This window comes from Thamnophis sirtalis, unplaced genomic scaffold, assembly GCF_051295495.1.
Source record: "Thamnophis sirtalis isolate CommonGarterSnake01/CBP01778 unplaced genomic scaffold, rThaSir2_p1.2 scaffold_15, whole genome shotgun sequence".
In the NCBI taxonomy this organism is placed as follows: Eukaryota; Metazoa; Chordata; class Lepidosauria; order Squamata; family Natricidae; genus Thamnophis; species Thamnophis sirtalis.
The window spans coordinates 46,655,888-46,714,133 of record NW_028261395.1 but is presented as its reverse complement, the minus strand read 5'-3'; the positions used below and the strand labels follow the sequence as shown (position 1 = coordinate 46,714,133).

At 50.7% G+C, this 58,246-nt stretch overlaps 4 protein-coding genes across 5 annotated transcripts; 2 read left to right on the top strand and 2 right to left on the bottom strand.

The window, feature by feature from the left end:
* Positions 1 to 9,392: 9,392 nt before the first annotated feature.
* On the bottom strand, positions 9,393 to 26,179 carry NOL9 (nucleolar protein 9). Its single transcript, XM_087702105.1, has 12 exons — positions 25,938 to 26,179; positions 25,081 to 25,306; positions 23,635 to 23,762; positions 22,157 to 22,295; positions 20,845 to 20,941; positions 20,622 to 20,719; positions 18,495 to 18,656; positions 16,565 to 16,817; positions 15,698 to 15,809; positions 14,331 to 14,511; positions 12,071 to 12,204; positions 9,393 to 9,671 (listed from the first exon to the last, which is right to left on the bottom strand). Exons 1-12 carry the CDS (start codon positions 26,103 to 26,105, stop codon positions 9,555 to 9,557), a joined length of 1,815 nt encoding a protein of 604 aa, XP_087558231.1. The 5' UTR covers positions 26,106 to 26,179; the 3' UTR covers positions 9,393 to 9,554.
* Positions 26,180 to 27,074: 895 nt separating this feature from the next.
* ZBTB48 (zinc finger and BTB domain containing 48) lies at positions 27,075 to 35,504 on the top strand. Of its 2 annotated transcripts, none has more exons than XM_087702024.1 (11): positions 27,075 to 27,137; positions 27,894 to 28,559; positions 28,888 to 29,171; positions 30,364 to 30,475; positions 30,767 to 30,859; positions 31,213 to 31,299; positions 32,015 to 32,169; positions 32,268 to 32,404; positions 33,444 to 33,608; positions 33,798 to 33,886; positions 35,170 to 35,504. In XM_087702024.1, exons 2-11 carry the CDS (start codon positions 27,900 to 27,902, stop codon positions 35,461 to 35,463), a joined length of 2,076 nt encoding a protein of 691 aa, XP_087558150.1. In that variant the 5' UTR covers positions 27,075 to 27,137; positions 27,894 to 27,899; the 3' UTR covers positions 35,464 to 35,504. The 2 variants fall into 2 exon arrangements, with proteins under 2 accessions (XP_087558150.1, XP_087558149.1); XM_087702023.1 differs by having other exon boundaries at positions 28,885 to 29,171.
* Positions 35,505 to 37,203: 1,699 nt separating this feature from the next.
* Positions 37,204 to 46,809, bottom strand: KLHL21 (kelch like family member 21). The gene is made up of 4 exons (XM_087701861.1): positions 45,770 to 46,809; positions 44,099 to 44,504; positions 40,536 to 40,608; positions 37,204 to 39,937 (listed from the first exon to the last, which is right to left on the bottom strand). Exons 1-4 carry the CDS (start codon positions 46,776 to 46,778, stop codon positions 39,656 to 39,658), a joined length of 1,770 nt encoding a protein of 589 aa, XP_087557987.1. The 5' UTR covers positions 46,779 to 46,809; the 3' UTR covers positions 37,204 to 39,655.
* A 5,153-nt stretch (positions 46,810 to 51,962) lies between these two features.
* PHF13 (PHD finger protein 13) lies at positions 51,963 to 56,901 on the top strand. The gene is made up of 4 exons (XM_014074442.2): positions 51,963 to 52,044; positions 52,729 to 52,830; positions 54,252 to 54,795; positions 55,472 to 56,901. The coding sequence occupies exons 1-4, from the start codon at positions 52,006 to 52,008 to the stop codon at positions 55,696 to 55,698; spliced, it is 912 nt and encodes a 303-aa protein (XP_013929917.2). The 5' UTR covers positions 51,963 to 52,005; the 3' UTR covers positions 55,699 to 56,901.
* The last annotated feature ends 1,345 nt before the right edge of the window (positions 56,902 to 58,246 follow it).

The following is a 58,246-nucleotide window of genomic DNA, read 5'->3' as shown; positions in this document are numbered from 1 at the left end:
AGGGGAAATTGTGAGCCAAAGTGGCTATTTTAAAGTGTGTGTGTGGGGGGAACAGCAGCGAGGTCTGGAAAGGACTTAAAACGTCACACGCAAAGACCAAATTTAAGAAAAGGACCCCCCCCACAAATTTCAACGCAGCTGATTCTTCAACGGAGGGGAGAATAAAATGCGGTTTTATTACGGGAAGAGGCGAACCGATTAAAGCCGGGGAAGAAGAGAGACAGTCTCCCCAGCCGCTAATTTGCTTGGAGACACACAAATTGCAATCTGGCTGCAGAATCCGCCAGGAAAATTGTGGGTCTCAGCGCTGCGCCTGGGGTCTGGCCGAGGGAAAGGGCTGGCCTGCAGCCAATTCACACATTACGAGAGGCTGACCCGGGTCGGACCTCTGCATTTTGGCAGGAGTCCCTTAGGAGAGGCGAGGGGGGGCCCTGGCTGGGGAGGATGGGCCGCGTGGTCGGGAAAACAGTCACCCGAAGGAATGGGGGGAAAGCTCGCTTAACAAAGGCTTCGCTTAGCAGCGTAACTTTGGGGCTTCGGTCGTAACCCGAGGACCACCTGCCATTCCTGCCTGCAAGCTGAGTCCTTCCATGCTGCAAATTGGAAATATCCCGTGTCTAAACTTGTGTGTGTGTGTGTGTGTGTGTGTGTGTGTGTTAGAATTGACATGATAGCAATCTTCCAGTATTTGAGGGGTTCCTCAGAAAGAAGAGGAAGGGATCCACTTATTTTCCAGAGCCCCTGAAGGCAGGAGAAGGAGCAATGGATGGAAACTAATCAAGGAGAGAAGCAACCTAGAATTAAGGAGACATTTCCTGACCAGGAGGACAATTAATCAGTGGAACTACTTGCTACTTGTGGTTGCTCCAACACTGGAGGGGTTTTAAGAAGAGACTGGACATCCGTTTGTCTGAAATGGTCTAGGGTCTCCTGCTTGAGCAGGGGGTTGGACTAGAAGACCTCCAAGGTCCCTTCCAGCTCTATTCTGATGGATTGGTTGATTGAAATGGCCTAGGGTCTCCTGCTTGAGAAGGGGGCTGGACTAGAAGACCTCCAAGGCCCCTTCCAACTCTGTTGTTCTGCATTCACGCAGCCATTCACTCTGTGGCAAGCATCCGGTTTAGAATACCGCTGAACCTATCTGGCCAGGATAGATCCCAAGGCCCATGGGGCACTGCTGGTGGGCAGGGGAATTACCTTGACGGCCCTCTGGTTCTCAGCACAGCTGGGGTTTTCGCACTGGGGCACCGTCTCCTCCACTGCATCTTCTTCATCTGGAATTAGAAAGAGGAGAGGAAGACACGGTGGTTTAATCCGTGTGAGACAGTTGGTCTCCTTAGAGGCAGAGAGTCCCAACTTACGGCCACAACTGGGCCCCATATTTATGTTGCAAAGTGAGGCAATTCAATTAATTTTGCTCCGTTTTGAGAGAGAAAAGGTGAGAGAGACAGAGAGAGAGACAAAGAGGGAGAGAAAGAGGGAGAAAGGAGGAGAAAGAAGGGAGAGAAGGAGAGAGAGATGGAGAGAGAAAGAGAAAGAAGGAGGGAGAGAGAAGGAAGGAGGGAGAGATAGAAGGAGAGGGGGAGGGAGAGAAAGAGAGATGGAAAGAGAGAGACAAAGAGGGAGAGAAAGAGGGAGGGAGGAGAAAGAAGGGAGAGAAGGAGAGAGATGGGGAGAGGTGAGAAAGAGGGAGAAAGAGAAAGAAGGAGGGAGAGGGAAGAAGGGAGAGAGACAGAAGGAGGGGGGAGGGAGAGAAAGAGAGATGAAAGAGAAAGAGACAAAGAGGGAGGGAGAGAAAGAGGAGAGAGGTGGAGAGAGTGAGAAAAGAGGGAGAGAGAGAAAGAGAAAGAAGGAGTTAGGGGAGAGAAGGGAGGAGAGAACAGAAGAGAGGGAGGGAAAGAGGAAGGGGGAGAAGAGAGAGAGATGGAGAGTTTGGCAGCCACCCCCCCTCTCGGTAGACGCCCACTGCCCTTCTGTCTCCTTGTCTGTCCTTGACCACTTAGTGAAGCATTCCTATTGGCCACAAGGCCGGGCAAAATTATTTCTGCCCAACAATCTATTATGAATAACAAGGAAAGTGGAAATGGCCGTTTCTCCAGCCAAGAAAAAGGCCACCGAGTGAGGAAATCCAGTTGCAACACTGGGATAAACTGGGGGTACAATAGGAGGGAGGGGGAGAAAGACCCCTAAATTGCAGCCAATTGTGTGATGTATTTTGTGTGTTTGTGTGTGAGTGTGTTGCTTCTCAGTAGAGTGGATTAAAAAAACATTGAGGTCATCTAGTCCAGCCCTGTCAGGACACGGGTCAAAGTGTGTGAATGCAGCCACGACCTACCACTGGGTATAAAAACACAAGCAGAGTTGAGCGACTTTGCAGCTGTATTGAGGGTGTGGGGACGACTAAATTAATTTTGTTTTTTTTCCCGATAGAGAAAGATGGATGAATTTGTTCTTTCCCTTCGGCGCTCAAGGCTATTATTTTTTTTAAAGTGAAAAAGTTATTTTTTTCTGTCCCCTTTGCGAAAACAAGGATTTGAGATGTCCTTCGCGGGTCAATTTCCTTCAAATCAGTTTCCCAAACTTGTTTCACAGAGGCGAGTCAATTTCACCTTCTCTTCCTATCACAATTCCAGGTATGGAGAGGTGATCCTTGCCTAAGGAGGGACTAGAACTCCCATTCTCCTGGGGATTGGCCCAAAGTCACCCAGCCGATTTCACGGCTAAGGCGGGACTAGAACTCCCTGTCACGTGGTGATTGGCCCAAAGTCACCCAGATGATTTCACGGCTAAGGAGGGACTAGAACTCCCATTCTCTTGGTGATTGGCCCAAAGTCACCCAGATGATTTCATTCTTAAGGCGGGACTAGAACTCCCTGTCACGTGGTGATTGGCCCAAAGTCATCCAGCTGAATTCATGGCTAAGGCGGGACTAGAACTCCCATTCTCCTGGTGATTGGCCCAAAGTCACCCAGATGATTTCATTCTTAAGGCGGGACTAGAACTCCCTGTCACATATGATTGGCCCAAAGTCACCCAGATGATTTCACGGCTAAGGCAGGACTAGAACTCCCATTCTCCTGGTGATTGGCCCAAAGTCACCCAGATGATTTCATGGCTAAGGCAGGACTAGAACTCCCATTCTCCTGGTGATTGGCCCAAAGTCACCCAGATGATTTCATGGCTAAGGCGGGACTAGAACTCCCATTCTCCTGGTGATTGGCCCAAAGTCACCCAGCCGATTTCATGGCTAAGGCGGGACTAGAACTCCCATTCTCCTGGTGATTGGCCCAAAGTCACCCAGCTGATTCATGGCTAAGGCGGGACTAGAACTCCCTGTCACGGTGGTGATTGGCCTAAAGTCACCCAGCTGATTTCATTCCTAAGCAGGAACTAGAACTCACCGCCTCCTGGTTTCTAGCTTGGTGCCTTTAACCACCAATTCAGACCTGCGGCATTAAATGCGTTATTAAGTCCATCAAGGACCATCTGTACGGTAGGTCGTAAGTCGAGGACACCACACACACACACACACACAAACCCAGCAGACGAAACACTTTCTTCGTCTCACAACTGTGTCTCTTCCTGCTCAAAAAAAACCTTGAATCTCTTAAAAGCTTTTGCATTTCAACCCTCCCACAAACCCGGATCGCATAATTAGGGCATTATGCCTTCCTCGGAGAGGAGAATATAATTTTGTAAAATAGAAACGGCCTTCCAGCTGGGCTGGTGTGTGTTTGTGTGTGTGTGTGTGTGTGAGAGTGTGTGTCGTCTTTTCATCTCTCCCCCCCCCCTTTCCAACACAGATCCAAGCAACAAAAGAGGTTTTGTGACGGCCAGCATCTGGAATGGAGCAGCAAATGTTACAGAATTCTACAGAATGGGGAGGGATCCCCCGGAGGTCATCTAGACTGACCCCCCCCTAGCTCGGGCAGTAGGGCCCATCACGAGAGAAAGCGCTTCGCCCTCTCCCATTGGTCAGCTGAAGCGAGCGACCGCCCATTGTTTCGGGACGGTCCCAGCCAGGGTGGGCGAAGGTTGCCTTGGAAACGCTTGGAAAGGCCCCTGTCGCCATCTTGACTTTTTGACCTCCCACCCCCCCCCCCAAACGATGATATTCTGAACCCTGCAAGACTCGGGACGATCGTGCACACCCGTCCTCGCGATGTAATAAGCTTGCCCTGTGCGGTTTCTTCCCGCACTGCCGACCCTCCTCGACTTACGACAGTTCGCTTAGCGGCCATTGCAAGTTGCAAAAAGGGCCATTTCCCACGCTTACAACCATCGTGGCACCCCCCCGTGGTCACGTGGCACGTAGCAATGGACTTCAGTTCCCCGGGGTCACTTTTTCAATACCGTTGTAACTTTGGTCGCTAAAGGGAAGGTTGTAATTCAAGGACAATCTGTAGCCCCCCCCTTGTGACCCTTTGCAAGAGCAGCGGGGAGCCAGCAAGTCTCTAGGGGACTGGAGTTTTTAAGAAGGGACTGAAAAGCAGGGGGTTGGACTAGATGACCCCCCGGGGTCTCATCCTGCTCTGTTATTCTGTAATCCCAGATCAATTAACCAAGGGAACGGCCTCCATCCAGAAATTGCGGGTGCTCCCATCACTGCGGCAGGCTTCCAACAAGAGGCTGCACAGCCATTTGTCCGGAATGGCCGAGGGGTCTCCTGCTTGAGCGGGGGGGGGGGGTTGGACTAGATGACCCCCCGAGGCCCCTTCCAGCCCTTGTCACTCTGAAAGACCCGTCCAATTCTCGACTGACTTACCCTCCGGATCCTGGGATGCAATGTTGAGCGTCGAACTCCAGGAGAACCTCTCCACCAGGCTCGCCTCCGGATCCGTCAAATCGGGGGGCAGCGTCTCCAGCTCATAAGCCCCCCGCTTCTTCCAGTAGAGAAACATCAGAAGAAACCAGAGCCCGGATTTAGCCCCGAGTTTTGGTTTTCTCCTTCGCGGTCGTCCGAAGCGGCTTCCTGGCTAGATTTATCCTCGATTTTTTTTCTTCTCCTTCGCGATCGTCCGAAGAGGCTTCCTGGCTAGCTGCTTAGGTGGGTCTTGCCCGTGCCCCCCCGCAGCCGAGACCCCCCACCCAATGAGACTGTGCCAAAGAGCCGGGTTTTTTGGGGGTGGTGGTGCAAGGAGAGCCCCCTCTTCAGCCCCTGCAAGCGGGCGTTTTCTGGGAAACCAAAGTCGGACTTGCGAAGAAACTATGCCGATGTTCGACAAACTTGGTCTGGACAAAGAGGCCTTTTCTTCCACCTCCTACGGAGACCGTCCGTCCTTCATGAAAGAGCTCTCAAGCCCCAAGACGGACAGACGGAGGGTGGGTGGGTGGGTGGGGGGCTCTGTGAGACGACGGACCGGATGGGGAAGGCCTGATCCCCCCCCACCCCCACCCACCGTCCGAGGAGAGGCGAGGTGGGCAAGCCACGTTCTTTCGATTGGAGTTTCCATGGCAAGCCACCATGGGCTGGCATCAAAAAAAATAAAAAAAAGACTAGATTAAACCAGCATGCAAGCCAGCATACGGAGCGAAGACTTCAGAACGACGGGCAAATCCCCGATGCAGCAGTCCTCGGATTACGACCGCAGTTGGCAGGATTCCCACGCTGCTAATCGAGGGGTTGGTGATTTTACGAGGTGTTTTTTCTTTTTTTGGCTACGAAACAAAATGGCTGCGGTTGTTAAGTGAATCGCGCCGTTGTTAAGCAAGCCTGGCTTCTCCGCTGACTCAGAAGGTCGCCAAAGGGGGCCCCCGGGACATCGCAACCGTCGTAAGTATGAGTCAGCTGCCAAGCATCCAAATTTTGATCACGTGGATGCTAGGAACGGTCGTTAAGTGGGAGGGGGGGAAATGGTCCTAAGTCCCTTTTTTTTTCCTGTGCCGTTGTAACTTGGGATGGTCACTAAATGAACTGTCGTAAGTTGAGGATTCCCTGTACACCTTAAGTTAGGATTGTTTTAATATTTGGAGAAAACGGCCTGGGGGTTCGTTGATTGTGGGATTCCCTTCGGCCACGCAATCCACCCCCCCAGCAAGAGAATTTCCCCCCCCTCCGGCCTGACCCCCGTTTACGCCCGACCTCGCACAATACCCGCCGCATGTCGGAGGAAGCGGGGCAGCCGCCCGTGAAATTGGAGATTTTGGAATCAGTCTGGCGGGCCGGAAAAAAACCCAGAGGGGGCTCCGGCAGGATTCTGGCCATTGTGGAAACTGCTCTCCTGCACCATCAAACCTGAGGAATTTCAGCTGCTGGACAGAGAGGATAAACAGCTCCAGGCCGGGTGGAAGAAACCAGGGGACGGTGGAGTTCTAGTTCTGCTTTAGGTGTTAAAAGGCGGCTGGGTGACTTTGGGCCAATCACCAGGAGACAGGGAGTTCTAGTCCCACTTTAGGCGTTGAAAGCAACTGGGTGACTTTGGGCCAATCACCAGGAGACGGTGAGTTCTAGTTTCACAATGGGTGTGAAGCTGACTGGACAACTTTGGCCCAATCACCAGGAGACAGGGAGTTCTAGTCCCACTTTAGGCGTTGAAAGCAACTGGGTGACTTTGGGCCAATCACCAGGAGACGGTAAGTTCTAGTTTCACAATGGGTACTGAAGCTGACCGGACGACTCTGGACCAATCACTAGGAGACAGGGAGTTCTAGATTCACAATGGGGGTTGATACTGACAGCATGACTTGGCCCAATCGCCAAGAGGCCGTGAGTTCCAGTCCCGCCTTAGGCATTAAAAGCAACTGGGTGACTTTGGGCCACTCACCAGGGGACGGTGAGTTCTAGTTTCGCAATGGGTACTGAAGCTGACCGGACGACTCTGGGCCAATCACCAGGAGACAGGGAGTTCCAGTCCCGCCTTAGGCGTTGAAAGCAACTGGGTGACTTTGGGCCAATCACCAGGAGAGGCGATAGGTGGGTTATAGGTTCCCCCCCCCCCAAAGGAATGAGGCTGGGGGTGGGTGGGAGGGGTGTCACGTGACCCAGAGGGACAAGGGGGGGACGTTGCGCAGCCCCTCCAGCCCCAGGAATTCCTCCTGGGATTAATTTCTCCAGATCTGGCTCATTTTCAACCTCACATTTTTGCTGTTTCTGCTTAATTTTTGTTGTCTTTACTTCAAGCCAGACGGCCGGCCAGCCGCTGGACGTAATCCCTTTTTCCGATGATGGAGAGAATAAAAGGGATGATTACGTTTGAAAAAAAAGCACCCAGCGTGCCGCTATTGTTTTCGGGCATCGCGCACCCAACCCACAACCCCGCGGCGGCCTCCTTAACAAACACAACTGAGCGGCCGGCCGCACCAAGGGGGAAAAAGTGCAAATTGTCTCGGCTGCAATTCACACTCGGCCGCCCTCCTTGGAACCCCGCCAAAAGAGGGGTTACCCCTTCTCTCTTTTGGGGTGCAATACCCCCCCCCTCACGCATCTCTCCGCACCCCGATTGCGCCGTGGGGTTCAAAAACACAAGGGCCCCCCCCCAACAATCGGGACCTTTCGTCGCTAAGCGAGGTGGTGAAAGGGATCGCGGTCAGTTTTGAGGACTCTTTCTCGCTCTGGCGGCCATGTAAATCGCAGGTTGTTAAGTGGATCGCCCGGTTGTTAAGCGAATTGGGTCCTCCCCCCTGTCCCCCCGCGATCACACACCCTCGGGACGTTGCAACCACTGTAAATTCATGCCAGGGTGTTTAGCGTCTGAATTATGACCATTTGGAGACGGGTCCTAAAGGCGAGGATCGGTTGTTAAGTCCCTTTTTAACTTTATTGTTTTTAACTTCATTGTTTTTAACTTTATTGTTTTTAACTTTAACTTCATTGTTTTTAACTTCATTGTTTTTAACTTCATTGTTTTTAACTTGTTTTTAACTTTAACTTTATTTAACTTCATTGTTTTTAACTTTATTGTTTTTAACTTTAACTTTATTGTTTTTAACTTTGTTTTTAACTTTAACTTTATTGTTTTTAACTTCATTGTTTTTAACTTTATTGTTTTTAACTTTTTAACTTGTTTTTAACTTTAACTTTATTGTTTTTAACTTCATTGTTTTTAACTTCATTGTTTTTAACTTTTTAACTTGTTTTTAACTTTAACTTTATTGTTTTTAACTTTATTGTTTTTAACTTTATTGTTTTTAACTTCATTGTTTTTAACTTCATTGTTTTCAACTTCATTATTTTTAACTTCATTGTTTAGTGACCGATTGTAACTTCAATCCGTCGCTAAACAAACAGTTGTTAAATCGAGGACTAGGTGCATCAAGGTAGGCTAAAAAAGTGTCTCACTTACAATTGGAACGGACCCCAAAAGTCGGATTATAGCAAATTAAAACCATTTAAAGGTGATTTGGACGTTGCTAAATAAAATAAAAGAATTTTTATTTTAAATCCTTCCCCCCTGGCTATTTTAAATATTTTAAATCCTTCCCAGCTCAGAGGTGAAGATTTTTTTCAATCTCAATAAAATGCAACAATAGGTTGTTTAAAAAGAGGGTTGCAAAGTTTTAATCTTGTCTTTTCAACACTGAAAAAAGCGATGGGTGAAAAGCGTTTTTCACGCTTACATCCGTTGTACCATCGCCGTGGTCAGAATCCGGATACTTGGCCACTTGACTTGTACTTATGACGGTGGCAGTGTCCCAGGGTCACGACCTTCTGACAAAGAAAGGTCAGTGGGTGGTGGGGGGACAAGATTCACTTAACAACCCCGTTACTCATTTGACAATTGTGGCGATTCACTTAGCAACGGTGACAAGAATGGTTGCAAGACAGGGGAAACGACGAATGTCTCGCTTAATAACATAAAGTTTGGGGCTCCAATGTTGTCATTTAGTCGAGGACTGGGGAGGGGGGTATAATATGTGTGTATGTATTTGTGTCCTTTTTAAATGCACATTTTTTAAACCTCTTTTGGGATTTTTTGTTTTGTTTTTTGCTTCTGTAAAAAACTGTTTTTCTGGAGTTTTGTGTTTTAACTTTTTTTTAAAGATAAAAAATACTTTAAAAAAATGAAACATACTTTTTAAAAAAAATAAAAAATATTTTTTAGAAGAAGAAAAAAATACATTTTTAGAAAAATAAAAAATACTTTAAAAATAAAAAATACTTGTTTAGAAAAATATTTTTTTTAGAAAAATAAGAAATACTTTTTTAGTAAAATAAGAAATATTTTTTTAGAAAAATAAAAAATTCATTTTTAGAAAAATGAAAAATACTTTAAAAAATACAAAATACTTGTTTAGAAAAATACAAAATACTTGTTTAGAAAAATAAAAAATACTTGTTTAGAAAAATAAAAATACTTTAAAAAATACTTTAAAAATACTTTTAAAAAGTTTTTCAACCTTGATTTCATCGCCTTCCAACGTTGCTCAAAGCTGAGAGTCAGATACCTGCCAGGTTTTGTATAAAATGTTTTAATTTGAATATTGTGATTTAAAAAAAAAACCGGCTAATCGGAGAAGGGGGGAGGGTGCAAATTCCGCCGAGGGGAGGCGCCACGCCGGCTGGCATGACAGAAAGTCCGCTGGGTCCCGGAGAGGAATCCTTCCGCAGGAGGAATTCAGAGGCCACGGTGCTCTCGCCTTTGCAGGTGCTTCTTGATTTTTAATTTCCCGGCCCCGGAGACTTCGTAGTTGTAATCGGAGGTGACGTATGGGATCTCCCCATCGGTCCTGGCCTAAAGACAAGGGGATGGAGAGAATGGAGCAGAAGACGCTGTTATGGGGACGCTGGTCGTAAGGAGATTCTTCGAGACGATGGAAATCCAGGGACACGGATTACCAAATGCTGCTTTGGACCCTCGGAGACCCCCTTGTGTGGCAGGGAAGGGGTGGTGTGGGATGCTAGGGGTCAGTTTGTCCCCAAGGCTACTGATCATCTCCGTGGGATGAACTGTTAAGAACGGGAACTCATCCAGGAGAGAAGCGACCTGGGATTTAAGGAGGAGTTCCCCGACAGCGAGGACAATTAACCAGTGGAACAACTTGCCACTGGAAGTTGTGGCTGCTCTGGAGGAGACAGGACAGCCATTTCTCTGGGATGGGAGAGGGTTCCCCAGCTTATGCAAGGGGCTGGACTAGAAGGCCTCCAAGGTCCCTTCCTGCTCTGGGATTCTGGGTTCTAAAATAGATAAAATACATGACAGGCGGATGGAGGGAACAGCTTCCTTCCAGAGGTTGTGGGTGCTCCATTACTGGAGGCTTTCAACAAGAGACTGAACAGCCATTTGTCTGGGATGGGATAAGATCTCCTGCTGGAGCAGGGGGTTGGACTAGAAGACCTCCAAGGTCCCTTCCAGCTCTATTCTGATTGACTGAAATAGTAGATGGTCTCCTGCTTGAGCAGAGGGTTGGACTAGAAGACCTCCAAGGTCCCTTCCAGCTCTATTCTGATTGATTGAAATAGTATAGGGTCTTCTGCTGGAGCAGAGGGTTGGACTAGAAGACCTCCAAGGTCCCTTCCAGCTCTATTCTGATTGATTGAAATAGTATAGGGTCTTCTGCTGGAGCAGAGGGTTGGACTAGAAGACCTCCAAGGTCCCTTCCAGCTCTATTCTGATTGATTGAAATAGTATAGGGTCTTCTGCTGGAGCAGAGGTTGGACTAGAAGACCTCCAAGGTCCCTTCCAGCTCTATTCTGATTGATTGAAATAGTATAGGGTCTCCTGCTTGAGCAGAGGGTTGGACTAGAAGACCTCCAAGGTCCCTTCCAGCTCTATTCTGATTGATTGAAATAGTATAGGGTCTTCTGCTGGAGCAGAGGGTTGGACTAGAAGACCTCCAAGGTCCCCTTCCAGCTCTATTCTGATTGATTGAAATAGTATAGGGTCTTCTGCTGGAGCAGAGGGTTGGACTAGAAGACCTCCGAGGTCCCTTCCAGCACTAGGATTCTGATTCTCAGATAAAATAAGATGCATGACAGAAAGACAGATGGATGGATAGGACAGCCTGCCTCACTGGAGGCTTCAAGAAGAGATGGACAACCGTTTGACCCAGAAGTTATAAGGTCTCCTGCTCGAGCAGGGGGTCAGACTAGAAGACCTCCAAGGTCCCTTCCAACTCGGTTGTCAACGACAGAACATGATAGTAGCCTTCCAATATTTGAGGGGCTGCCCCAAAGAAGTCGGGGGGGGTCAATTTATTTTCCAAAGCCCTTGGAGGCAGGACGAGAAGCGACAGACGGAAATCCGTCAAGGAGAGAATCAACCTAGAACTAAGGAGAGACGTCCTAACCCAATGGCTTAATGGCCGCATTGATCCACTTAATGACCACAGTGACTTGCTTCACCACCGCAGGGAAAAAATGGCCGTAAAATTGGGCACAGCTCTCTTTGACAACTTCTTCGCTCAGCGATGGAAGTTAGGACGGCGCTTGGGACCGCAGGCCAGAGATCCCCCCTGTACTTTCCAGCTATTAACCGCAGTCACGAGGACTAGAAAACTCTTTCATTACGCATTCTCCTCCTCCGGTGTGCTAAGACCACGCGCTCCCATCCAGGGCCTCCTCCTAATTCCTCCTCCCGTTCCCCGTTTGCAAACAGGAGCACACCCTGGCTTTGATCTTCTGCGCGGCTGCGCGGCCGCGCAGCACGTTGGATGCTTGAGCTCAAACCTGCCAGCCAAGGAGCAGCATCCCGTCGTGCGTAAGATAAAACGCCGCAAGGGGGATTAAAAGAGATCAGCGTCAGCGAGAGGGATTAAAAGAGATCAGCCCTTTGCTGCCCGTCAACATATATCTAAGGCGGCCCGGCGTCCTCTTACCCGGTTCAGAAAGATAAAAATTGGGGACGGCAATGTTGCCGATCAGCAAAGGAGAAGCGTCCCACTGGGCATAACGAAAGCGGAGCGAGAGGGATTAAAAAAGACCAGACCTTTGCTGCCCATCGACATGTATCTAAGGCGGCCCGGCGTTCTCTTACCCGGTTCAGAAAGATAAAAATTGGGGACGGCGATGTTGCCGATCGGCAAAGGACCAGCGTCCCACCGGGCATAACGAAAGCGGAGCGAGAGGGATTAAAAGAGACCAGCCCTTTGCTGCCTGTCGACATGTATCTAAGGCGGCTCGGCGTCCACTTACTTGGTTCAGAAAGATGCAATTAGGGATGGCAATATTGCCGATCAGCAAACAGTTCACCTGGCGTAAGTTCTCCGGAGCCACCGGCGTCAGGACGTAGTAAAGCTTGTTGGTCATGTCGACCCCTCGGACAATTCCTGTTTTAAAAAGAAATTTTAAATTTCGGCTTTCGACCTCTGGGTTATTCAGCAAAGGATGAATGTTCGATCCAAAACGGGTGTTAAATAAATAAAACAGAGAGAAGCATCCGACTACGGTGATTTTAAGACTTGTGGACTTCGACTCCCAGAATCCCCCCCCCCCAGCCAGCCGGGAGGGATTGTGGGAGTTGGAAGTTCACAAGCCTTAAAAGTTTCGAAAGAAATGCTCTAAAGAGAAGAAAAATCAGGGTTCAAGGCAGGGAGTTGGCAGATGTAAATTTTCAGCGGAGGGAAGTTACCTGGGAGGTGGACACAATGCCACAAAATTGTGAGAGAATAAATTTTGCATTTTTTAAAAAATCTTTTAGGTTTTATTTATCGGGATAATTCCCCATTTCTTTGCAGCCAGCAGTTAGAAACATTGCTAAGAAAACGCCAAAAGTTGAATAAATTCACTGAAATAAAACCAACCAGAGCATCGAAACACTGCAGGAAAAAAAATGACCAGAAGAAGAGAGATTTGGGGTGCCAAGTGTCTTGCTCCATTACTACAGGGCAGTCCTCAAGTTACGACCACTCGCTTAGGGACTGTTTGACACTGAAAAAAGGGACTTTGCTGACACTTACAAGCACCCGATTCTGCCACCGCTTTTTGGAACGGTCGCTAAGGAAATCCCTGAAGTTGTTAAACGGATCATGGGTCGTTAAGCGAATCCGTCTGTTGATTTCGCCAGTCGGAAAGGCTGCAAATCACGTGACACACACACACACCCCCGGGGCATCTGCAACCGTCGTTTAAATACATGCCGCGGGTGTGTGTGTGTGTGGACGCTGCGAGGGCTGTAAGTGTGAGGACCCGGTCGTAAGTGTGAGGACCCGGTCGTAAGCCTCTTTCTTCAGCGCCACTGTAAACTTTGAAGGGGGCCCCGAAGAAGCGGTCATAAACTGAAGGAGGATTTGTGTAAACCATCCGGCCTCTCCTGTTTGAGAGGAGGAGGGTTCACTGGATGATCGGAACTCTCTTGTGTAAAAGCGAAAACAGTTGTGGTTGTCGTGTTGTTCCCCTTCCGCCGTGCTAAAGAAAGTCCTTTTTTCCTTTCTTTCGTCCTGTTGCGCTCACATCCTTTCCCTCCTCCCTCTCTTCTGGCTTTGCTTTTCCCCCTTTATATTTTAGAGCCGAGGTGGCGCAGTGGTTAGGGTGCAGTACTGCAGGCTACTTCAGCTGACTGCTATCTGCAGTTCAGCGGTTCTAATCTCACCGGCTCAGGGTTGACTCAGCCTTCCATCCTTCCGAGGTGGGTAAAATGAGGACCCGGATTGTTGTTGGGGGCGATATGCTGACTCTGTAAACCGCTTAGAGAGGGCTGAAAGCCCTATGAAGCGGTATATAAGTCTAACTGCTATTGCTATTGCTATTGCTATCTATCTATCTATCTATCTATCTATCTATCTATCTATCTATCTATCTATCTATCTATCGGATTGTTGGGGGCGATATGCTGACTCTGTAAACCGCTTAGAGAGGGCTGAAAGCCCTATGAAGTGGTATATAAGTCTAACTGCTATTGCTATTGCTATTGCTATCTATCTATCTATCTATCTATCTATCTATCTATCTATATCTATCTATCTATCTATCTATCTATCTATCTATCTATCTATCTATCAATCATCTATCTATCTATTCTATCTATTCTATCTATCTATCTATCTATCTATCTATCTATCTCTCTCTCTCTCTCTCTCTCTCTCTGTCTGTCTCTATCTATCTATCTATCTATCTATCTATCTATCTATCTATCTATCTATCTATCTATTATCTATCCATCCATCCATCCATCCATCCATCCATCCATTATCTATCTATCTATCTATCTATCTATCTATCTATCTATCTATCTATCTATCTATTATCTATCTATCTATTGGATTGTTGGGGGCGATATGCTGACTCTGGAAACCGCTTAGAGAGGGCTGAAAGCTCTATGAAGCGGTATATAAGTCTAACTGCTAAGTCTAACTGCTATTTTATGCTTTGATTTAAAAAAAGGGGGGGGGGAAAGCGAAATTGTTGAGGCCGCGAGCCCCGAATCGACTCGTGCCGACCGTCCCTGCCCGCTTACCGAAGCCCACGCAATCGCAGAGGGGCGTCTGCGGCAACACCACCACGGGGCCCTCCGCTTGAGGCGGGACCTGATCCGGCAGGCGGCACAGGCCGACCCAGCTGGCGTTGAGGGAGCACAGGATGTGGGTGGGGGCCACTTCCACGTGGATCACCCGCAGGGCGGTGGCGTCGAAGGGCACCTGGGAGGGAGGGAGGGGAAAGCAGAAGGGTGGGTGCGTCAATTCGGGTTTTTTTGGGAGAATACGCCATCCAGCGCGAGGTTTGCGGCCGCAGCCAGAATAATACCTGAATTTAGGGCAGGAAGAAGGAAGAAGGCAGGCAGGGAGGGAGGGAGGGATTTTAATTTTAGGCGGAGGTTAACCAGGTAAAGGGAATTTCTACAAGGATATGGATAAAAAGAGGGTTGAAGTGGGAGCCTCATGGCCCAACTAGGGAACATCATCAGGGCTGGAAAGGAATGGGGTTTGCAGAGAAGAGGAGGAGGAGGAGGAGGAGGAGAAGAAGAGTGAGAAGAGGAAAAGGAGAAGAAGAAGAAGAGGAAAAGGAGGAGGATAAGAAAAGAAGGAGAAGGAGAGGAAAGAAAGAAGGAGAAGAAAAGGAGGAAGTGGAACAGGAAGGAGGAGGAGGAGGACTGTTGTGTCGGTACCTTCTGAGTTTGGGGGTTTCCTTGCAGACGTCTCATGGCCCAACTAGGGAACATCATCAGGGCTGGAAAGGAATGGAGTTTGCAGAGAGGAGGAGGAGGAGGAGGAGGAGGGGGAAAAGAAGAAGAGTGAGAAGAAGAAGCAGAGGAAAAGAAGAAGAAGAGAAGGAAAAGGAGGAGGATAAGAAGAGAAGGAGAAGGAAAGAAAGAAGGAGAAGAAAAGGAGGAAGGGGAATGGGAAGGAGGAGGAGGAGAAGAGGAAGAGGACTGTGGGGTCCTTGGTGCTCTCAGAGCTTGGGGGTTTCCTTGAAGACGTCTCATGGCCCAACTAGGGAACATCATCAGGGCTGGAAAGGAATGGAGTTTGCAGAGAGGAGGAGGAGGAGGAGGAGGAGGAGGAAGGAAGGAGGAGGAGGAAGAGAAAGAAAAAGAAAGAATGAAGGGAAAGAAGGAGGAAGAGGAGGGGGAGAGGAGGAGAAAGGGGAATAGAGTGAAGGGGAGAATCGTGGGACCCCCACTACTCTCTGAGCTTGGGAGTTTCCTTGCAGAAGACGTTGTGTGACCCAGCCAGGTGACACCATCAGGGCTGGGCTACATATGGAGCGATAGCTAAAGAAGCCCTTTTTATCTTCCGCCTGATTGAACTCTTCCAGGAGCCCCACCTCCATTCCCTCTGCCTGCCAGTTCTGCCCGGAGGGGGGTGGGTGGGTGGGGGGTCTCACCTGATAGGGCACCAGGCCGGTCAGGGGGACGGCCTCTTCCATGTGGGGGGGCTGCAGCTGCCCCAGGTAGCCCACCATGGTGACATTCCTCAGGGTACTGCTGTGCACTCGCCTGTGAGGACGGAAGCGGAGGTACATCAACGACGGGGGTCCTCGACTTACGACCCCAGCGGAGCCCCCTCCCCAAACCTGTTGCTAAGTGAGACACCTGTTAAGCGACTTCTTCCCCCCCCCCACAACTTTGCAGGAATTCGGCTCGCCCGAAGGTCGCAAAAAGGGGACACCGCGACCGTCGTAAATACGAGCCAGTGGCCGAGCCGTCTGAATGTGGATCACGCGGCCACAGGGACGCTGCAACGGCCGTAAGTGTAGGGAAAAAACAGTCCTAAGTCGCTTGTTTTCAGTGCCGTCGCAACTTCGGAACGATCGCTAAACAAACGGTCGCACGTCGAGGAGAGCCCGCATTAGATGTGCCCCAGGCAGAAGGATGAAATGTTTCTCCATCTCGAGGGGCAGCGAGACAAGGACAGAGCGTTCCCTTCTTACGACCGCAACGGGCAGCGGCCTTTCCCTGGTCGTTAAGGGTGGAAAAACGGTTTCGTAAGTCATTTCCAGCCCCCCCGTAAAGGATTTATGACCGCTTTTCTCACACTTACGACGCTGGAAATTCTGGGGCCCGTTGTTTTTTTGGGCCATTAAGCGAATGGCTGTAAACCGAGGACTTTCTACCCAATAAAATTAATCTGGAAAATATCAGGCCGTCTGCCCAAAAAAAACCCGGTGAGATCAGGGGAGCCGGAAGAAAAACTATTTATAATCTGAATTATTCTCCTTTTTTCCTCCTGTCTTTCCCAAGCGGGGACGTACCCTACGCCAGGGACTCCGGCGCCCGGAAATATGGCCTGGACACACAGCAGCTGATGGCCCGGCTGTGGAGCATGGGTCCCTCCGGGGTGTTTCCTTTTGAGGGAGGGTCTCCCCCGGGTGTGCAGCCCGGGGGTGCCGCGGATGTAGTCGGCGGAGAGCAGAGGGAGGTCTTTGAAGTCCTCGGCGCTGAGCTGGACGACGTGGGTCGGCGACAGGGAGCGGATGACGTCGATCAGGAGCAGCAAGCCGGCACCTTTTGAGGGGGGGGGGAGTGGGGAGGGGGGGGAAGAAAGCAGAGGCTACTTAAGTGGGGAGGGGGGGGGTGGAAGGACCAGAGCGAGATGGAGATACCAACTGGGAGGGTCTGCTGGGTTGAGGCCTTTTGGTGCTCTCTGAGGTCGGTGGTTTTCTTACGGGCGTTTTGTGACCCAACTAGGCAACATCATCAGTGCTAGAAGGAGTGATGGAGGAAGACAAGAATGAGGAGGGGAAGGAGGAGAAAGAAGAGGAGGAGGAGGAAGAAGAGGAGGTGGAGGGGGAGAAGAAGAGGCAGAGGAGGAAAAAGAAGAGGAAGGAGGAAGAAGAGGAGGAGGAAGAAGAGGAGGAGGAAGAAGAAGAGGAGGAGGAAGAAGAGGAGGAGGAGGAGGAGGGGGGGAGAAGGAGGAAGAGGAGGAAGAAGAGAAGAAGAGGAGGAGGAGGAGGAAGAGGAGGAGGAGGGGGGAGAAGGAGGAAGAGGAGGAAGAAGAGGAGGAGGAAGAAGGGGGGAAGGGGAGGAAGAGGAGGGAGAGGAGGAGGAGGAAGAAGAGGAGGAGGAGGAGGAAGAAGAGGAGGAGGAAGAGGAGGAGGAGGGGGGAGAAGGAGGAAGAGGAGGAAGAAGAGGAGGAAGAAGAGAAGAAGAGGAGGAGGAGGAGGAAGAGGAGGAGGAGGAGGAGAGAAGGAGGAAGAGGAGGAAGAAGAGGAGGAAGAAGAGGAGGAGGAAGAAGGGGGGAAGGGGAGGAAGAGGAGGGAGAGGAAGAGGAGGAGGAAGAAGGGGAGAAAGAGGAGGAGGAAGAAGAGGGGGATGAGGAAGAAGAGGAGGAGGGAGAGTCAGAAGAGGAGGAAGAAGAGGAGGATGAAGAAGAGGAGGAAGAGGAGGAGGAAGAAGAGGAAGAAGAGAAGGAAGAAGAGGAAGAAGAGGAGGAAGTAGGGGAGGAAGAGGAGGAAGAAGAGGAGGAAGAGGAGGAAGAAGGGGAGGAAGAGGATGAGGAAGAAGAGGAGGAAGAGGAAGAAGAAGAGGAAGAAGAGGAGGAGGAAGAAGAAGAGGAGGAGGTGGAGGAAGAAGAGGAGGAGAACTGTAGGGTCCTTGATGCTGACAGTGGTTTTCTTGCAAACGTTTCATGACCCACCTAGGTAACATCATCGCTAGTGGTGTTAATGATTACCGTACAGTTACTACAGCACTGATCTAATTTTGAAGCCCCCTTCAAAATCTTGGTGCGCCTTATAGTCTGAAAAATACGGTAGTTACTGCTCTGGGACAGAAGCTGTTTCTCAGCCAATCTGTCCTTGGTGTTTATCCTCCGGTACCGGCTGCCCGATGGTAAGAGTTTAAAAAGAAAAAGGGTGCCCAGGATGAGATGGATCTTTAAGGACGTTTTGAACTTCCTTAAGGCAGCTACAAAGCATCGTCCAAAGAGGGGAGGGGGCAACCCATGACCCTCTGGAAGGCTGCCCCACCTGCCAGCATGGAAGAAGAAGATTGGACCATGTGATGGATTGTGGGACAAGATCATGAACATTTAACTGGGTGGAATTCTGATGTCATTTCCAGAATTGGGATTAACACAGATGTGCTAAGATGTCTGATTTATTAAATTGGAACTTTAAGGATCGTTTTGCCTTCGACTCTGATTTAATTCTACATGATACTTGGAACGCTGACATTCCCTACCTTTCACCCATCCCATGGTGTTGACCAGCAGAGGGATGTCTCTCTCGTAGCCTCCGAAGACATATTTCAGCGTGTCGAGGTACCGCTCCGTGTCGTGCTCGCAAGAGGCGTCCCCGTAGTAGGCCATTTTGCGAGGGGGCCGCTGGTGGGCGAACGGGGGGCCTGGAGCGGAAAGAGGGCGCCGGGGCCGAAAGTTGCAGCGGTCTGAGGATCATCATCCTAAATATTTTGCCCCAGTGCTCCCGTTGCTAAGTGAGGCCGTAGTTGAGCCTCGTCCCGTTTTGTGACTTTTCAGTGGAGCGAATGCGGCCGTTAAGTGAATCCGGCAGTTGTTAAGCGGATCTGGCCTCCTGCGTTGATTTGGCTTGTCGGAAGCCAGCAGGGAGATGGTCCCTTAACAAGGGCAGTGATTTGCTTAACTGTGGTACCAAAGTTTGTGAAATCAGGTGACGTTTATCTCTCTCTCTCTTTCTCTCTCTCTCTCCACCCATCTCTCCATACATCCATTTTCATCTAGCTAGCTATCCATCCATCTCCACCCATCTATCCATCTATCTATCCATCCATCCAATTCCTATCTATCCACCCATCTATCCATCACCTATTTATCCATTTATCTCCTATCCATCCATCCATCTCTTTCTATCTCCACCCATCTATCCATCTATCTCCTATCTATCCATCCATCCGACTTCCACCTATCTATCCATCCATCTCTTTATCTATCTCTATCCATCCATCCATTTCTTTCTTTCGTTCAGCCTGTCTGTCCATCTATCATCTCTATCTCTCTCTATCTCCACCCATTTATCCATCTATCTCCTATCTATCATCTCTATCATCTATCTATCTATCTATCTATCTATCTATCTATCTATCTATCTATCTATCTACCTACCTACCTACCTACCTACCTACCTACCATCCATCTCTTTATCTCTCTATCCATCCATCCATCCATCCACCCATTTCTATCTATCTATCTATCTATCTATCTATCTATCTATCTATCTATCTATCTATCTATCATCTATCTCTATCCCTATCTATCTATCTATCTATCTATCTATCTATCTATCCATCTCCCATCCATCTCTTTATCTCTCTATCCATCCATCCATTTCTATCTATCTATCTATCTATCTATCTATCTCTCTCTCTCTCTCTCTCTCTCTCTCTCTCTCTCTATCTATCTATCATCTATCTATCCCCATCTATCTATCTATCTATCTATCTATCTATCTATCTATCTATCCATCCATCTATCCATCCATCCATTTCTTTCTATCCATCTATCTCCCATCCATCCTTCTCTTTCTTTATCTATCTATCTCTATCCATCCAATTCTTTCTATCATCTATCTATCTATCTATCTATCTATCTATCTATCCATCCATCTCCCATCCATCTCTTTATCTCTCTATCCATCCATCCATTTCTTTCTATCTATCTATCTATCTATCTATCTATCTATCTATCTATCTATCTATCTATCTATCATCTATCTATCCCCATCTATCTATCTATCTATCCATCCATCTATCCATCCATCCATTTCTTTCTATCCATCTATCTCCCATCCATCCTTCTCTTTCTTTATCTATCTATCTCTATCCATCCATTTCTTTCTATCTATCATCTATCTATCTATCTATCTATCTATCTATCTATCTATCTATCTATCTATCTATCACCCATCCATCCATTTCTATCTCTATCCATCCATCCATTTCTTTCTCTCTCTCTCTCTATCTATCTATCATCTCTCTCTATCTATCTATCTATCTATCTATCTATCTATCTATCTATCTATCTATCTATCTATCTATCTATCTCCACCCATCTATCTCCTATCTATCTATCCATCCATCCATCCATCCATCCATCCATCCATCCATCCATTTCTACCTAGCCACCCATCCACCCATCCCTTTCTTTCTGGATCCCCCTCTGGTCTTAAGAAGTTGAGAACCACCTGTGGACGGCTGTGGGGTTGATTATTTTGCTAATCCTAATGTCAAAAGTTCCTCAGGGTGTTTTTTTTCTCTCCACTTTTTCACAACTGGGTTTTTTTTTTTAAGTTTCTTTTTAAAAACAAAAAAAGAAACCTTGCAAGGCACACCTACCCAACAAGGGTTCCCGCACGTTCACCAGGGAAATGCAGCCCGGTGGGGTGAACTCCGGCTGCCCCAAATCGCACTCCAAGTATTCGAGGCAGGGAAGGCTGGAGTTTAAAAAGAGAGAGAGAGAGAAAAAAAGAGAAACAGTCCAGGAATAATTCAAGAAAAATACAGAAGAACAGAGGAAGGTGAAGGGAGCCCGAGAGGAGGGGAAGAAACCACCACTCACCGGTTGAGTAAAAGGTTCATCAGGTATCTGTTGAACGTTGACTTTCCGATGCTTTTCGGGCCGCAAACTAAGATAACCGGGCAGCCTTCGTCTTCCACTGAAAAAGCAAAGAACCTTTGAGATGAGATTTGGGGGGGGGGGGTGAAGATCCGAGAATCCGGAGCACAGGGAGTCCTCGACTTAGGACCAAAATCGGGGAAAGCACCACCAGAAGTGTGGAAGTCAACGTTTCCCCTGCACTTTTTCCTCTTTCTTTTTTTCCCACTCCTGTTTTTCCTCTTTCTTTCTTTTTTCCGCTCCTGTTTTCCTCTTATTTGCTTTTGTGTTTCTATGTTTTGCATTTCGATCAACTAATCAAAAAATATTCAGAGGAGAAGACCCCTCCCCACAAGAGAAAGGGCTATTTCTCTCCCCCCTTTTTTTTCAAATTCATTCATAGATATACTGTACATTCTCATAACTGCTATTTAACCTTTGTCTATTCACCATAGTGTCTATACTTATTTTTACACACAAACATATATATAAAATACATTTTGGGTCACTTTCTTCCGCGTGCCTTATTTTGCAACAACCTTACTCCTTCCACCTTCTCAACCTCCCTTCTCTACCTTCTTCCTTCCTCCTCTCCTTCCTTCTTTCTTCTTCCCCTTTCTCCTCTCCTCCTCCCATCTCCTCTTTCTTATCTCCTCTCCTACTCTTAATTCCCCACCCTTCCTTTCTCTGCTTTACCCTTTCTTCCTTTCCCTCATTCTTCCTTTCTTCTTCCCCCCTCTTTCTCATCTCCTCCTCCTTTCTCCTCTTTCTTACCTTCTCTCCTACTCTTAATTCCCCTCCCTTCCTTTCTCTGCTTTACCCTTTCTTCCTTTCCCTCCTCATTCTTCCTCCTTTCTTCTCCCCCTCTTTCTCCTCTCCTCCTCCCTTCTCCTCTTTCTTACCTTCTCTCCTACTTTTAATTCCCCTCCCTTCCTTTCTCTGCTTCATCCTTTCTTCCTTTCCCTCCTCATTCTTCCTCCTTTCTTTTCCCCCTCTTTCTCCTCTCCTCCTCCTCCCTTCTCCTCTTTCTTACCTTCTCTCCTACTCTTATTTCCCCTCCCTTCCTTTCTCTGCTTCACCCTTTCTTCCTTTCCCTCCTCATTCTTCCTCCTTTCTTCTTCCCCTCTTTCTCCTCTCCTCCTCCTCCCTTCTCCTCTTTCTTACCTTCTCTCCTACTCTTAATTCCCCTCCCTTCCTTCCTCTGCTTTATCCTGAAAGGGCTATTCCCAAAGAGAAAAACCAACGACGGCCCAAGCCCCCTCCCTCAGCTACTCACCCTGGCAAGCGTGGAGCAGCTCCCCGATGGCCGAGCGCATGCTTTGGGATACCAGCAGGCCGCTTCCAGGCCCCAAAAGCTCAAGGCCGGCAGATGCCAGGACTGGATCTTCTGGGAGGACGGGGGAAGCCTCCTGCTTCTGGAGAGGGAAAGAGGGGAGGAGGGGGGTTAGCCAAAAGGGGCCTCGGGGAGGCGAAAGGGACTCGAAGGCAAAGATCAGAGAACGTTTCACTCTCCTGCACAGAGCAATGGTCACTCCAGATACAATATCTATCTATCTATCTATCTATCTATCTATCTATCTATCTATCTATCTATCTATCTATCTATCTATATTTCTATCTATCTATCTATCTATCTATCTATCTATCTATCTATCTATCATCTATCTATCATCTATCTATCTATCTATCTATCTATCTATCTATCTATCTATCATCTCTATCTATCTATATCTATCTATATCTATCTATCATCTATCTACCTATCATCTATCTATATTTCTATCTATCTCTATCTATCTCTATCTATCTCTATCTATCTATCTATCTATCTATCTATCATCTATCTATCTATCTCTCTTTCTCTTTCCCCCTCTCTTTTCTTTCCCCTTTCTCTTTTTCTTTCCCTCTTTCCTTTCTTTCTTCCCTTTTTCCTTTCTTCCTTCCTTTTTCCCTTTCTTTTTTCTTTTTCTTTCCCTCTCTTCTTTCCCTCTCTTTCTTTTATCTCTCTTTTCTTTATTTGGTTCCACCACAAATGCGCGAACAACAAAAGCGCGCCTGACTAAACAGTGGTGACAAAACCGTGGTGACAAAACCGCGCGACGAATGAGCGACGAATGAGCCCTGAAGCGCGCTGACAACAGTGCGCCGACAGAAGCGCGCTGTAACCTAACCCTAAACCTAACCTTAACTTAAATCACGCTGTTGTCGGCGCGCTTTTGACATCGCAGTTTTAGCGCCGCGCTTTTGTCGGCGCGCTTATGATGTTCGCGCTTTTGTCAGGTCACGCTTTCTTTTCCCCCTCACTTTTCTCTCTCTTTCCTTTCTTTCTTCCCTCCTTCTTTCCCTCTTTCCTTTTCTTCCTTCTCTTTCCCTTTTTCTCTTTCCTTTCTTTTTATTTCTCTCTCATTCTTTTCTTTCCCTCTTCCTTCCTTCCTTTTTTCTTTCTTTTCCCTCTCTTTCCTTTTCTTTCTCTCTTTCCTTTCTTTCTTTCCTCTCCCTTTCTCCATTTATTTATTTATCAATTTCTACAGCCACATATATAAAAACCAAAGGTGTTTTTTTCCCAAAAGGCAACTGAACTTTCTTCTTCTCCTTTTTAGAAAACGCCTTGCCTCCCATCCAAGAAGCTTCTTTAAATTGTTCAGTGGTCTTCGTTTCAAGCGACCATTCGAAAATCGCTAAAAAAACCCGGCGATGGTTTCAATGGTGGGCTGCTAAGGGCCAAATGCTGCTTTAGGCAGCCACGGGACTCACTTTCGCTCTGAAGATCTGGGCGAACTCCGAGTGGCTGAGAATGAACTTGGTCTCCGGCGTCTCCAGCGGTTCCAGCAAAAAAATGGAGCAGCCCGGACGAAAGCTTCTGAGCAGCCGTCCCCTGGCCTCTGGAAGAGAAAGGGGGGAGCCCGCAGACGTCACCGGCTTCTTAAATCCATTCGCTGCCTATCTCCCCATACGATAGGCGAGAGAGGGTCAGATATGTAGGTAGACTAGTTGGGTCTAGTGGTTGAGACCAAGGCTAGAAACCAGGAGATTGGGAGTTCTAGTTCCTCCTTAGGCATGAAAGGCAGCTGGGTGTCTTTGGGCCAACCAACAGGAGATTGGGAGTTCTAGTTCCTTCTTAGGCATGAAATGCAGCTTTGGACCAATGACCAGGAGAGGGTGAGTTCTAGTTCCTCCTTAGGCACGAAATGCATGAAAGCCAGCTGGGTGCCTTTGGGCCAATGACCAGGAGATTGGGAATTCTAGTTCCTCCTTAGGCATGAAATGCAGCTGGGTGTCTCTGGGCCAATGACCAGGAGATTGGGAATTCTAGTTCCTCCTTAGGCATGAAAGCCAGCTGAGTGTCTTTGAATCAATCAACAGGAGATTGGGAGTTCTAGTTCCTCCTTAGGCATGAAAGCCAGCTGGGTGTCTCTGGGCCAATGACCAGGAGATGGGAGTTCTAGTTCCTCCTTAGGCATGAAAGCCAGCTTGGTGTCTTTGGGCCAATCAACAGGAGATTAGGAGTTCTAGTTCCTCCTTAGGCATGAAATGCAGCTGGGTGTTTTTGGGCCAATGACCAGGAGATTGGGAGTTCTAGTTCCTCCTTAGGCATGAAAGGCAGCTGGGTGTCTCTGGGCCAATGACCAGGAGATTGGGAATTCTAGTTCCTCCTTAGGCATGAAAGCCAGCTGAGTGTCTTTGGACCAATCAACAGGAGATTGGGAGTTCTAGTTCCTCCTGAGGCACAATAAACAGCTTGGTATCTTTGGGCCAAAGACCAGGAGATTGGGAGTTCTAGTTCCTCCTTAGGCATGAAAGGCAGCTGGGTGTTTTGGGGTCAAAGACCAGGAGATTGGGAATTCTAGTTCTTCCTTAGGCATGAAAGCCAGCTGAGTGTCTTTGGACCAATCAACAGGAGATTGGGAGTTCTAGTTCCTCCTGAGGCACAATAAACAGCTTAGTATCTTTGGGCCAAAGACCAGGAGATTGGGAGTTCTAGTTCCTCCTTAGGCATGAAAGCCAGCTGGGTGTCTTTACACCACAGTCCCTCTCTTTCAGCCCAGCCCAACCACGCAGGGTCGTTGTTACATGGCAAAGAGGAGGAAGGAAGGAAGGTATGTCGGCTACGGTCTCCACCTTGAGTTATTTGTCAACCCAATAAAGGTGGGATGTGAATATACAGAATTAAAACGAGGCCAGTCACCTCCCACTCCTTACCCTGGGGTACAAAGTGTGCTCGCAGGAGGGCCTTGGCCTCCAGTTTCACCTCCTTCTCTGACTTTTCCGGGTCCTGGATGCCGGCGGCAGCTTCGATGGTGAGGGCGCAGTAGGTGTGGGGGGAGTAGAGGTCGTAAGGGGGCTGGCCTGCAGCGATGGTGAACCCCAAAACCTGCACGGATCCATGCAGGCACGTCAGGCGGCATTTGCCCGTGAAGGTCAGATTCTGGAGACAGAGAGGAAAAAAAAAACAGAACAAGCCACGGAGTTGTTACAGGCAATTCCCGACTTACGACGATTCGTTTAGCGACCAAAGCCACGACAACCCTGAAAACAAGTGACTTTGGAAACATTTTTCACTCTTACGACTGCTGCGCATCCCTGTGGTCACACGATCAAAATTGGGTGCCCTTGCTGACTGATTCATACTTATGACGGTCGCGGTGTCTCGGGGTCCACCTGATCCCGTTTTGTGACCATCCCAATAAGCAGACGGATTCACTTAAGAAACCCTCGTTGCTAACTGAAAAAAGGGCAGCGATTCACTTAACAACCATGGACGTAAAACGGGGCAAAATTCACTTAACAACCATTAATGGGAATTTTGGGGCTCAATTGTGTAAGTCGAGGTTGCCTGTATTGTTATTTCGTTTTTGGGGTGGCAGAGGAGGGAGGGATCCAGTGGGGAAAAGACACAAATATCCCCCCCCCAAAAAAGGGGAGGAGCCCCCCCAAAGATCCACCCACAACGATCTGCCATTCAAACAGCAGCTTCTAAACAAACTCTAGGCCACGCCCCTTAAGTGTATTTGCATGGCACCCGCCCCTCTCATTTGCATGGCCCCGCCCACGCTCACTTGCTCCGCAGGGAGCAGCACCGCCGCGCGGCCTTTGCGGGTTTTGGCGACCGTCAGCGTGCCCGGCTCAGCTGGGAGCTCCGGCGGAGGCGGCGTTTCTCGTCGAGGTGCCCCGTTTTGGAGCCGCTTCGGGCCGGCCAAGCGCCGGCGGCGGCGGCGGCTCGCCATCCGAGCCTCCCCGGTGCAGCGAGGAGCTTCGTCTCCACAGCGACGGCAGGGGCTGTCCTCTCGCGAAATCTCGGGGACTCTCGCGAGAGGAGGGCCCGCCACGCCTCTCCGCCCTCCTCCTCCTCCTCCTTCGGTGCTGATGGAGCTGCGAAAAGGGTAGACGAGCCCCTTCTTCACTTGGATTCTACCTTCCGGGAATGTTTTAGCCAGTTGAATGCCCCAACCATATGCAGAAATCAAAATTAGGATTATTAATATTATTATTTCCGAAATATTCGTTTTGCCCCTTTGCAGTTTCAATCGAGGGAGATGTCATGGCTAGGTGGCTCAGTGGCTAAGACGCTGAGCTTGTCGATCAGAAAGGTCGGCGGTTCGAATCCCTAGTATAGGTCTCCTGCGTGAGCAGGGGGGGTTGGACTAGATGACCTCCAAATACACCTTCCAGCTCTTGTTACTGTTACTGACCTCACCCAGAGGAGGATATTAGGGACTTGGCAGATGGGCGGGCTTCAACTCCCCCCCGCCCCACAATTTCCCATCTTAAGCAAAGCTTCTGCATACATTTAATGCTTATTACATTTTAATATTAAGAATTGATATTGATATAAAATATATGATACATAAATATTTTAAAAAACTCAAAAAAATCAAGTCATTCGACCTATTTTAAAAAAGAGATTAAAATTATTGCTTTTACAAAAATAGAGGGCCAAAAAAAAAAAAAAACCACGCCTCCTCTCTCGAAATCAATTCCTCCCCCTGGGATCACCAGTCCCATCCAAGGCTGGGAAGCATGGGCTGCGTGGTTGCACCGCCTCCCTCCCTTCCTCCCTCGCTGGATCTGATCCGCACGTGGCGCGGCAGGGCTAACAAGAGGGCGTGGCCGGAGGGCGTGGCCCAACCCTTTCATTAGCATGCCCCGCCTCCTTCTCCTCCTTCTGGTGACGTCACGCGCGTCTCCTGCCCGGGCCAAGATGGCGGCGCTCTGCTTTTCTTGCCGGCGGGTTCAGTGAGGGGGGGGGCGCGGTGGAGGTGAGCCATGGGGGAGGGGGTCCTGGGGTGGAATTGGGGGGGGGGGTCTTTACCGGCTGAGAGGGCTGGGAAGGAGGCAGAAGGGGAACCTTTCTGTGCCTGGCTGGGGATGATGGGGCCACCCCTGCTGGTTGGCCATAAGAAGGGCGGGCGTGGGACTCCAGGACCCATGCGCCTCTGCCGGCCCTTGCACGCCCATGGAACCAGGGCCACCTTTGCAAAGGCTCCCCCACTCCCCACCTTAGACCGAGCTGGAGTTTGCACCAAAGGGGGGTGGGGTGGGACGGGTGGGACTCCAAGACTCATGCGCCTCTGCTGGCCCTTGAATTCCCCTTTGCATGCCTTTTGCACGCTCGTTGCGCGCTCATTGAACGAGGACCACCTTTGCAAAGACTCCTTTCCCCCCCCCCAAGCAGAGCCAAGGTTGGGGGCGGCGGGACTCCAAGACCCATGGGGCTCTTCTGCCTGCACACCCCATTGCACGGGGAACCTCCTCTTCCCGTCTTTGCAAAGACACACACACACACAGACACGGATGGCCAAGCTGCAGTTTGCACCAAGGTTGGTGGGGGTGGGACTCCAAGACCCATGTGCCACTTCTGGCCCTTTGGGAGCGTTGCATGCCCACTGCACACCATTGGTACGCTCATTGCACACCAACCCTTCTTCCTGTCTTTGCAAAGAGCTACACAAATGTTGATTTGGAGAAAGGCCCCCTCCCCTCTAACGCCGTTCCCCCCCTCCTTTCCCTCCCAGCCTGCCATGGAGGGCGTCTTCGCCCAGCACAGCGTGAGGGTCCTTCAAGAGCTCAACCGCCAGCGCCAGAGGGGCCAGTTTTGCGACGCCACCCTCGCCGTGGGCAGCCTGGTCTTCAAGGCCCACTGGAGCGTCCTGGCCTGCTGCAGCTCCTTCTTCCAAGCCACGTATGACGGCGGCGGCGGCGCCAGCGGCAGCAAAATCCTCCTTCCGGAGAGCTTCCTGGAGGCCTTCGCCCTCCTCCTCGACTTCTTCTACACCGGCCACCTGGCCGTCACCTCGGACAACCGGGACAGGCTGCTGGAGACGGCCAAGGAGCTCCGCGTCCCGGAGGCCGTCCAGCTGTGCCAGGAGTTTCAAGCCGCTCTCTCGCCGGGCGGCGACGTTCCTGGCGACAAAATCCCTGACGCCACCTCGCCGGTGGAGGAGTCGACTTGCGAGGCTGAGCCCCCCGTCCCCCCGTCCTCGGAAAGTCCCCGGACCCGGGGCGTCCAAGGAGCTCAGGGGCCACGGGACGGCCCCGCCCTCCCCCGGGGGAAGTTGAAAAGGGTCCCCAAAACTAACGTTGTAAGCCGCGCAGGCGACGTAAAGGAGACCCCGGAATGTAAGGAACTTAAACGGCCCCTGAAAAACGAAGCCGCCGAGGATGCGGGCGCCAGTCACGAGGTGGCGTGTGCGGAGTAACGTGCTCTCTAGGAATTGCCCTTGTCTGCTCCTGACCCAGAAAGCGGGGTGGGGAGGGAGGGGGAGAAGCTGCAGGGAAGCACGGAAAGTTACGGGGGGTCTTGAAAAATGGCGAGCAATTTGCCGCAGGTTACTCTTGTTTTGAGCTGGGAATTTGGGGTGCCACTAGCCCATTTTAAAAAAAAAATGCTTACCTGTATGGACTGGTCAAGGAACCAGCCCTTATTGAGGTCCTGGGACAATCTAGAGCGATTCTGCTTTGAAGGGGTGGTATTCTACAAGCTGCCATGTTCTTCCTTCCCACCAGAAGACCCCAGAGGTGCTGGGATCGAGCGACCCCCCTTCTGAAGATCACAACGGAGGAAGGGAAAAAGACGACACGGATGAAGATTACGTCCCCGCTCCAAAGAGCATCCGGGGGAGAAAAAGACCGTCCTTAACCAGAGCCTCTCGCAACGGCTCCAAAAGCCCCGGAAGCGGCCACAGTCACAAGTCTGCGGCCCTCAGACCCCGCAGAGGCACGGCTGAACCGGTGGAATGTCCCACCTGCCATAAATCTTTCCTCAGCAAATATTATCTGAAGGTCCACAACAGGTAAGTTCGGGGCGATTGTGGAGGGAGGGAAGAAGCGAGGAGACAGAGGCGGCTTCTGGGAATCTGTGGAAGGAAAAGGGGATTTCTGCGCTCCGTTGGAGGGTGGGGGGGTTCCCCTGTGTTCCTGACTGCTTGGGGTGGAGATAAGGCTGTCCTGTCTGAGGTACTGATAGTTAGCTCTGTGCTTTGTGATGTTCCCTTCCTGGAGGGAAGGGAGAAACAACTTGGGAGATTTTGAAAAGTGAGATTATAAAAGCCCAGTCTAGCACAATACCAATGAAGAAGAAAAATAACAGCTCACAAAAGAAACCAAGCACGGCTGCATAAAGAACTCTCTTGAGGGATAAACCAGGTGAATTTGAATGACCCTGTTCAATCTCATTCCTTGGAATGACCGATGATGAGTCTATCTCCTAGGAATCTACAGGAATCTGGGGGGGGGGGGGGAGTGATCATACAATATTGGGATTCGACATGCAAGCACAAGCAATAGAACAAAGTCAAACTTGAGACTTTAAGAGGGCTTATTTTAATAAACATAGAGTGAGCTTGGGAAGGATGAGAATCTTCCAAGGGGAAGCCGAGGTGGCGCAGTGGTTAGGGTGCAGTACTGCAGGCCACTTCAGCTGACTGCTAGTTCTGCAGTTCGGCGGTTCAAATCTCACCGGCTCAGGGTTGACTCAGCTTTCCATCCTTCCGAGGTGGGTAAAATGAGGACCCAGATTGTGGGGGGCAATATGCCGACTCTGTAAACTGCTTAGAGAGGGCTGAAAGCCTTATGAAGCGGTATATAAGTCTAACTGCTATTGCTATAAAACAACACAAGAAGTTTGGGAGATTTTGAAAAGTGAGATTATAAAAGCCCAGTCTAGCACAATACCAATGAAGAAGAAAAACCAACAGCTCTCAAAAGAAACCAGCAGGGCTGTATAAAGCAGTGTTTCTCAACCTTGACAACTTGAAGTCCACAGGACTTCAAGTTGCCAAGGTTGAGAAACACTGGTATAAAGAACTCTCTGAGGAATACACAGGGTGAATTAGAGTGTTCAATCTCACTCCCTGGAATGACCAGCGATCCAATGTTGCTCCTTGGAACGACCGATGATCAGTCAATTTCCTAGAGATGACCAGTGTTCAATCTCACTCCCTTGAATGACCAAAGCCTATATATTCCTTCCCACCCCCCTTGCAGGAAGCACACGGGGGAGAAGCCCTTTGAATGTTCCAAGTGTGGGAAGTGTTACTTCCGAAAGGAAAACCTGTTGGATCACGAAGCCAGGAACTGTGTGAGCCGGTCGGAGCAGGTATTTGGAACGGCAGAGCCACGGACTTTGGGGAGCCACCAATTTGTAGGCCCCGTACTCACATTGGGCAGGATGCCCAACCTTTGCCCAAGTGGTCAACTTGGAAAAAGAAAGCTGTTAATTTGCGTTGCAAAGCTGGTCTCGGAAGTTCTCCAGAACCTCCTAAGAGAGAAACCAGCTACTTCCCAGGTGGGTGGAGGAAGATGGATGACGGGTTAGGAGTTCCCGCTTGAGTCATCTCTCCCTCCCTCTCTCTCTCTCTCTCCCTTCTCCTCCTCCCCCCTCCCCCAGGTGCACACCTGTTCTGTCTGCCAAGAGGTTTTCAAGAAGCGCGTCGAACTCCGGCTGCACATGGTGACCCACACAGGCGAGATGCCTTACAAGGTGAGCCTTGCGTTGCGCTTGAGCGTTGCTGGGCGCAAACGGGTGACGGGTGGCGCCCTGAGAAATGGCTCCCAAAGGCCCGACCGCCCAGCTGTGGCTGGATCCATGCTTCCCGGCCCTTAAACCGCTGTATGTGAAAACCGACGGGCATGCTGTAGAATTCAGTGTCTGTTGTGCGTCTTGATTGCGTTCTGCCTCTTCATTTTTTTCCTCATGTTCACAATTTCCGGGAATTGCCAACCCAGCCCAATCGAAGCACGCTGGGGAGGGGGGGGAGGGGGCAAGTGGCTCCAGTCCTCACCCTGTCCCCCCCCTCCCTCTCTCGGTGGCCCCTTGCCCGCCTGTCTTTGCAGTGCTGTTCCTGCCTCCAACAGTTCATGCAGAAGAAGGAACTGCAGAGCCATCTCATCAAGCTGCACGGCGCCCCCAAGCCGCACGCGGTGAGCAAGCATCAGTGGGGTGCCACGTTCCTCCCCTCCCCCTGACAGGCCACCTGAGATTTAGCGGAAGGAGGCTCCCCCCCCCTCACTCCCGAACATCAACAGGATAGAAGCACCAGTGGCCAGTGGAGCAGATTCGGACAGTGAGGAGGGTTGGGGAGGAAGATGGGCCAGTCCTGGAGTCTGGGGAAGGTTTGGAGGAGGGTCTCTGTGTCGGTGGCAGAGAGGGGGCCAGGGCCGTCCGACAGCTATCAGCTGCCTTCGGAGTCAGACATAAGTGAGGCAGAAGAACAGCTGGAGCCGGTTCCCAGTGTGCGCATGCACAGAGTGGCCAGACGAAGGGAAGAGCTAAAGAACAGGGGTCGACTTGGGAGGAAGGCCTCAGGAGGACAGTGAATGGCCCCTCCCAGAGGGAATAAAAGAGGGAGCGTCAGGGGAGTGGAGTTTGCAGGAGACAATGAGTTCGTTTAATTGGTTCGGGACTCTCCGAGACTCCTGGCCGAGTTTTGCAGAGATCGGCCTGGCAGCTCTCCAAGCCAGATGAGGTCTGTGACCGTAAATCCTCCTTTGAAAGACTTTGCTGGAGGTGAAGGAGCAGAATTCACAGGGAATTAATAAAAGGGGTTCTTGTCGGGACCAGGAGTTGGCTTCCGTCAGAGCACAAACTGGTTTCCCTGCCCTCTTCCTCCTCCCGCCCCATCTCTTCCCCTTCCAGTGCCCCTCCTGCTCCAAGTGCTTCCTCTCGCGCACGGAGCTGAGCCTCCACGAAGCCTTCAAACACCGGGGCGAGAAGCTCTTCGTCTGCGAAGAGTGCGGCCACCGCGCTTCCAGCCGGAACGGCCTGCAGATGCACGTCAAGGCGAAGCACAGGTGCCGGCGGGGAACGGGCGCGGGGGGTGGGGAGAGCTTCAGCTGGCCGGGGGACGCTGCAGTCTTTATCTGACGGGGGCGCTTCCTCCTCTTGCCAGGAACGAACGGCCGCACGTCTGCGAGTTCTGCCAGCACGCCTTCACCCAGAAAGCCAACCTCAACATGCACCTCCGGACCCACACGGGCGAGAAACCCTTCCAGTGCCACCTCTGCGGGAAAACCTTCCGCACACAAGGTGCGGGGCGAACCTGGTTATCGGCTGCCTCCTCGCCGGTGATCTGGCTGTAGCACGGCACAAAGTGGTGTCTCCACCGGCCGAACGAGAAGCGAGCAGGGTCGTCCGGACGGAGCGGGATTCTTTCCAGCTCTGCGCAGGTCGTCCTCGAGTTACGGCCACGGTGGAGCCCCAGGTTTCTGTTGTTAAGCGAGATATTTGTTAAGCGAGTTTCGCCCCGTTTTACGACCTTCCTGGCCACCGTGGTTCCCTGCGGTTGTTCAAGGCAGTGACACGGTTGCTAAGCGAGCAATGTGGACTTTGCAAAACTTGATTCATGGGACGCTGCAAAATTCAAATTGAAATTTAATGAATCTATATGCGGCTTACAGGAATACAACTCTAAAAAAGGATAAAAGTTAAAAATAGAGAAACGCAGATTAACTGCAACCGTCATAGCTTCAACCGTCATAAAGATGAGTCACTGGCCAAGCATCTGAATTTGGATCACGTGAGCGGGGAAATGCTAAAGACGATCCTCTGTGAGAAACAGTGATAAGTCCCTAAGCGAAACTCACTTAACTTGTCTCACTTAGCATCCAAAACTTGGAAATCCATTTTGGTTGTAAGTTGAGGATGAACTGTTGATGCCACAAACACTAAATTAATAATAAGAAGGCAACCAGGATCAGGTGTGTAGGAGTGGGTGCGGTGGCCTGGAGGTGGAGCTCGAGTTCGATCCTAGTGAGAGGCAGGTATTTCTCTCTCTCTGAGAATACAGTGAGAATACATCTCCCGAACAAAACTCCGCTCTGGTGACAGGGTAGGCATCCGGCCAGGAAACACTCAAGCTCCATTCAGTTGTCCAAACTCCACCCCGCAAAGGATTATGGGGGTCATTAAAAGAACATGATAATGAAGCAGGATCAGATGTGTGTGTGTGTCTGTGTGGGGGGTGTCTCTCCCTCCAAGCTGTGAAGGACGCACAAGAGATCCGGTCACAAGTGTGAGACAAAGCCACATCCTGCAGGTTCACCTCGTTTTTGTCCTCGCCCCGCAGCGAGCCTGGATAAGCACAACCGGACCCACACGGGGGAGCGCCCCTTCAGCTGCGAGTTTTGCGCCCAGAGGTTCACCGAGCGAGGCCCGCTCCTCAGACACGTGGCCAGCCGGCACCAGGAAGGGCGGCCACACTTCTGCCAGATCTGCGGGAAAACGTTCAAAGGTAAAAACGGCCGGATCGCGGGAAAACCCGGGCCGCGTCTCTCCCGCCCTGCGAAGGAAGCAGCTCACCCAGTGGCGCCCTTTCCTTTCGGGGAGCAGGGGCCGACTCCAGGCGCCCTTCCTTTTTTTGGGGGGGGGGGGTTAAAGGCATGGGATCCCGCCACGACTTAACCGATTTCTGTCCCCGTAGCGGTGGAACAGCTGAGGGTCCATGTCCGTCGACACAAAGGGATGCGGAAGTTTGAGTGCACGGAATGCGGATACAAATTCACACGGCAGGTATAGTGTGTGTGTGTGTGTCCGCGCGTCCTTTCTGCCTTCTGTGAGCCGCAGTGGCGCAGTGGTTAGAGTGCAGTATTGCAGGCAAACTCTGCCCATTGCCAGAAGTTCGATCCTGACCGGCTCCAGGTTGACTCAGCCTCCCGTCCTTCCGAGGTGGGTCAAATGAGGACCTGGATTGTTGCCGGGGGGGCGGGGTGGCAAAAGGCTGGCTCTGTAAAGCGCTTAGAGAGGGCTGTAAAAGCCCTGTGAAGCGGGATATAAGTCTAAGGGCTATTTCTAGTCTTTGTTATCGGTTCGAGGTGGGAAGGAGTCATCTTAGGTCAAAAAAGTTTTCGAGAAGAGATTGACAGGGATTTGTCTAGAATGGTCTAAGGTCTCCTGCTTGAGCAGGGGGCTGGACTAGAAGACCTCCCAGGTCCCTTCCAGCTCTATTCTGATGGATTGAATGATTGATTGATTGATTGATTGAAATGGTCTTGGATTCTTGTTTGAGCAGGGGGGTGGACTAGAAGACCTCCAAGGTCCCTTCCAGCTGTATTCTGATTGATTGATTGATGGATGGATGGATGGATGGATGGATTGAAATGGTCTAGGATCTCCTGCTTGAGCAAAGGGTTGGACTAGAAGACCTCCAAGGTCTCTTCCAGCTCTATTCTGATTGATTGATTGAAATAGTTTAGGGCCTCCTGCGCTAGCAGTGGGTTGGACTAGAAGACCTCCAAGGTCCCTTCCAGCTCTATTCTGATTGATTGATTGATTGATTGAAATGGTCTAGGATCTCCTGCTTGAGCAGGGGGTTGGACTAGAAGACCTCCAAGGTCCCTTCCAGCTCTATTCTGATTGATTGATTGATTGATTGAAATGGTCTAGGGTCTCCTGCTTGAGCAGGAGGTTGGACTAGAAGACCTCCAAGGTCCCTTCCAGCTCTGTTCGGATTGATTGATTGATTGAAATGGTCTAGGGTCTCCTGCTTGAGCAGGGGGTTGGACTAGAAGACCTCCCAGGTCCCTTCCAGCTCTATTCTGATTGATTGAAGTGGTCTATGGTTCTCCTGCTTGAGCAGGGGGCTGGACTAGAAGACCTCCAGGGTCCCTTCCAGCTCTAATCTGATTGATTGATTGAAATGGTCTAGGGTCTCCTGCTTGAGCAGGGGGTTGGACTAGAAGACCTCCAAGGTACCCTCCAATGGTTAATAGTCATGTCCCGAAGGGCAACGATGGAATTTGGGGGCCTTCCTTTCTTGCCCTGCCCTTGACCCCCCCCCTCCCTCCCTCCGCCAGGCTCACCTGAGGCGCCACATGGAGATCCACGACCGCGTCAAGAACTACAACCCTCGCCAGCGGAAGCTGCGCAACCTGGTTATCGAGGACGAGAAGGTGGTGGTGGTGGCCTTGCAGGCCCCCGACGTCCTGGAGGTGGGCTCGGCGGAGGTGATCGTGGAGGCCCTGGCCCAGAGCGCCTCCCACGCGGGTCTCCCCGCCGGACAGAGACTTTGCGCCAACCAGAACTTGGGCCCCGCCGAAGTCACGGAACAGTCCTTCCTCATAACCATCCCGAGCGACTGCGGGATGTAGGGGCCTCCTCCTCCTCCCCCGTAATAAAAAGATTAGCAAACCCGTTTTCGCTTGGAATGGTCTGGGTGTGGGTCGGCCTCCCCCTCGGGCGGGCGGGCTGGACTAGAAGACCTCCGAGGTCCCTTCCGGCGTTGTTAATCCTGTAACCCCAGATCGATTCGCCAGTGGAAACGGCTCGCCTGCAGAAGCCGCGTGAGGTTTTCGAGAAGGGACTAGGCGGCTGTGTGAAATAACTCTTCTCTCGTCAAAACTATTCATGCGCTTGTTGCGCAACTTGGTTGCTTCTGCCGTTTGGCAAAGACATCATCCGGTTTTGCGGTTTTTGTTTTCTCACCTGAAGGGGAGAAACACCCCACACACCCCCACGGAGCAAGGTAAGCCAGGAATGGTGGCTTATTCCTGCTCTGAAAGCAGGTGATAAAATGCAGAGATTTGGACCCGCAAATACATTTTTTTTCTGCTTTCCAGATAGTGAATTTTTGCCCAGAAAAACGCAGCGCCTGTACAATCTCTCTTATTCTCTCTCATTCTGTCTCTTGTCTCTCTCTTTCATTCACTCTCTCATTCTTTCTGTCTCTCATTGTCTCTTTCTCATTCTGTCTCTCGTCTTTCTCATTCTCTTTGTCTCATTGTCTCTCATTCTGTCTCTGTCATTCATTCACTCTCATTCTGTCTCATTCTTTCTGTCTCTCACTCTCAGTCTGTCTCTTGTCTCTCATTATCTCTTTCTCATTCTCTTTGTCTCTCATTGTCTCATTCTTTCTCATTCTGCCTCTCATTGTCTCTTATTCTGTGTCTCATTGTCTCTCTTTCTTTCTCATTCTCTGTCTCGTCTCTCATTCTCTGTCTCGTCTCTCATTCTGTCTCTTTCTCTTTCTCTCTCTTCTTTCCCAAGCAGATTCCAGGAATGTCAACGCATCTTTTTATTTCTCATTCTTTGTCTCATTGTCTTTCTCTTTCTCATTCTGTCTCTCGTCTCTTTCTTATTCTGTGTCTCATTGTCTCTCTTTCTCTTCTTCATTCTCTTTGTCTCATTCATTCATTCACTCTCATTCTGTCTTTCTTTTTCTGTCTCTGTCTCTTGTCTCTCTCATTGTCTCTTTCTCATTCTCTTTGTCTCTCATTGTCTCATTCTGCCTCTCATTGTCTCTTATTCTCTCTCATTCTCTCACTCTCTCATTCTGTCTCTTTCTCTCTCTTCTTTCCCAAGCAGATTCCAGCAATGTCAACGCATCTTTTTATTTCTCATTCTGTGTCTCATTGTCTCATTCTGTCTCTCATCTCTTTCTTATTCTGTGTCTCATTGTCTCTCTTTCTCTTCCTCATTCTTTGTCTCTCATTCTGTCTCTTTGTCTCATTCAGTCATTCACTCTCTCATTCTGTCTTTCTTTTTCTGTCTCTCACTCTGTCTCTTGTCTCTCATTGTCTCATTCTTTCTCATTCTGCCTCTCATTCTGTGTCTCATTCTCTCATTGTCTCATTCTTTCTCTTTCTCATTCTGTCTCTTTCTCTCTCTTCTTTCCCAAGCAGATTCCAGCAATGTCAACACATCTCTTTTTATTTCTCATTCTTTGTCTCTCATTGTCTCTTTCTCATCTGCCTCATTGTCTCTTATTCTGTGTCTCATTGTCTCTCTCTTTCTCTCTCTCTCTCTGTCTCATTGTCTCTCATTCTGTCTCTCTCTTTCTCATTCTCTCTCTTTCTCATCCTCTCTCTTCTTTCCCAAGCAGATTCCAGCAATGTCAACGCATCTCTTTTTATTTGGCACTTTTCAAGTTTTCCGAAAGCAGCTTTACCAAAAACCAGAATATTTTTTGCTTCGAAGGAGAAAGAGAACTACAGTACGTCAGGCCAAGTGCAAGAACTACATTTAAAACATTCAATAAATACAAAAAGTTGCTCCTGGGGTGGGGTGGGGGGTGTCCGTCCAACTCAGAACAAGAGGTTGCAAGCCCAGTTTCCCCCGCCCTTCTTAAAACTGCCCCCCAAAATATATAATTATTATTCTCGTACATTGGAAGGTATTAAAAGAAGAAACCACGCAAACAGCCACGACCATGTGGAAAACAAGCCCGTCTTTAAATACAGTGCAGTCCTCGACTTACAACCACATTTCTGTTAAGCAAAACGTTTTGTGAATTTTGCCCCCTTGTATGACCGTTCCTGCCGCGGTTGTTAAGCGAATCACTGCTGTTAAGCTAGTCACGCGGCCCTGAAGCAATTCCGGCTTCCCCGCCACCCTCACTTGTCGGAAGGTTGTAAAAAGGGGATCACGTGTCCCCAGGATACTGCGGCCGTCGTAAGTATGAGTCGGCCGAGCATCTAAATTTTGATCACGTTGACTGTGGGGGGGGGGATGCTACAACAGTCGTAAGTAAACGAACACAAGTCACTTTTTTAGTGCCGTCGTAACTTTGGTCACTAAGTGAACCGTTGTAAGTCGAGGACTATGGGGGGTTGGCAATTGCAGAGTTGCAGAGGGTAAAACGGGGAATGAGGCAGCAACGCGAGAAGAAAAAATATTTTTTTCTTCTTGCGTTGCTGCCTTCGATCTGTTTTGCGTCCGTTCTGAAGCCACGCTGCGTCCATTCTAGGCCAGCGCGTAGAAATTGGAAAGTCTATAAAAATATATATTTCTCTCCATCGTAGAGATTACAGGCCACGGGGAATATAGTCTCCTTAAAAACTGCCAAAGGAGTAATGGTTCATTATTTTTTTTCCCAAGACACTAGTCCTCTTGATGAATGAGTGGCAGAGGGAGGGCGCCAATTCAACCTTGGGGGTTTTTTTCCAAAAAAAAAAAAGCAACTTTAAAAATCCCTTAATTTGATAACATTTAAAGTGCCTTTTTCCTGCCAAAGTTAAAAGAATGCGGGGGAATAAGCCGAAATAAATAATTTTTGAGTGGATCAAACATTCAGAAGGCATCACGATGGCTTGGCTGCCATTTTGCTAAAGCGGAAGTCGGTTTAGTTGTAGTTTATTGAAAGGAACTGTTGTTTGGCTGAGTGGAGAGAGCCAGGCCTGTAGGAAACGCACCCCAAATGAAACTAACCAGGATTGTCCAACTAACCAGGATTGTCCCCTGCGCCGCAGGGGATGCACAACCCACCTTCACGTTTTTGATTTTGCAAAAACCCACTCCCCAAATGCAAAAATTGCAATCGATCATTGCATCATTGTGACGCCACATAAAACGGCAAAACTCAAGGCCCCTCCTCACAATCTTAAGGCACACCCAAAGTGGGGTTCAGCGGGGTTCCCGTTCACACATCCTGCACAACAGCTCAATTTCAGCCAGCCATCATTCGTGGTTTATTACCCAGGCTTTTAACACGAGGCTTTCCTTTTGCCTCGAAGGCACAACTGGCTCGATGTGCAATTTCTTCCAGGGGGGGGGGAATGAAAAGTTACAGCCTCCTCTCTCTCCAGATGCAAAATGACAGAAATGTAAAGGGGGAGGGGGGGCGTAGAGGACATCCAGTCTAACCCCTTGCTCAGTGCGGGACAGGCAACACGATCCATTTCCCCCACCCCTTCCTCCCTCCAGCAAATACCAAGGAATGGATGGTACGGACTGTCAAAGGACAGAAACTCTGGTCAACTTGACTGGGTGGTGACCACAGAAGCAGAATCTGGGACGGGGGTTCCTTCGAGGTCATCCATCCCAACCCCGGATTAAAACCTCCCTCGGCTAACCAGTCTCCCCATCCAGAGCCCTTCCTCTTTCGGACCATCCAGATTGCGAGAAACAGGAGGGGGTGGGGAGAAGGCAGAAGCAGAACCTGGGATGGGTCCCCGTGAGGTCATCTATCCCAACCCCGGGGGCAGGGAGGGGGGGGAGGAAGGATCATTTTTAGAGCGTTTTTGACCAGTACTTGACCTATGAATTCTGAATTCTGTCCCAAGCTCAAGAAAGGGGAATGGACATGTTCTGGCTTGGCTTTCCACCCCAGGCCGCATTTCTGACCCCCTCCTCACCTGGAAGACCTTCCCTTCAAAGGTTCCCCCCCCCATCTACCCCTGCGGCTGAACCCCAAACTTCTGTCCACCCCCCAATTAATCGTTCAGGAACTGGCCTGCAACTCCACCCTGCTCCTGGGTTGACCAAAGACTTGAACAATGGGGTCCCACAGAGGGGTACCCCACGGGACCACCCACAAGCCACCGCAGCCGGCCACCAGGCGACCCCTTAACGCAGCTCCTGCAAGTTTTCTCGCGGAGGGTTGGGGGCGAAGGGGTCTTCCAACCCCCGCTTCTCATCTTCTTCCTCCAGCGCCGTCGGCATAAACTGGCGGAAAATACTGACGCTGTTGTGCCAAAAAATGGGCTCCGGCAACTGGCCGGCCACGCTCCACTTCCGGGTCTCGGGATCGTACGATTCCACCATGGCGGAAAGTTCGAAGGTGTTGTCGTAACCGCCGGAGATGTAAAGTTTACCTCCCAGGACAGCCAAACTTCCTCCTACGTGCACCTAGAATGGAGGGGGGGGGGGAGAAATGTACCAAAATTATTATTTATGGCGGTCAGCCAGATGTCCAGACTGGATTTGGCATTTTTATGCAGCCGTCGAGTCCGTCCCAAGGACCTGGGAGAGGCAGTGGCGATCGACACGGAATCGGTCACAGGGATTTAAGCCGTTGCAAGCCAAGCTGCCTTTTGCAATTGACCGATGGGGATTTTGTCAATGCCGCTGGTATTTAGGATGGCCGGCTGCACAATCAGCCTGATGTTTAGGCTGGAGTTGGCGACTCTGATCACCTATCAAGTCCTTGGGACAGGCAGATGTTGTTGTGCAAGGCTGTTAAGGGATGTTGGCGCAGGATTTAAACGTTCCGAGCCAAGCTGCCCTTTTGCAATTGACCGATGGGGATTCTGTCAATGCCAACAGCATCGCCGATGGTGGCACAATCAGCCAGATGTTGAGGGTGGGTTTGGCATTTTTACCCACCCATCCAATCCTTCCCAACGACCCCAGATAGGCAGAGGTTGCTGTTGGCTGGCGTTAAAAGATATTTCTGAAGCCCACTCCTCTTAAATTTGCAAGACCCCCCCATCTCCCCACTACCTACCTGGAGCATCGGAGGGATTTTATCCCATTGATTCTTGGCAGGGTTATAGACGTCAACTTCAACCGAATCATCTCTGTTGGACAAAGAAAAAGAATCGGTCATAATTCATTAATCGTTATTAATGGCTAAGGCAGGACTAGAACTCGCCGTCTCCGGATTTCTAGCCTGACGCCTTAAACCCGACACCGAACTGGCTCTCGCTCCCTGAATAACCTTGATATTAATCTCGATTTTAGGATTTTAGTGGAAAGGGAAGCTTCAGATTTCTTAACGGAAAGGAACTTTTCTTCAGGAAATACAAAGTTTCCCCCCCTAATCTCTCTAGTGATCCGGCTGCTTAGGAAATCCCTTTGCCTGTTTTTCGTTCTAGCAAGAACCTTCTAGAAGAGTTGTCGGCCAGGAGGAGTTGTGAGTTAAGCACAGAATGTTCCTTCGGCCGGTGTGACAGCAACAGGTGTGACCCAGGGAGGGGCGGGGAGAGAGAGGATGGTGAAAAAACAAAAACAAAATTGGTTTGTCACCTCCACACCGGACTCACAAACCCATTTGAGCCGACAAAAAATCCAACCACGTTAATTGCACACTAACACAATGGAGCCCCAACATTCCTGCGGCTAAGCGAGACATTTGTCCAAAGGGAATTGTACGACTTTCCTTGAAAAGTTTTGTTAGGCGAGTCCCTGCGGTTCTTAAGCGAGTAACGTGGTCTTTAAATGAATCACTGCAGTTCCTAAGCTAGCAACGTGGTCGTTAAGCGAATCCGGTTCCCCCCCCCCCCCCCGTGGACTCTGCTCGTCAGAAGGTCGCCAAAGCAGGGGGTCACGGGACCCCCGGCACACCATAAGACCGTCATAAATACGAGTCAATCGGCGAGCGTCTGAATTTTAATCACGCTATCGCGGGGATGCAGAGATGGTCCTAATAATGGTCAACTTGAGTCAAGTTTTCCAGCACCGTTGTAACTCCGTATACTAAACGAATGTAAGTTGAGGCGTTTATAAAAAAAACCACATGGATTTGGGAAATTCGCGGGAAATTTGGTCTGTTTTTTCCCCCGTCAGAAGAACTTTCCAGTGGGGGGGGGGAGATTCTGCCGTGGAGAATCCAGAGGGAAAGGATAACCGCCGGTTTTTCCCGTCTGCTACGGCAACAGGGAACGTTTTTCTTGGGTTCGGCGAGGAATTTGAAGCATGTCTTTAAACCCGGCTCCGGAGAGCCGCGCGGCGAGAAAAATCCGCGGGGACCAGCTGCTAATTCCAGTTCTGGAAAGGCCAGGGAAAAAAAATCCTTGGCATGCATTCCTCGTTTGTCTCCAGAGCACACAAAAGTGTGTGTGTGGGGGGGGGGGAGAGGGGCTGGAGCCAAACCCCTATCAGCAGCCGTGGTGGGGGGAGGCGTCCCTATTCGCACGCCAGCCGTCCGAGGTTCTTAGCAATCCTTCTCCTCTCGCAAACGAGGCGCTTATCTGAATGATAAGAGAAACGGACGAGAGTCCCATGCCTGGCCACCTGAAAGCCCATTTTTGGCTAAAACTCTCGCGGGGTCTGGCCGGCTGACCTCTGGCAACGATACAACGAAAGCAGCTCACATCGCCCGCCCGAAGCAGAAAAGGACCCAGAAAACGGGGGTCATTTTCTCCCCCCCCGTCCGACTTGGGGAGATTCCCTAAAAATTCACGCAATGCAGCAGCGTCTCCAGAAAGAAGTTGGGATAATCTAATTATTATTATTATTTTTAAACCAAGAGCAAAATTTTCTGCCCGAAGCAGAAAAGGTGGTTTTGGACCCAGAAAAGAGGGATTCCTCCTCCTCCCCCCCCCCAATCTAATTCGGGGAGACTCCCCAAAAATCGTGCAATGCAATGACTTTAGAAAGCAGAAAGAAGTTGCAATAATCTCATTTTTTTTTTAAATCAATAGCTTTTCTGCCCACAGAAAACAGGGGTTCTTTTCTCCCCCATCCAATTTGGGGAGCCCCCCCCCCAAAAAAAAACCTGGCGCAGTGCAGGCCTACCCAAAAACAGAGAAAAGTTGCGATAATCTCATTTATTATTTTTGTATTTTTCAAATCAAGAGCTGGTCTCTTTCCAAGAAGGGAAATGCCAGCCAGAGAACCTTCAGAGCCTCTGGAAAACGGGCGCTATTTTTATAGTCCCTGGAACGGCGGACTTGTAAAAATCTTAATTTTACTTAACTTTGTTCTACTTTTAGCAACAGGTCCTTTTTTTAAACAACAATTAAAATGTTCTTTTAAGGCTAAAAAAAGCCGCAGGAGACGCCCGACCAGAGGAAAGTGGATAGACACAGCCAGTCCTCGCATTACAACCGTTCTCATTTGGCGACCGTCCGGAGTGACAACGGCGGCACTGAGAAAAGTGCCCTTAGGGCCGTTGTTCATACTTACGACCGTTGGTCACATGATCAAAATTCGGGCGCTTGGCAACTGGCTCGCATTTATGATGGGGGCAGTGTCCAAAGAGGGTCCTGTGATTCCCCCCCTTTTGCGACCTTCTGACAAGTGAAGACAACGGGGAAGCCGGATTCACTTAACGACCGTGTAGTAAGTGTTAAAAAAAACAGATGTCACTTTTTTCAGGGCCGTTGTAACTTTGAACCATCGCTAAACGAACCGTTGTTAAGCTGAGAACTGGCTGTATTTTCTTTCTGGACTATCTGATTATAATATAATATAATATAATATAATATAATATAATAATATAATATAATATAATATAATATAATATAATATAATATAATATAATATAATATAATATAATATAATATAATATAATATAATATAATATAATATAATATAATAATATAATATAATATAATATAATATAATATAATATAATATAATATAATATAATATAATATAATAAATATAATATAATATAATATAATATAATATAATATTATATTATATTATATTATAATATAATAAATATAATATAATATAATATAATATAATAAATATAATATAATATAATATAATATAATAAATATAATATAATATAATATAATAATATAATATAATAAATATAATATAATAAATTAGTATAGTATTGTATAGTATTAGTAGTATTAGTATAATAATAGTATAGTATTACTATAGTAATATTAGTATAGTAATAATATATTAATAATAATATTAATCTCTATGTGTGTGTGTATGCGTGTGCGTGTCCCAGCATAACTCTGGAACGCCTTGAGCAATTTCAACCAAACTTGGTACACAGATGACTTACTCTCTGGAGAAAAATACTCTGGGGGTAAAACACCCCTAAAACCCCTCAGGGTGTGTGTTCTGTTAAGATACAGCCTGTTGTGCCATAAAATGGCTTCTACTGTACAGCGCAGTGGAGTTGCTATGGTACTCCACAAGGGGGCTCCCTCTGGGAAAGGGGAAAACCCAGAAATTACCTTTGGTCCAGACATTTCCCCCTCCATCAATAAGTAACGCTCTTTTATCGGCTAATATAATATATGATGGCTGTTTTGGGACCCTGCTCTCAATTCCGGAGGCCCTCAAGGGGCTCTTTCCATCCGAGACCCTCCCCATTACCTGACGAAGTACATGAGCCCTCCGAGAGTGACGGCCTTGGGTGCGAAGGACCAAGGGGGCAGAGGCCCACAGTTCACCAGAGTCCAGAGGTCCGACTCCGGGTCGTAGCACTGCATAACCAAGGACTCCTTGCCGGCCAGGGAGCCGGTGGCGTACAGCTTCCCGCGGTAGGTGACGGTGGAGCAGTCGTCCATGGGGTAGAGCATGGGCTGCAAAACCTCCCAGCTGTCCAGCGCGTGGTCGTAGCGCTCGGTGCTGTCGGCCGCCACGATGTAGAGCAGGCCATCCAAGACGGCCGAGCTGTGGTACTCGCGGGCTTTCAGCATGGGGGACACCTCCGTCCACTCGTTCACGCTGGAGTTGTAGCGCCAGACGCAGTCGTAGAGCCGCGAGCCGTCGGAACCGCCTGCGGAGAAGAGGGGGCCCCGTAGAGCGGTCGGAAGGGGTGGCGGAGAGCCAGCTTTGGGCTAGTGGGGAAGGGACCCGGCTTAAGAAACCAGGAGAGGGTGAGTTCTAGTCCCGGCTTACGCATGAAAGATGACTGGTAGACGGGGAATTTCTAGTTCCACCTTAGGCAGGAAAGCCAGCCAGGAGTCAGGGAGTTCTAGTCCCGTCTTCGATATCTTTCCTGCTGAAGATGGGACTAGAACTCCCTGTCTCCCAGAGACTGGCCCAAAATCACCCACCTGGCTCTCCTGCCTATTACTGAACTATATCTCACTGACTCCTGGTGATGGGTTCAAAGTCACCCAGCTGGCTTTCCCGTCTAAGGTGGGACTAGAACTCCCTGACTCCCAGTGACTGGCCCAAAATCACTCACTTGGCTTTCCTGCCTATTACCGAACTACAACTCACTGACTCCTGGTGATGGGTTCAAAGTCACCCAGCTGTCTTTCCTGCCTATTACCGAACTATAACTCATTGACTCCTTGTGATGGGTTCAAAGTCACCCAGCTGGCTTTCCTGTCTAAGGTGGGACTAGAACTCCCTGTCTCCCAGTGACTGGTCCAAAGCCACTCACTTGGCTTTCCTGCCTATTACCGAACTATAACTCACTGACTCCTGCTGATGGGTTCAAAGTCACCCAGCTGGCTTTCCTGTCTAAGGTGGGACTAGAACTCCCTGTCTCCCAGGGACTGGCCCAAAGTCACCCACCTGGCTTTTCTGCCCATTACCAAACTATAACTCACTGACTCCTGGTGATGGGTTCAAAGTCACCCAGCTAGCTTTCCTGTCTAAAGTGGGACAAGAACTCCCTGTCTCCCAGCGACTGGCCCATAACTCACTGACTCCTGCTGATGGGTTCAAAGCCACCCAGCTGGCTTTCCTGTCTAAGTGGGACTAGAACTCCCTGTCTCCCAGCGACTGGCCCAAAATCACTCACCTGGCTTTTCTGCCTATTACCAAACTATAACTCACTGACTCCTGCTGATGGGTTCAAAGTCACCCAGCTGTCTTTCCTGCCTATTACTGAACTATAACTCCCTGTCTCCTGGTTCCCTGTTCTGGGTTCAAGAAAAGCCTCCCCTGTCCCTTCCATCCCAGCAGGGCATCACTGCCCCCCTCCCTCCAAGCTATCCCCAGCGCAGGTGCGATCCTAACAGGGTCCCGCAAAGGGGGTGACAAGGGGGCCAAGAAGGGGCTTCAGGGGTGGGTGGGGGGTCTACTCACCGGTGACGTAGACATCGTTGCCCAGGGCAACGGCGCTGTACCCGCCTCCCAGGTGCTCGGGGAACTCGGCCAGGTAGCGCCAGTGGCCCGTGCGCGGGTTGAAGCCATCCACCGTCACCAGCTCGTCGCAATCCCGGTCGCATCCGCCCAGCACCACCAGCAGCTCGGCCAGCCCGGTGGAAGGGCGAGGGCGCAGCCGGGCGCAGGGCGACCTCTCGTGGCGATCCAAGCGGCCGGCTTGGAAGAGCCGCGCCTCGGCCACCAGGCGCAGGCAAGCCGAGGATCGGGCCACCAGCGGCTCGCCCTCCACCTGCGCCAGCAGGGCGAAGCGCCGCACGAACGGGAGCCGCACGTGGGCCAGCAGCTGGGGCAGCAAGCCCGCGCGCGACCCGGGCTCGGCGCGCACCCAGCGCAGGGCCAGCGCGAAGGCGGCCTCCTCCTTGGGCACGCGCAGCGCGTCCTCGCGCAGGTAAGAGACCAGCCTGGCCAAAGGGACGCGCTCCAGCTGCGCGCCCAGCTCCCCGTCGGGCTCGGCGGCGTGGCGCAGGACGCACCTGCGGGCGGCGTCGGCCAGCGGGGCGCAGGCGAAGGTCTCGGCGAAGTCCTGCATGTCCAGCGCGGCGGCGGGTTCGAGCCGGGCGGCCAGCCAGGCTCCGCAGGCGGCTTTGACGGCGGGGAACTGGAGGAGGTCGGCTGCGCTCAAGAGCCGCTGCGCCAAGTGCGGCTCCAGGCTCCAGGAGCCCAGCTGGCCGCTGTAGGCGAAGTCGAGCAGGAGCGCCAGGCAGTCGGGCTCCACGCCGTGCAGCCGCACCCGGGAGGCGCGGGCTTCGCGCAAGCCGCCGGCGAACATGGCGCGGAAGTAGCCCGAGGCCGCCGCCAGCACCGCCCGGTGCGCCCCGAACTCCTCGCCCGTGCCGGCCAGCAGGGTGACGTCCAGCAGCGCCCGCTCCGAGCGCAGCGCGGCCAGGCCCCGCAGGAGAGCCGAGGCGTGCGCCGCTTCCGCCTCCATGGCTGGGAAGGGGCCGGACTGGAGGCGGCTGGGCAGGGGGGCTCCGCCCGCGCCAGCTGCCCGCCTCCTGGGCGGACCTGGGCGGAGGGGACGGGCGGAGGGCTTCTCCGCCTCTTGGGGAGGGGGCTCGGCTGGGCTCCTCGCGAAGGGGAGCGCGCTTGGCCATGTCCAAAGAAATCTGGATTTGGCAAACTTTGTTCTCCTTTAGCAATAGCAGTTAGACTTATATGCTGCTTCATAGCGCTTTCAGCCCCCTCTAAGCGGTTTACAGAGTCAGCATATCGCCCCCAACAATCCGATAGATAGATAGATAGACAGACAGACAGACAGACAGACATATAGAGATAGATAGAAAGATAGATAGATAGATAGATAGATAGATAGATAGATAGATAGATAGATAGATAGATAGCAATAGCAGTTAGACTTATATACCGCTTCATAGGGCTTTCAGCCCTCTCTAAGCGGTTTACAGAGTCAGCATATCGCCCCCAACAATCCGATAGGTAGATAGACAGACAGACAGACAGACATATAGAGATAGATAGATAGATAGATAGATAGATAGATCGATAGATAGATAGATAGATAGCAATAGCAGTTAGACTTATATACCGCTTCATAGGGCTTCCAGCCCTCTCTAAGCGGTTTACAGAGTCAGCATATCGCCCCCAACAATCCGATAGGTAGATAGACAGACAGACAGACAGACATATAGAGATAGATAGATAGATAGATAGATAGATAGATAGATAGATAGATGATAGATCGATAGATAGATAGATAGATAGATAGCAATAGCAGTTAGACTTATCTACCGCTTCATAGGGCTTTCAGCCCTCTCTAAGCGGTTTACAGAGTGAGCATATATTTCCCCCAACAACAATCCGGGTCCTCATTTCACCCACCTCGGAAGGATGGAAGGCTGAGTCAACCCTGAGCCGGTGAGATTTGAACAGCCGAACTGCAGCTTAGCAGTCAGCTGAAGTAGCCTGCAGTGCAGCATTTAACCACTGCGCCACCTCGGCTCTTTCAGCTGAAAAGGTTCTTTTAAGGCTAAGCCAGAGATCCAGTTTACAGCCAGTCCTCGAATTGCAACCAGGGACAGCAGCTGCACCAAGGAAAGTGCACTTACGGCCGTTTTGTCCCACACTTACCACCATTGGTCACGGGATCCACATTCAGGGGCTTGGCAACTGGTTGGCATGTATGACGGGGAGGGGAGGGTGTGTGTGTGTGTGTCCCAAGAGGGTCACGTGATTTCCCCCCCTTCCTTTTGTGACCTTCTGACAAGCAAAGGAGAAGCCCGGTTCACTTAACGATGGTGTGTGTGTGTGTGTGTGTGTGTGTGTCCCAAGAGGGTTACGCGATTCCCCCCCTTCCTTTTGTGACCTTCTGACAAGCAAAGGGGAAGCCCGGTTCACTTAACGACGGTGGAATAAGTGTAAAAAAAATAAAAAAACCTGGATGTCACTTTTTTTCCAGGGCGTTGTAACTTTGAACGGTCATTAAATGGACCATTGTAAGACGAGAACCGCCTGTAGTTTCTTTCTGGGCTATCAAGATAAGATCAGGTCAGATAATATTACAATAAACTCCGCATTGGCAACAGGAAGGGCATCCGGCCTTTGGGAGCTGGGGAGGGGGCTGCACCGGATCCTCCCTCCCTCCTCCCACCCACCTGCGGTGCCCCAATCCTCATGGTTTTGAAGAACAGACCAGACAGCCGCTTGTCTGGAAGGGGCCACTAGTGTCTGCTGCTTGAGCTAGGGGGCTGGACTAGAAGACCTCCAAGGTCCCTTCTGACTGATGATGGCTGTTGTAAGGGCGTCCCTCTCCGCTGATTTATAAAGTTCTTGTCAAGCGGGCGCTCGGTTGGGGAAGGGGTTGCAACCTGAGATGAGCACCCCGTTGCACACTTTTTTTGGAGGGGGGTGGGGGCTGCCCTGCATGGATCGCTTCCCCCACCCCGTGATTTAAGAGTAGAATCGGCTATTAAAGGAGGCTGCGCTACCCCAATTTTCCTTCCCCAATTCTGGTTAGGAGACAAAAGGCTGCAAATGGGGGGGGGCTTCGTGGGCCCCAGGTGGGGTGCAGCCTGGTGACCCGTTGCAGAGTTTTTTTTTGGGGGGGTAGGGGCTACCCTGTGCTGGTCCCCCTCCCCAGCGCTTATTCGGAGCCAAAAACGGGCAGATCTACCTGGAAACATCTTGCAAATTGGGAGAGTTTCATGGACCACTGGTTGGGTGGGGGGTTTGCCTGTGGGCTGAGCCCCCTCCTCCCAATGCACACTTTCACGGGGGTGGGTGGGTGAGGGGCTGCCCTTCAAGGACCCCAAGAGAGCCAGCGCAGCCCAAGACAAGCAGTGCTGCCCCCCCCTCCCCTCGCCCTTGAAATCCTTGCAAATCAAAGCAGCCTCGTGGGCCACAACGGAGTTCCAAATTTCTATTGCTAAGTGAGACGGGCGTTAAGTGGGTTTGTGCCCCCGTTTTACGCCCTTCCTTGCCACCGTTGCCAAGGGAATCACTGTGGTAGTTAAGTTAGGGACATGGCCGTTAAGCGAACCCGGCTTCCCCCCTTGAATTTGCTTTGCCAGAAGGGGGTCACACATGACTCGGGACACTGCGACCGTCGTAAGTACGAGTAATTGCCAAGCGTCGGAGTTGCGACTACGGGTGATGCTGGACGGTCGTAAGTAAGGAAAAACATCCTAAGTCTAATTTTGAATGGTCACTAAGCTGAGGACTTTTCCTGCATCAGTTCAAGTCCCCCCCCCCCAATTCTTTTTCAAGCCCCTTTTAGAGGCTCCTGTTAAAAGCTGCAGAGAACTGGAACTCAAGACTGTCCTCGTTTTCTTTTTTGTAGATTATTATTTTTTTGTTTATGGCTGTTGCTAGGGTTAAAAATGGAAGTTTGAACAGTCAGTAAGTGAATCGTTGTAAGTCGAGGACTGGCTGCATTAAGCTTCCTCTGCATTAATTCAACTTTGCCTTTTTTAAAGTTTTGTTCGGTTTTCCGCTGTCTGTATAAAACGATAAAGAATAAGAATAAGGGGAAGGAGGGAGTTAAGAGGAGGGGAAGGGAGGAGGAAGAGAAGAAAGAAAAAGAGAAGAGAGAAGAAGGATAAAAGGGAGGAGAAGAAGAGGAGGAGAAGAAAAAGGAGAGGAGAAGAAGAGGAGGAGGAAGAGAAGAAGAGAAAGAAGATAATAAGAAGAGGAGAAAAAGAAAAAGGAGAGGAGGAGAAGGATCAGGAGGAAGAAGAGAAGAAAGAAGCGGAGGAAGAGAAGAATAGGAGAGAAAAGAAGAAAAGGAGAAGAAGGAGGAAGAAAAAAGAAAAGGGAGAGGAGGAGGAGGAGAAAAGGAAGGAGGAAGAAAAGAGTAAAAGTAGAGGAGGAAGAGAAAAAAGGAGAGGAGAGGAGGAAGAAAAGAAGACGAGAAGAAGAAAAAGAAAGGAGGAGGAGAAGAGGAAGAGAAGAAGAAGAGATGGAGGAGGAGAAAAAGAAAAAGGAGGAAGAGAAGAGGAGGAAGAGAAGAAAGAAGAGATGGAGGGAGAAGAAAGAAGAAGAGAAAAAAGAGGAGGAAGAGAAAAAGAAAAAGAAGATGAGGAGAAGAAAAGAAAGAGGAAGAGAAGAAGGAGGAGATGGAGGAAGAAAAGAAAGAAGAGAAGAAGAAAAGGAGGAGATGGAAGAGGAGAAAAAGAAAAAGGAGAGGAGGAGGAAGAGAAGGAGGACTGTCGGTGATTCCTGTCCCTTTAAGAGGATCGGGGGACCCCCGAGGGGGAGGGAGGGGGACCGCGTTCAAGAACGGAAGCAGGGCTGTTATTTGGGGGGGGGGGTCCCTGACATTTCCGGATCCAGAGGTTGCTCCTGGGGGTCTCCTTTCCCAGCTCCACCTGTCGGTGTCCTTCTCAAGTTGTTTACACCCAACGTTATAAAGCATCAAAGCCAGGACGGAAATTTAATACAGGGAAACCCACGGCTTACAAACAGCCCATTTAGTGACCGTTTTGAGTTTACAACGGCACTGGGGAGGGGAAAAAAACAACTTAAGACCGTTTTTCACACTTATGACCGTGGATCACGAGAGCGAAACTCAGAGGCTTGGCAACTGGCGTGTACTTATGAAGGTTGCGGTTATTTCGGGGGGCTCACCTGATTTCCCTCCTTTTGCGACCTTCGTGGTGACACTCAACAACGGCAGGGATTCGCTCAACGACCGTGGGGAGAAAAGTCGTAAAAGTGGGGCGGATGTCTGGCTTGAGGACGGAAATCCAGGGCTCGATGGTGGTCGTAAGTCGAGGACCGGCTGCAAAATATCTCCTTGCTTCGGAACCTACTGGAGGGGAGCTCAGGAAAAGCCGTTGAGCCCAGAGTTGTGAGTTGGTTTGTGTGTTAGCAAGAGAGACAATTTGTGCAGATTTGTTAAATCTTGTCAAGGGCAGCCCAAAGAAATATGGTTCTTTTTCTGACAACCCCCCCCCCCCCGCCCCAGGTGATGCACTGGAGCCAAATCCCTCCAACTTCACACACACACACACACACACACACAAAGACACACAATCAGAAGCAGAAATCCCAAAGCAACACAAAAAGGTGTCAATCCTCCCACTCTCGTTCTTTGGGGGAAAATCGGCTCTTTTTCCAAGCTATGGCCCATCATCTCTCTTTTCTTTGCCGCTGAGCACCCGGCCTTGAAATGCAAACGAGCGTCATTCATTTTAAGAGGAGGGTGCCAAGAAGGCAAGTTTCTAGTCCTCATGGGGGGGGAGGGGAGGAACACTCTCCCATCCCCTCAGCTGCTTCGGGTGCAGGATCCTAATGGACGAAGAAACTTCACGTCGGCCAAGAGCGGGGGAAATTGAATAAATAAAATAAAATAAAATAAAATAATAAAAAATCCTTGCTCCATTTTTAAGCAAGGGAGGGAACGGCTGGCAAAGCCCAGTGGAGGCTTCGGACTACATTCTCCGGCGTGCCCTGCGCGCCGAGCCACGCCTCTCCGTGCGCATGCGTCCGCTGAGAGTTAAGCGGGCTGACTCCGAACGCGAACTACGATTCCCGGCAAGCCTGGCGCGCTGCGCAGGCGTACCAGCTGCGAGTAGAGGCGGAGCCCGGGATGGAGGGGGGCAAGTCTCCCCTTAGCCTGGCAGGGCGGGGCTCCCCCACTCCCCGCCCACCCCAGACCCCGCTGCCGGTACCGGGCGACGCCGCCGGAGGAGACCCCCGCCATGGACTCGGACTCCTGCGCTTCCCCGCCGCCCCACGAAGTGAGTCTCGCCGCCCCCTCCCCACTGGGGCACCCCCCTCCCCGGGGGCTGACACTGGGCACCCCTGGCCACGCCCACGGAGATGGGGGAGTGGGACAAACCAGCCCCCCCCCCGTCCTGCTGCAAAAGGACCCCCCCTCGGGGGGTGGCAGATTTGCTTGGATGCAACGAGGAGGGGGCGTTTGAAAGAGAAAAGGGGGGCGCAGAAAAGGGGGGAGGGGTCCCCTTTCTGCGCCCCCCACCCACCTTTGCCTCTTCGATTGCAGCTTTGAGAAGAGGGGGTGGAGGGGGGTGGAGACCCTCCCCCCTCCAGCTTTGATCGGTGGGTGGGGGGCTGGCGAGGTAGCAATTGCCTCCTCCGTTTGCGAGAAGGGGGGGGTCCCGGGTGAGCCCCCCGCCCCGATTCCTTCCCCGTGGGTGGGGAGCAGCGGAAGCCTATTGAGTGTGTGTGTGCATGGGGGGGTGGCTGCTGCTGCTGCTTGCCGAGCGCCCCCTCCCCACCCGCGGGCGTTGCAAAGCGGCCCCCTCCCTTCGGGGGGAAAGGATCCCCCCCCCAACGCACACACTTCACCGCCGCCCCCTCCTCCCTCCCCTGCGCCTTCCTCGCCGCCGCCGCCGCCGCGCACTGACTCCCCCCCCAACTCCTCCAAATCATCACCGCCCCCTCCCCGCCTCTCTTCGCAGGATTTCCCCCCGGGCTCCAAGCGCTGCCGGACGGTGGAGGATTTCAACAACTTTTGCACCTTCGTCCTGGCCTACGCCGGTTACATCCCGTACCCGCACGAGGTGGGCGGGGGGGGGGGCTTCTTTTCGGGGGGGAGGGGGCGGACGCTGGGGAAAGAGTCTTGCAAAGTCCGGCTGGGCAGGGCCGGCTGCGGGAGGGGGGGGGAGCTGCCCTGGGCATTTGGATGGGCCAAGAGTGTCTTGTCTTTGAACAGCTGAGTGGGAGAAAGGAAGGGGTTGGGAGGGGGGGGCTAGAGGAGAATTTGGGGGGGGGGGTTGAAGCCCCGGTTTTGGAGTCTTTGTCTAGGACTGCAAAGGGACAAAGATCGCTTCCCATCCCTGGAAAACGGGGGGGGGGGGTAAAGATTAGGACGTCTGCTTGGGAAGGGGGGAATGTGAGCATGGTTGGAACTCTTTAAAGCAGCCACATCTTTTTCTGCTGTTGTATATATTTTGTGCCACTGCACAGCCGCAGAGAAGAGGGACTGTCTCCCTCTCCCACTCTTGCAGCGGATGAGGAAAGGTTCGGAAGGGTGAGCAGGAACTTGGGGGCATGGCTGGCACTCCTGAAAGCAGCTGCCTCTTTTGTGAAAGCAGCTGCATCTTGCTTGCAAAGGCACTGCCATTAAGAGTGGCTGTTTGCCAGGACCCTTGTTGGGGATTTGAGAAAACATGCAGAAATAGGATGGGAGTGGATGTGGGTCACAGCTGGACTCATTAAAGCAGACACATCTTTTCTGCAGTTGGACAGCCACAGAGAGTGGCTGTTCCCACCCCACCCCACCCCGGACCCTTGTGGTATAGGAGAAAAGATGCAGAAATGGATGGGGGGGTAAGGAAACTGGGCCATGGCTGGCACTCTTTAAAGCTGCTGTGTCTTTTTGCCATTGCACCGTGTCTGCAAATGCACAGCCATCATGTGTGGCTATTCCCCAGGACCCTTGTAGGGCTTTTGAAAAGGTGCAGAAATAGGGCAGGATGAAAGGGAAAGGAAATGTGGAACACAGTTGGAACTCTTTAAAGCAGCCACATCTCTTCTGTGATTGCATGCTTCCTTTCAATTGCACAGCCACTAAGGAACCTTTTCTCGGGATCCCTTATGGTGCTTGAGAAAAGATCCAGAAATGGGCTGGGGGTGGGGAAAATGTGGGGCAATTATGGAACTCATTAAAGTTGCCGCATCTTTTCTGCAAAGGCTGAGGAGAGGATCCTCGTGGTATTGGAGAAAATATCCAGAAATAGGGCAGAAGGGGGAAGGAAACAGCCGCGGTTGGAGCTTTTTAAAGCCACTGCATCTTTCCTGCAATCACACAGCCGTCCTTGATGACTCCTCCCACATCCTTGGAAATGTTCTGGCAGCTTTAAAGAGCTGCCAAAAGGAGGTGCTTTCCTCCCCACCCACCCCCAGCCTCGAAGTTCCATAGCATTTTCTAAAGGAAATAACTCGATGCGGCTGTTTTAAAGAGTTTCCCCCGTGCTTGCAGGATACATCCGGTTGGAGCAGCACCAGTTCCCCCAACAGTACCCGGGAGGCTATTGACAGCGATGGAGGGGACCCCCCTCTGGGACACCTCTCAAAAGCCCGGAAGACCTTCAGCCAACTCAAACACGGCAAGGCGTATTCCTCGCTCTACCAGTGGACAAAGCCCAATGGGTTTTTGGTGGACCGGAAAAAAATGGAGAAGTTCCGGAAAAAACGGCGGATTGTGAGGAAGGATGCGGCGCTGCCGGACGTCAAATATCCCGGAGGAGACGAAGAGGAGGAAGGTCTGCGGGAGAGAGGAGAAGAGCCGTACACCGAGAACCCGCTCAGCCCATCCTCCGAAGGGGATGCCCAGTCTTCCACAGGCCGCTGCTCGGCCTGGGATTCAGACACCCCATCGAATCCCCCCTACGCGGCCGCCGCGCCAGAGGAACAGAGCCTCGTCCAAAGGGTGGGCAAGAGGATCATCATACGGCAAGGGAAACAGGTGGTTTTCCGGGACGAGGACGGCAGCGGAGACGATGAGGACATCATGGTGGATTCAGGTAAGGCTTGTGGGAACCTCTCGCCCTCGGAGCCCCGTATGAAGATAGCGGGGAGCGGGACAGAGGTGGGGGTGGTGTCAGTGGGGTTACAGGCCCTTGGGGTATCTCCTCAGCAGCGTTTCTCAATCTTGGCGGTTTTTAAGATGGGTGGGTTTCAATTTCCCAGAATTCCCCAGCCGGTACCCGTGGACTTCCGGCTATCAGAATTCTCCAGGCCGCCTGAGGGATTCTGGGAGTTGAAGTCCAGGCAGGTTGAAGGTTAAGAAATGCTGTACAGGAGGAAGGGAGCTGGTTGATGCCGAGAAGGGAGTAGTAGAAGTGTCATTCAGAACCAGGTGATGGTGAGTTCTAGTCCCGCCTTAGCAATAAAAGCTGGTTGGGTGACCTTGGGCCAGTCCCTCTCTCTCAACCTACCTCACAGGGTTGTTGTTGGGAGGAAAACAGGAAGAGGGAGGAATATTGGGTATGTCTGCCATCGTGGAATAGTTATAGAAACAACAAACGCAGGATAATAAATGAATTAATATACCAAAGGCAGAGAAACAGATGCCAGTTGGGCGCATTAAACCCTGCTTGTCCTAGAGCTGAAAAACAATTTAATCCCAAAACTTTCCCGCTTTTCTGACCCTCCTGGAAATTCTCCACTGAACCCCCTTTTTTTTCTGGACGTTGGCAGATGACGACTCGTGGGACTTGGTCACCTGCTTCTGTATGAAACCCTTCGCCGGGCGTCCCATGATCGAATGCAAAGAATGCCACACCTGGATCCACCTCTCCTGTGCCAAAATCCGCAAATCCAACGTTCCCGAGGTTTACGTCTGCCAGAAATGCCGCGATTCCAAATTTGACATCCGGCGGTCCAGCCGTTCCCGGATGGGTTCCCGCCGGCACTTCCTGGAGTAAGCTGGCTGGAGAGCTGGCGGTGCCAAAACCTCGAAATTTGGGAGTTTCGGAGTCGGTAGACCCAAGGGTGGGAGCAGCGAGCGAGACCCAAGGACGCCTCCGATCTTCCGAGGATCGCCGGATTTCCCGTCGGGAGTTGGAACGGATTCCCGGCTGCAAAAGTTGGGGTGAAGGGAGGGGGGGCTGGGAGGGTATTCCTGGTTTCCTTGTCTCGGGAGCACAAAGGGAAATCAATAACTGGGACCTCCTGACCGGTCACCCCATTCGCGGAGGGATTGAGGTGCAAAACGGATCGCCCAAAGGATCTCTCTACGGGAGACGAGAAATATATATATATATATAATTTCTCGTTATTTGAAGCACAGAGTTGGAGATCGGGACAGTTCGTAGAATTTGACTCTCTATCCCCGCACAGGTTAGTCCAAAGAGCCCGCTCAACCCCACCAGCTGAGCTTGGAAGGACGAGAACGATGCAAATATATATCTATCTATATATTATTTGGACCGTAGGTGCATTGGGAAGCGGGAAACCTTCCCCTCTAACCGATCCTCTCCAGACGAGCGACGAGACTCAGCTGATTTCGGACTGAGAAGGCCGTAAAAAAAAGGGGGGGGCGCGGAATTGGCAGGAAGATAATATATTTTTTTTCCTCCTGGTGCTTCGAGAACGAGCCGAGGGTCCGTAAAGCTGGGACAGCCCAACGGGATGAGGGGCGAGGGAGGGGTGGACCTCGGTTCGGCTGTCGGTCGGTGCTGCCTTTGAACTTTCAGAGACTGCCTTTGTCTCCTCCGATGGGTTGGGAGGGGGCAGAAAGAGTGGGGAAGCCCCCCCCCACTCCGCTTCCCCGTAATCTTTGAACGATTAAGTCTGACATTCCTGATCTGTTTCTGGTGTTGTGGTGTGAAGCCTTTGGCCACGAAGGGTGGATTCCTGGATCCTGCGAGATCCGCTCGGGACTCTCTCTCAGCGGGGGAACCACTCAGCCACTGGGAAACCTCTGGCTGGCGTGCCTGGAGGGAATCTGACGCCAGGACTGATTTTCCATTCCTTCCCTTCTTGGGTTCCCCGCGGAGGGGGTCCCCCGTAGCCCAAAGCGCTGGGTCTTCGGCCCCCCGGAGCAGCCGTGTGTCAAAAGGGTTTCGTCTGTGTACAATCTCAGTTCAAGAGCTTTAATTTTTTTAAACGATAATTAAAATGATTTGTTTTATGGAATGCCGTTCTCTTGAGTTCGAATCCCTCGCTCAGCTGCAAGCCAGCTGCCTTCTTTCCCTCCCTCCCCCCCCCTCAAAAAAAAGCTTAAAACTAATACAAAGAAATCAGGTGACATAGTAATTTCGGGGTATAATTGCAGCCCGACATTAGATTGCAGGTAGTCCTCGACTTAACGACCACAATGGAGCCCAAAATGTATGTTGCTAAGTGAAACGTTCATTGCGCGAGCCTTGCCCCCTTTTACGAGTTTTCTCACCACAGTGGTTAGGATGAGTAATTGTTAAGTGAGTAATGTGGGATGTTACATGAATCTCCATCAACTTTGCTCGTAGAGCCGAGGTGGCGCAGTGGTTAGAGTGCAGCACTGCAGGCTACTTCAGCTGACTGCAGTTCTGCAGTTCGGCAGTTCAAATCTCACCAGCTCAAGGTTGACTCAGCCTTCCATCCTTCCGAGGTGGGTAAAATGAGGACCCGGATTGTTGTTGGGGGCGATATGCTGACTCTGTAAACCGCTTAGAGAGGGCTGGAAGCCCTATGAAGCGGTATCTAAGTTTAACTGCTATTGTCAGAAGGAAACACACAAAAGGAGAACACGGGACACCTCCCCCCCCCCGAAACTACAACTGTCGTAAATATGAGACAGTTGCCAAACACCTGGATTTTGACAAGAGAGAGAGACAGACAGACAGCGTTGTTCATGCCTAAGGCAGGACTAGAACTCACCGTCTCCTGGTGATTGGGCCAAAGTCATCCAGGCGGCTTTCATGCCCAAGGCAGGACTAGAACTCTCTCCCCAGTTTCTAGCTTGGTGCCTTTAACTACTAGGCCCCACCACCACCTAATTTCAACAGTCATTTCAAATTTTGTTAAAATTTTAAATTAAAAAACCTTTTTCACAAGCGCTTTGGGGTGAGATGAAAGCAGAAGTTCAGATATCAACCCCTTTAACCCAACCCAGGTGCCTTACGGAAGACCGGAGAGCCGTTGGCATCCGGATGGCGTTCAGGTCTCCTGCTGGAGCAGGGGGTTGGACTGGATGGCCTCTGGAGGCCCCTTCCAGCTCTTGCGATTCTTACGTTCCAAACGGCAAATTTAGCGGTAAATCCACGCGGAGATTTTGACACACACACCCCCCAACCACTCTTCTGGCGGTGCCAACTCCAATCCCCACCCCCACCCCACCCGTCTCACACAGACGCCGTCCGTCACAAAACGGGGTTGCTTTTATTGTCCTTGGATGTTACAGGAAAAACCCAGAGGCAACCCCCCCCCTCCCCACACCTCCCCACCCCAGGAGCTCATTAGCAGGGAGGGGAGGGCCGCAACATTGCTGTT

Coding starts and splice junctions, on each gene's coding strand:
- NOL9 (XM_087702105.1), bottom strand. CDS start 26,105: ATGGCGAGCCGCCGCCGCCGCCGGCGCTTGGCCGGCCCGAAGCGGCTC. Junction 25,307..25,937: donor TGCTGCTCCCTGCGGAGCAA/GTGAGCGTGGGC, acceptor CTCTGTCTCCAG/AATCTGACCTTCACGGGCAA. Junction 23,763..25,080: donor AGCACACTTTGTACCCCAGG/GTAAGGAGTGGG, acceptor TTTCTCTTCCAG/AGGCCAGGGGACGGCTGCTC.
- KLHL21 (XM_087701861.1), bottom strand. CDS start 46,778: ATGGAGGCGGAAGCGGCGCACGCCTCGGCTCTCCTGCGGGGCCTGGCC. Junction 40,609..44,098: donor GGGCTCATGTACTTCGTCAG/GTAATGGGGAGG, acceptor TTTGTCCAACAG/AGATGATTCGGTTGAAGTTG. Junction 39,938..40,535: donor AAATCCCTCCGATGCTCCAG/GTAGGTAGTGGG, acceptor CCTCCATTCTAG/GTGCACGTAGGAGGAAGTTT.
- ZBTB48 (XM_087702023.1), top strand. CDS start 27,900: ATGGAGGGCGTCTTCGCCCAGCACAGCGTGAGGGTCCTTCAAGAGCTC. Junction 29,172..30,363: donor TATCTGAAGGTCCACAACAG/GTAAGTTCGGGG, acceptor CCCCCCTTGCAG/GAAGCACACGGGGGAGAAGC. Junction 30,860..31,212: donor CAGGCGAGATGCCTTACAAG/GTGAGCCTTGCG, acceptor CTGTCTTTGCAG/TGCTGTTCCTGCCTCCAACA.
- PHF13 (XM_014074442.2), top strand. CDS start 52,006: ATGGACTCGGACTCCTGCGCTTCCCCGCCGCCCCACGAA. Junction 52,045..52,728: donor CTTCCCCGCCGCCCCACGAA/GTGAGTCTCGCC, acceptor CTCTCTTCGCAG/GATTTCCCCCCGGGCTCCAA. Junction 52,831..54,251: donor ACATCCCGTACCCGCACGAG/GTGGGCGGGGGG, acceptor CCGTGCTTGCAG/GATACATCCGGTTGGAGCAG.